This window comes from Cherax quadricarinatus, chromosome 82 (genome assembly GCF_038502225.1).
Source record: "Cherax quadricarinatus isolate ZL_2023a chromosome 82, ASM3850222v1, whole genome shotgun sequence".
Classification (NCBI taxonomy): domain Eukaryota; kingdom Metazoa; phylum Arthropoda; class Malacostraca; order Decapoda; family Parastacidae; genus Cherax; species Cherax quadricarinatus.
Window position 1 is genome coordinate 4431844 of NC_091373.1, and position 72089 is coordinate 4503932.

The following is a 72089-nucleotide window of genomic DNA, read 5'->3' on the forward strand; positions in this document are numbered from 1 at the left end:
TCATTTTTGGGGTACAGTAGCAGCTTCAGTTGGTTCCAGCAGTGTCATTTTGGGTGGTAGCAGCTTTTCATTTGGGGTTTCCAGCAGTTTTCCTTCTTGGGTACAGTAGCAGCTGTCTGGTTTTCCAGAGTGTCATTCTTGGGTACAGTAGCGGCTGTCTGGTTGGGAAAACAGTGTCATTTTTGGGGTTTAAAAAGTAGCAGCTTTCAGTTTTTTCCAGCAGTGTCATTTTTGGGTACAGTAGCAGCGTCTTTTGGGGGTTCCCAGGAGTGTCATTTTTAGAAGGAGCTGTCTAGTTGGTTCCAGCAGTGTCATTTTTGGGGTAAAATGGAAACGGGTCTAGTTTTCCAGCGGGTTCCTTCTGGGAAATTGAGCTGTCTGGGGTTTTTCCAGCGTGTATTTTTTGGGGTCAGTCCCCAGCGGGTGGGGGTTGGGTTTTCCAGCAGTGTCATTCTTGGGTACAGTAGCAGCTGTCTAGTGGGGCCCAAACAGTTTTCATTTTTGGGGTCAGTAGCGCTTTTGGTTTTTTAAAGTGTCATTCTTTGGTACAAGCGGCGGGTCTAGTTGGTTCCGGATGTCTTCTTGGTACAGAGCAGCTGTAAAAAGTTTTTTTCCAACAGTGTCATTCTTGGGTACAGTAGCAGCTTCTGGTGATTCGAAAACCCCTTTCCTGCCTTCATATTCTCCCATGTTTCTATCTTCTATTTATTTACGTTAACCTTATTTCTGACGTCTTTGAAAACTCTTTTTGCGGCTCTGTTGCTGTCCTTTGACTTGTTTTCTGTTGTAGCCCCTTTTTGTCCCCATTCCCGTTTTTTCCTGTTGCATTTATTAACTTTTTCTCCCCCTTTTCCCCTTTTGCATTCCTTTAACATATTTAACCCCCTTTTTGTTTTTCTACTGCGTTTATTTAGCATATCTAACCCCGTTATTGCTTGTTGTGCTGTTCTCAGAAAGGTTTGTGGTTGCAGTCTTAGTTTGCTCCTCGGCCTCTCCTGCCCGGGAAAATCTATATTTTCTTCCTTGGAAATATACGATACAATCTTGAACTTTTGTTTTAGAAAGGATTTAGGCGTTTTTAAAAGATAAGATAAGAAAAGATAAGATTTCTTTCCCGGAAACCCCGAGGAGCCCCCCAGGATAACCCAAGAAAGTCGGTTGTCATCGAGGACTGTCTAACTTATTTCCTTTGGGGGTCCTTAATCTTGTCCCCAGGAGCACCCACCAGTCGGCTAACACCCAGGTACCTATTTGCTGCTAGGTGAACGGAAACAGGTGTGGGAAACGTGTCGAAATTTTTTCCCTGCGAATGGAACCCGGCCCCCCGTGTGTAAGGCGGGACAGCCCCGGGCCCCGGTGAAGAAGAAGAAAGAAAAAGAAGAAGAAGAAAAAGAAGAAGAAGAAGAAGAAGAAAAAGAAGAAAAAAGAAAAGAAGAAGAAAAAGAAGAAGAAAAAGAAAAGAAAAAGAAAAAGAAAAAAAAGAAAAAAAGAAGAAGAAAAAGAAGAAGAAAAAGAAGAAGAAGAAGAAGAAGAAAAAAAGGAAGAAGAAAAAGGAAAAAAGGGGAAGAAGAAAAAGGGAAGAAGAAAAAGGGAAGGGAAGAAGAAAAAAGAATATGATGGTGAGTGATGAGGGATGAGCAAGAATTTTAACAAGATCTAATAATATATAATATTTGGGGGTGAGGTGCCCCTTTGGAGAGAGGTGACCCTTTAAAGTGGGGTGCCCCTAAAAGTGAGGTGCCCCAAGAGGGGGGTGCCCCCGGAGAGTGGGGTGACCTTTGGGGGTGGGTGACCATTGAGAGGGGGGTGACCCTCGAGGGAGGAGATGCCCCTTTGAGAGGTGGCCCGAAATGAGGGGGACCCTCGGGGTAAGGTGACCCTTGAAAGGGGGGCCCCAAAAGGGTGGGTGACCCCCCGAAATGGGGCCCCAAGTATGAGGTGCCCCTCGGGGTGAAAGGGCCTCTGGGTCAAGCCCCAGTTAAGGGGAATTTTTTTTGGAATGGGGGGGGGTGTCTCCAGGTGGACACAAGTTCCACCCGCACACACAGGTTTTTTCCTGTCAAAAACCCGAGCAAAAACCCTCCCCTGGGTCTTTAACCCCAATCACCACTGGGACAGCTAGGAAGGTTTGCCCGGGAAAACAGGCCCAAGGTTTCCTGACGCGGGTCATATGAGGGCCCCGCCGCGGGGTTTGGTCATCCGACAGGGGCCTTTCTACGGGCCACTTTCCCCCCCTTTTAAAATTACTGTTAAAATTGAACCTTTTTCGTTTTCCCTTGGTCACCAGGATGGCCACCCACAGCCCCCTAACACAAGGCAGGACTTGGGTTTTTTATATATGGTTTTTCAATCCCCCAAATAAGAATTGGGACACATGTGCAACATCTAGGTTTTCTTTATTTGTACGGGATAATGCCATTGGATGGCGAAACATTTTGCAAAAAAGTTTCCCTGATGCTACATTTTCTGATTTTTCACGAGCATCAATGAACACATAAGTGAAAATGGTCTGGTCACACCAACTTAATACAGTTCAGGACTTTTTTTAAAGAAGATTTTTCGCCACGAGTGATTTCTTGGCCCTAAGAAGGACTGAAAAAGCAACTTGTTCAAAAACGTTTTTAATAAATGCCCTGAACTGTCGAAAATGTTTTTGAACAGGGAAGGTTTTTTCGTCTGGGGAGGTGATATGAACCCCAGAGGTGACATGAGCACAACAGGTGACATGAAACAGAGGTGACAGCCGGGAAAAAATCCCCTGAACAACGCCCCCTAAGGGGAAAAAGGGAAAATGTGCAACAGTTAGGTATTTTGTGCCCCCTGAAGGGTCCCAATGTATATAATGATATTACCTGTCCATAAAATTTTTATATTGCTTATATTTGCAATTTTAGCTAAATCTAAATATATTGTTTTTATATTATTATTTGATTTAATTATTATTAGGTAGGATGTAACATTTATATATTATTTAGTGCTCATGGTTCCAGTGTTAAGTAGCTGTCTAACTACTGTTTTTCGCCCGCTGTTTCTCTGCCGGCTTTTGTAGTTGCTGGGCAGCAGTACGGAGGGTCACATGATCAGTGGGGGTGATCACACCTCCCCCAGAGTCTCCCTGGCCTGCGCTGATTGTGGGTTTTGGCTTTTGCTTCTAACAAGACGGCCTCTCCAACTCCCCCTTTTTGGGCCCTTATTAGAAGATCGCTCGTTGTTTTTTTTGTTGGTTCTGGGGAACTCTTTTTTCCAGAACATAGTCTAGATTTAAATTGATTTTCGCCCGGATTGAGGTAGTGTGTCTCATAGACGGGAAAAACCCAGGCCCTGAGCGGGCCCTTCTGCCCCTTTTGTCTGGTATCTTGACTGTCACAGTCGGGGGTTTTTCTTATGCTGAACTTAGATTCAGTGTATGGGGTTTTTGCTTTTGAGGAGGATCTGCAGAGGGTTTTACTTTTGTGTCGTTATCTCCTTTTTCCCGGGTTTCCCTGTGCCCAGGTTGCTTGTTATATTGCTGTTGGGCTTATCAGTGGTTTTATTGTTCAACAAGCTGTTCTGATTCCCGGTTGGCAAAGAAATTAGTTTGTGAGGATTTTTAGTAAGTCACGGGAAAATCTAGTAAGTCTTCAGACATGCGAACTACTTTAAAGCACTTACATACACACAAACTTTTTAATAATTTTTTATTATTTTATTAAATGCTAACAATGCCAGACTGTATTTAAAAACCATAATGATGTGATATGTCCTTTTTCCAATACTACTGTACACGAGAGAAGGGTTATTTTGATTATTTTTATTAATTTCTTTGATAAAATGGGCCCAGACAACTTTGTTTTAATAAACCTATTAAATTTTAATTTTTTACTTAGTAGTCACCCGTTGAATCCTGAAGCACTTTGAAACTTACTAAATTCTAATGGATAATTGGGCCCGGGATTGATTACGTTTCGCCTACACAGTAGGCTTCTTCATCCCCAATACAGAGGCGGAAGCTGAACAGTGGAGATGTAGAGAATTTTAAAACAGTCTATCCTCTCGAAGGAATAGTTTTGAGGTGGTTAGTCCTCAGCCTGGAAAAAAGTTCTGCTCCAATGTCTGGGGAAATTTTTCCAATGGGTTTTTTTTACATCGCTTCCAAATACGCCCGGCCCCCCCCATTTGGGGTCTACCTGGGGTCTCCCCAAAAGTGTTCCCGGGTCAACACCCCCCGACCCGGTCCTTGACCAGGTACTTTTTAACTTTAATGTCCAGTTGGGAAATTTTGGTTTGGTTATCACTGGGAAAATGGGAGACAGCCCCTCATACTGGGGTGGTCAGCCCCCGCCATCCTGATGGGGTCCCCCGCCATCCAACCCCCCAACACGCTGGAAAATTTCCCCTTTTTTTGTCCCAGTTTCCCACACAACTCTCCTCCTTATAATTTCATCTGTTGATTTTAAATTGTGGCACCCAACAATAACATCCTTTTTCAACTCTCCCTCCAAATTTTCCTGTCTCATCCCCCGCCCCTTATCACCTCCCTCCCTCCATCCCCTCTCCCATCTTCCCCACCCCTTCCCCTCTCTCTCACTTTCCCCCTCTCACACTCCTCCTCTATCTCTCCCGAAAATTCCAAAACTTCCATCTCTGATGAATCTTCCATCTCTGCTGAAGTCTTCCCTCTCTGACTAAGTCTTCCATCTCTGACTAAATCTTCCATCTCTATAAGTCTTCCATCTCGACAAGTCTTCCCTTCTGACTGAAATCTTCCATCTCTGACGGAAGTTCCCAAATTTTGATTGAAGTCTCCCAAACCCCGTTGAAATCTCCCAAACCCCTGACTGGGAAAAAATGGTTTGGGCCCGGGGGCCTGGGGGTTAAAACTCCCCTTTTACCCCGGAGGGGCCCGGGGTTCCCATTCCCGGCGGGTGGAAAATTTGAACCCCTTTTTTTACACCTGTTGTCCTGTTCACCCAGCAAATAGGTACCGGGTGTTAGTCGACTGGGGGTGGGTCGCAAACCGGGGACAAGATTAAGGACCCCAATGGAAATAAGTTACAGTCCTCGATGACGCACTGACTTTCTTTTGGAATCCCCGGGGGGCTAACCCCCCCGGGGTTAAAAAACCCGAACGAAATCTTATCTTTTCTTTTTTCTTTCCCCCTCTGATTGAAGTCTTCCCCCCTGACCGAAGTCTTTGTGGTGCAACACAACTAGCTGTTAATCCCACAGTACAGGGTGGTATAAAATAAATTTGGCCCACACTGCGAGTGTTCACACAGTGTAACTCAAGTGATTTTATTATTTCATTCACGTGGAAGCGCTAAATCTTTTTGGGGTTAAAGTATCTAAAAGGGCATTAAGCCGGTTTAAAAACCCAGGGAACCCAAGAAAGTCAGGGAGTTTATTCCCTTGGGTTCCCGTAAGCCACTTGAAGGAAAACCAAAATTTTCTGATTTTTCTGGGGTTTTCCAGCAGCAACAGCCTGGTTGATCAGGGCTGATCCCCCAGGGGGCCCGGTCACAGACCCGGGGCCCCGGGGGGTTAGAAACCCCTCCAAAGGGAAACTCCAGGGACCCGGGTTATCCTAGGTTTTCCCCCGGGTTTAAAAATATATAATGTACCTTTAAATTTAAAGTCTTGGCCCAAAATTTTTTGGGTCACCCAGGTGGGATGACCCGAAAGAGAGGAAGCCTTTCACCGTCATTCGTTCTATCATTCTCTTGTTAGATGAGTGTAAATGTACATTTTATTTCCTATGCCCGGTTTTATGACCCCTTTTGGGTTTACCCCTGCACAACCAATCAACAGCGGGAGTAGCAGTGGGAATCACTAGCGCTGCCGGGTCAGCTAAGCCAATGGGTATCCAGCCCTAGGTCCCGTTAAGGGGGAAAAGCTTACGGTTCCCCGCTCACCCTTTCCGCACCAACACCACCCTTCTCTATAGATTTTTCCCCGGGGCGGGGAAACGGGGTTTCCTTTACACACTGGTGGTCGACCAGTCCAACCCCAAATGTAGTATTTGACCATGGGGTGTGTTGCTGTGGTCTTAATGGGGAGTTTTTGATAGATTACATCCAACACGGTGATAATTACAGTTTAATAATCCTTGATAGCGGTCAGGGGGTCTAAAGGGGGGGGACAACCGCCCCGGGTGACACCATTTGGGGGGGACACCATAGAGCCTTTTTAAAAAAGGTTTAAACTAATGCCCAAAACAGTGCTGCACCAACATAAAAAGATCCTTTTTCTTTTTATTTTTATTATTATTATTATTTAATCAAAAAAAAGCCCTTGCCTCGTTTCTACATAGCCTATTATATATTAACAAAAAATACAAATAAGCCTTTTGGAAAAAAACATTGATTTTGATGATGTGATAGATGATTTTTACATAACTGAAGGCAAGGAAATTTAAGATCAGATTCACTGAGATGTTACCTGGACTCAATCAAGGTCACATCGGAACTAGTGTTTCTCTGATAGTGCAATTTTTTTTTTTTTTTTTTTTTTGCATTGATGAAGATGAATAAATGTAGGATGTGTTGGCTGTACTCAAAGTGGTTCAGTTTATGGCCCTTAAACGTTCTCATTGCTAAACATTTGTCACTGGTCATGCAGTAGTGACGTAACTGGTCATGAAGTAGTGACGTAACTGGAGTTTACCTCCCCATCCCCCCACCCTTGAATTTCATGGGGGTGACACCAGAGATTCCGCCCCGGGTGACACCAACTCTAGCGACGCCTCTGATAGCGGTTATTAGTGAAATAGTCTCGTGGCGAACTACAGCAGTGATAACCACTGGTGCAGTGCAAACTGAATACCAACCAGAGAATTAAACCTCTTATTGTCTCATGATTTGTCTTGAACAATGCAATGTATATACCGTATTCCTTTGTTTAACCCAGTAAAGTGTCACCTTGATTTTTTTAATCAAGGGGTTAGCGCTAAACCCGTTAGGGTCATATAGCACCTGGGGAATGATTAAGGCTGTCAACATTGAAGCATGGAAGATAATAAAATATTTTTATTTACTATAAGTACATGTACAAGGTATACAGGCCTAGTTGACATCAATGACATACTACTATATAGAAAGCCGCTTGTTATGCAGAGCATTTCATGCAAATGAGGTCAGTTTTGTCCCTGGATGCGACCCACACCAGTTGACTAACTCCCAGGTACCCATTTTACTAATGGGTGAACATAGACAAGGAAGGATGGGAGACGGGAATGATTAAGGCTGCCACCGTTGAAGATTGGGAAATACGTATGCTTGACGCTGCCTTCAGGGCAGGGTGAATTATTATTATTATAATCAAAAAGAAGCGCTAAGCCACAAGGGCTATACAGCGCTGCAGGGTAGGGAAAGGGAAACGGGGTTGGGTGGCAGGAGGGAGGGGGGTGGGTCAGCGGGGTTTCAGGGAAAAAAGCGGGGGGGGGATAAAAACGGGGTGGGGTGGGAAGAGATCAAGTGAAAAGGGGTGAAAATATCAGAATTTTTGAAGTAAGTCAGTCGTTGTCAAAAAATCAATAAAGAGTCCGGGTGAAAGGTGGGTCCATCAGCGAGAAGGGAAGGTAAAGAGAGAGAAAAGGGGGGAAGACGACGACAGAGGTAAATTCTGCGGCTCGTTGGGTAAAGTGGGCAGTCCAACAGGAAAGTGGCTGACTGATAAGGAGCTTGGCAATTCTCACAGAGAGGAAAACAAAACGCCCTCCATGAGATATCCATGAGTAAGACGGATGGCCAATCTTTGGGGGGAAGTCTCCCAACCTCGGCCTGGTTTTATAAGAAGACGGCGAACCCATACTCGGTTTTTAAAAGCTGGGAAATTTTTTGCCGAGCAGGAGACCAACGTTGTTGCCAACGGGTGTGAAGGTGGGGGAAAATATTACAGCAAAATAGTCCGTATGGAATTTTCCTCTGTAAGAAACTGGTAGGTCATGTACTGCTGACCCGCAGCAGTGTTGCCTGTTCATTGCCCCGTACGTCCCAAAATGACCAGGGACCCAACAAAAAAATATCTTTATGCTTAGTAAAAATGGGCGAAAAAAGTTGGAAAACGGAGGACTAAGGGGTGAGGTGTATCAAATTTTTGTATGGGCCCGTAAAACCTTTTAAAGTCTGAGACAACCCAAATGATGACACAGGCATAGATGCAAACGGATAAGTGCTGTGGTTTATAATTCGGGAGTAAAAATACTGGGTGGGAAAATAGTAAATGCCCTTGGCCCACGCTGTCCGGGAAAAACTGCTGCCCAATCCTCGCCGCCAGAAAACTTAGAGCCATCTGTGTAAAGCAATGGCATGAGAATGAGGGAAAGTGGTCAAGAAAAAAGGGCGGGGAAAACGACCGTAGGGCAGTTGGGCTTTCGGCAAAGTGGGGGAGAAAGAAAAGACTCGGGAAAAGCTGGGGGCCTCCCAGGGGAGGGGAAAAATGAGATGCTACATGTACATAGAAAGGTGGTTTAAGAAAAAGACAAAAAGGGAAAGAAGGGAAAAAGAAGGGAAGGAGTAAGCAGGGGGGCGAACAAACAAAAAATGTCTACTTTTCAGTAAAATTCTATAAATGGAAGGATTGGGGAGATCATGGGGCGCATAGAAACGCCCCGGCAATGGGCATCACGGCCCGGGTAAAAAGGGTGGAACGTTGGCTTTCCCGAGGCTTTTTGACAGGGGAAAAAGGGAAAAACACCAAAGGGATAAACGTTAAACCCCGGGGATGAATGGGGTTAAGGCTAGAGAGAGTAGCCCCGGAGATGCCCCTGAATAGATCTGGTCACCATAATCAAAATTTCGATAAAATAAAAAGGGGGGAAAAGTAGGTGAAAAGGGGGGTTTTGACGATCAGCTCCCCCAAAAAAAAAAGATGAGCAAGGGTTTTAAGAAGGGGGTTCCCGCCGGCTGTGACAAGTTGCCTTCAGAGAAAGGGGAAGGGGGTTTCCAGGATAACCCCACGATCAAAAGGGGGCCCAGAAACTTTACTGTATTACGTTCAGGGGTACGTGGGGCCATAGAGGTACAAAAAGGGTGATCAGAGATGACAGAGCGTCTGGGGAAAGTGATTTGGTGGGTTTTAGTGCTGGAAAATTTAAACCCATGTGTGGTGGCCCCCAAATTTGGGAAAAACGGTCGACTGCATGCCGGAAGGGGAAAATGTTAGGTGAATAGCCCGGGCCCGCACAGGCAAAGCAAAGTCAAAAACATAGAGTGATGACCAAATATTTGATGGAAGACTGAGGCCCATTAATAGCAAGGAGAAAAAGTGTTGTGCTCAGGGAAAACATCCCTGGGGACACCCTTCCCGCTTGGGCAAAGTCCGGGGGAACACATTATTAACCCCTTAAAAATGGAAAAAGCCTGTCAGTTAAAAAAATTCTTTAAAGGGAAAGGGTGGTAGTTGCCCGGGCCTAAGGAGTGGGCTTGGGCTAAAAAAATTATACCCGGGGTTTTGTCATATGCCCCCCAAGGTCAAAAAATATGGCAATAACTAGTTTGGTTTTGCAAAAGGGATTACGAACATACGATTCCGCCCCAGTAAAGGGGGGTCTATGGTAGAACGTCCCTTACGAAAGCCATATTGACGAGTGGGAGACTGTTGTGTGTCTCTAAACCACACTAAACGTTATTTACTAGACGTTCCATTTTTGCAAACTGCACTGGTAAGAACAATGGGGCGATAATTGGAGGTTTCATGTCCCGGGTGGTGGTTTCCGGAAAGGGGGAACAATGGCCCATTTCCACAGCGGGGAAAAACTCCTTGTGACCCAAAAAAATTGAAAAGGGGTAATAGGACTGCAAGGGGTGACTGATTAAAAAGTTTTTAGCATACGAATATGAATGTCGTCGGGCCCGGCTGCCCCATGATCGACAAGCTGGGGGTGTTGCCTCCAGTTCCTTTAAGTGTAAAAAGGCCCTTATACTGTTCCTTTTCTGGAGAAAGAAAAGTCCAAGGTGTAACTCTCTGGCGGGGGTTTTAGGAAAAAAATGAGGGGGTTTGGGGTGGGGTCCCTGAGAAAAAGGAAGGGTGATTGCCAATTTCCTTTGGCAACATCTAGTGGGTTTGGAAATAACACCCGGGAACCCGCAGAAAGACCGGGTCAGGAGAATATTTTCCACCCGGGTTTTTTTACTTTTTCCAGACTGCACTCATAGAGGAAGCCCGAGGTGATGGTAGACATAATCTCGCCAGCAAGTGGGTTTTGCGTCACGGATGACACGGCGGGCGATCGCACGCTTCTGTTTAAAATCAAGGAGTCGCTCTGTGGTTCTATTTAGGCCGCCTTGCCCCATGCGCGGGGTTTTAAACGTCTGCACGAGCACAAGCAGGAGAACCAAGGCCCCATTTCTGGGAATGCCTGCCCCCTTTGGGGGGATAGAATGGGAAAGGGGGAAAAGGAGGACGGGGAAGAGGGTAAAAGCTCATCGATGGGAAGAAGAAGGAACCTTCCCTTTTTAAAAAGTCAGGTGTGAGTAAAGGTTCCAATTTCCCATTAAATTGCCAGGGGTGCAAGAGGTGGGGGAATATGAAGGGAAGTAAGAATGATTGGGAAATGATCACTGCTTTTAAAATCCCGGGGGGAGAACAGACCAAGTAAAATCTAATGCGGGGGGAAGAGCAAACTGGGGAGATCGATGCAAAAAAGTATGAGTCCGAGGATCAAAAAAGGGTGTAGTACCTGTATTTAAAAAATGGAGGGGGGGTGGCAAAAAGCCTCTAACTGAATTCCACGGGGAAACACAGGAGACCCTCCCCCGAGGGAAAAAGGGGGGCATTAAAATCACCAAACAGAATCGGGGGCGGGAATGGAAAAAAAAGGGAAGGCCCAAAACCGGGAAAAGAAAAACCCGGAAAGGAAGATATAAAGAACAGAGCGATACCACCTATGTAAGGAAAAAGGGCCGCTGTGTTCGGAAGTATGAACAAATAGCTGATGGTCGGAAAATCGTGCGGAGAAGAAGGGGCATTTTTATTAAAAGGGCCCATCAGGAAAAGGATCTGAAGAATACAAAAAATTTAAACCTTAGGTGGAGAAAAAACGGGAGAGTGTAATTTTGGTTCCTGTAAGCAAACACCAACAGGGGGAAACTGGGAAGTAACATCCAAAAACTCACCCCCATTTTCCCCCCGAGGCCCCGTATATTCCACTGTAAAAAAGGGCCCTGATTGGCAATGATAAAGATACTTGAAATCCGCAGGTGGGTTCCCACGGACCAGAAGGGGTTTGAAAAGTCCCAGGAGGCAGTGGAAAATGTTCCGCTTTTTGGGGGAAATGGCTGTGAAGAAAGGAGTTGCGAGATGGGCCAAAAGGAGAAAGGAAAAAGCGGGAAAGGGGGATCAGTGTCCATTGATGGTTTTGTCCCCTGCAATATATTCAGGGTTTCTTCCCAAATGTTTTTTTTTCAGAGATTCATGGGGAGACAATATTGGGAATGGTAGGGGGGGAAGTAAAAATTTGGAAATTTTATTGGACTGTACCAAGGGAGGGGCGAAAGGGTGGGGGGAAATGGAGAAGCGTGGCAGGGGGCAGAAAGACAGGAACCTGGGAGGTGGCAGAAGAGGAAGAAACTTGGGAGGGGAAAAGGGGGGGAAGGTACATTACGAGGGGGAGGGGAACCTCTGCATTTTAACTTTGGGGCCCAAAAGGGGGGGGAAGAACTAGGGACGAGACAGGGAGGGTAAAATGAGGAGGTGGAAGATGGGTAGGAGGTGTTACGGACCTTTTTTACCCTTTTGGGAAATAGGGGGACGATTGGGGAAAAGGTGTCGTGGGTCTCGTCGGCCTTTTAAACTTTTTAAAAGAACTTTAAGAAGCGAAGGGTTAGACTGAGGGGAAGTAGGGGCGCCCGGGAAGGACAGCAAAAGGATTAGGGTACAGGAGTGATTATGGGAGGTAAAAACCCCGAGGTGGGGGAGAAGATGGGATACCAGAAGTGGGGGACGTTTTTTTCCCCGGGGAAAAAGAAACCGGGGGGCTCCCCGGAGCGGAGATGAGAAACTTCCTTTGGGAAAAGGGGGACCTTCGCCCCTTTGAAATTTAAAGGGGTTTCCCCCCCGTTTAAAAAAGACCCCGACAACGGCGAGAGTACGAAGGTGAGCCTTGGGCAGTTAAGGCAAGAGGGGGAGACGACAAAAACGATTAGAATGGCCCCGGCAACCAAGATGGGGATTGCGATAGATCTGCAATATTTGCTGGATGGCCTCGCCAGCAATTTCTTAAATTTTTGGTGTAGGGATCACCTTTCGAACTTGTAAACCCTGTCCTGCTATATAAACGGAGGATGGGGTTTCGGGGTGGGGCAAAAATTAAACGGCCACATTGCTAGGGTATCGCCTTTCCCCCACGGGCAGGAAGGCGTGGGGTCTACCTTGAAGGTTGGGATCTTGGGGTTCCAGCTGTTCTAGGGAAAGTCGGTGCCACATGTCTGGAAATTTTTTTTGAACTATGGTATGGGGCAGAATAAGGGATAAATACAAGAATTGGGGGGAAAGATGTTTTTTAAGGGGGACAGGAACAGATCTTTTGGGTAAAAAAGAGAGGGCCCCCCCAAATGGGTGGGATTCTGTACGGGAATGATCGCTCGCTCTTAAAAGCATGAAAAAAAATATCTTTACCAACAGGGGGTAGGAGTGCCTTTCCAATACAGGTCAGAAAGATAGGGGGAGGAAGTTGGTCGAAAAAATGAAGAATTTAGTCCCTGTTCAGTCTGAAACTGGCGGGAAAGGTAGTGGAAGGGCGGGGTTTTTCGTTTTTGAGAAGAACGGGAAAGGGGGGTGGAAATATCATCAGCAGGTAATTGTCGTTTACGTTTAGGGGTGGGGCCAGAGTTGGTCCGGGGGAACCGGGGGGGCGATTTTAAAATTCCGCACCGGGGGAGAGGCCGGGAAAATAGTCAGAGGGGAAAAGGGCTGATAAATAAGGAGTCAGTCGAAACCTCAGTACCCAAGGGGGGTGAGGGAAAAAGCACCGGGAATAGGTACAGAGGCTGAGGAAAGTCTGAAGAGTGGTCCAAAGCGAGGCGGGGCCCGAACGGGTGGGGAAACAAAAGGGGCCCCGGGGGACCAGGTTCTGGACTAGGCTGCCATGGGAAACTTTTTCTTTTTTTTTAAGAAAAAAAAAAAAAGAAAAAAAAAAATAAAAAAAAAAAAAAAAAAAGGGGGGCCGGGGGGGATAGTTCCCAGGAGGGATGAAAGGGGCCCGAAATCTCCCTCCGGCCCAAAGGATTTTACCGGGGTAGTAAGGAGATGGCATGGAACCCGTGCCCTACCCTTCCCTGCCAGTAAACCAGCAATCTGGGATAGCAACCCCACATCTGCCGAAAGGGACCTTTGGGGGACAAAAAAGAGGGTGGCGGGAAACTACAAACCCTCCTTCAGCCACCACCCCGGAATCCGAAAAAGGGGGCTTCCCCCGAGCCCACACCGTGCCCAAAAAAACACCCAAAGCCCTCGGGATCCCGGGGGAGGGGTTGGGGCATCCCCAGGCAATCCAGCCAAGGAAACTACGCCACCGCCAAAAAACCTCAACGGGAAAGGGGGTGGACCCCCGGGGTCCTTTCTCCCCACCTAGGGAAATAAACGCCTGTGGGAGAAATCCCAAAAAACAAAAAAAGGAAAGGGGAAAAAGGAAAATTTGGGGGGGAGGAGGGGGAAAGGAAAAAGGGGAGGATGGGGGGGATGGGGTGGGGGGGGAGGTTGGGGGGAATTGGGGTTTGGTCTGGGGGAAGAAGACCGATAGGCCTTTAATTTCAGACCAAAAGCCTCCCTTTCCAAGGGGGCCCCCCTTTAAGGGGGCAGGGGGAAAAATAAAGGGTGATTGAGGCTGTCATCACTGAAATATGGAAGATGTGGTTTGTGGTTGAGCTAAGGGGGAGGGTGGGTCTTTTTCCTTAAAATTGATGTTTAAAAAATACTCTGATCACCGATATGGGGCATCTTCCTTCGTAAAGGCCGCGGGTGCTTCTGCTCCTGCTCCTGCTCCTGCTGCTGCTGCTGCTGCTGCTGCTGCTGCTGCTGCTGCCGTTTCTGCTGCTGAAATTTACCTGGGTTTCCCGGAGAGCCCCGGGCAACCCCCCGGCCCGGGCTGTGACCAGGCCTCCGGGGGTCAGTGCCTGACAACCAGGCTGTTACTCTTTTTGGCTGCACGCAAACCAACGTACGACCCAGCCCGCTGGTCAGGAACCGACTTTAGGGTGCTTGTCCCGTGCCAGCTTGAAGACCGCCAGGGTTTTGTTGGAATCCCCCCTTTTGTATGCTGGGAGGCAGTTGGGAAAAGTCTCGGGCCCCTGACACTTATTGTATGGTCTTTAACGTGCTATTTACAACCCCCTTTTCATTGGGGGATGTTGACTTTTGCCAAGTCTTTTCTTTCGTAAACGAGTGATTTTGTGTGCAAGTTTTGGTACTAGTCCCTCTAGGATTTTCCCGGGGTATTAATCATGTATTTTCCGCCTGCGTTCCAGGGAAAATACAGGTTCAGAAACCTTGCCCCTCCCATAATAAAGGGTTTAGAAACCCCCAAGCGCCCAAGTAATATGGGTTTTAGAAAACCTCAAACGCTCCCAGTAATACAGGTTCAGGAACCCCAAGATTCCCAGAATACAGGTTCGGAACCTGTTATCCTTTCCCCCACTTTCCCCACTTTGGGGGAAAACAGGATGAACAGTAGGATCTTTTATTATGAAACGCCCCCTTTTCACAGTAAAAATTTTTTCAAAAAAGTACAAAAAAGTTGGGTAGAAGAAAAGGAAGATCTTAAACGATGAATCAGTCCATCACCTCTTCTAGTGTCCCACGTCTCACCCTCTTGGCAAATATATAAGGCTTTCCCTCCTGTCACTTCATCCCATATTGTTTTTACCATGGGGAAAAATGCTCTTCTCCCGACTGAGGGGCTGGCCACCTCAAAAATTTAAGGGTTTTAAATGATTACATCGTCTTCAAGACTTCTTTTATCAACTTTCTGGGAATTGGTTTAAAAGCCCTGTTGGCCCGTTTCATAAAAAACGTTTATTAAAATGTTTCCTTTTTAAATTTGGGATTTTATCCATTTTAATGTTCATACTTTCCCCACATTGCTCTTCAGTTGCCCCCAAAGTGGTTTTAAAAACATTTTTACAATTTTAATATTGAATTTAAAATGTTTTTCCCCTCAAGGGATGTTACGATGCTGGGGGGGCGCTCAAAAAATAGGACTCTTTTCCCCCCCTCCCGAAGAACCGTTGCCTCCCCCAAAATCACCAGGCTATGTTTGACCCCCCAAAGTCTTTAGGGTGCTAAAGGATGAATTATCAAAAATTTTTGTAATAAATCAGTTTTCTGTCAAAAAGTCGGGAAAAGGAAGTCCCCTGTCAAAAATTTCGTCAGCAAAAACAGGGAAAAAAAAAAGTAAGGTCTTAGAGGGTTTTTTACAAAAAAAAGTAATTTTTTAAAAATGGTAGTTTTATCATTTTTTTAATAAAGAGTTCGGGATAAAAAATACACGTTAAAAAAAAATGAAGCTTTTTAAAATTATAAAAAACAATCTTTTTCGAGGTATTTGAGCTAATAAACATCTGATAATATATAAAATTTGTTTTAAAATTTTAAATTTGCATTTTTTCTATAATAAATAAAAAATTGTGACCCACAGGGTGCAACTTTTTTTCAATTTCTGTCATTTATATATATATATATATATATATATATATATATATATATATATATATATATATATATATATATGCTAAAATAAATTATACGTAACATATTTACAAAAAAAAATTAGGGTTTAAATGTCTTACACCCTTAATGACGCTCTGTGTCTCCCCGACACTTATCCGTGGGTGTTTGACGCTCCCCCTGAACTGTGTCACTTGACATCCTTTCCTCCGGGAATGACGCCCTGCTCAACCGTGTCCACTAGACACCCTTTTTCTATGTCACATGGCACTCCTACCCCCGTGTCCCCACGACCCTTTTTCTGTGTCATATACAATATCTTTTACTGTGTCCTTTGACATTTTTTATCTACGTCGCCCCTATCACCCCACAGCGTCTTTTCTTATCGAGACCCGTCACATGACACTATTCGTCAATTTCAACCCCGGGCCCTCTTTTAGCGTCACACGACACCCTTGTCTTCTTTAGTGTTCCACTACGGTGGCAATTAAAAAAATCAGGGGGGGAAAGTGATCCTTTTTGATGTTTCCCCCCGGTTTTGGGCCAAAATTGCCCTGGGGGGGAACGCGGTAAAGGCCCGGTTTAGGTCAGGGGAAAAAATTTCCCTCTGATGATTTCCGGGTTGGGGTTTTGGAGGAAAAAGGGTTTTTTTAAGGGGCAAATTTTAAGTTTTAAAGGCTTTATTGGGGGGTGATGAAGAAAAACTTGGGGGGCCGGGTATTTTAAGGGAAAACTATTTGGTTTAAATTTGGATATAGAAAAAAAGTGATGATTCCAGGTTCTTGGGGTTTTTTTATCCGACAACTTTAACCAGAATAAGGGCCCCATCAAAGGCCCCCTTGAAAAACCTTATCGCCTTTCCCCATAAAACACTTGAAAATCTGCTCCAAAAATTTTCCCGTTTTTTCCTACCCCAATTTTTTTAAATTTACAACCCCAAATGTAAATCCAGATGCGGGATTTTTTCACCTGACCCCCAACCGAAAAATCCGCTTCCCTTCCAACCCAGGTAATTCTTTTTTTTGAAAAACCCCCTGTGTGGGCGAAAGGCCCAATTTAAAGGGTCACATTTCTCATTTGTGTTTATTTCCATTGTGTCGGGGATTTTATACCATTTATTTCCACCGTTTCCCCTACGGTCCTGTAGCATATCTCAGTGTTCCCTCCATCATACTTCCCAAATTCAATTTTCGGTCCTAGCCCAGTTCAGTGTAAAAAACCCCAAACCTTTTTTTCCGTGGGGGTCCCACTAAAAAAAAGGGATCCGATGACCCGGCCCGGGTTTACCAAATAGGGGGGTGGTTTCCGGGGGGGCATCACCCGGGGAGTCCTGTAAAACTTCCAAGGCCGGGAGAAGGCCCCCGTAAGAGGTCTGGTGGTACTATCTACCCGCCTTCAAGACCAATTGACACACCGCAAGGTGGTCCAGTTCTAGCAGAACCCCCCATGCTGCAAGCTCACTGAGGGGGGTCAAATAACTGGGGCCAACAGACTCGAGCCGCGGTGGCGTTCTTCCCAACGCCAGTAGAATACCAAAAAAATGGGCAGGAGAATACTCCCCTGCCCGGGAGATCTATACTGTAAGGTGTTCTGGTAAATTTCTTGGGTGCGACCTTTAAGTGTTTGGACTTACCTTCCCAAAGCCAGTAAGGGGTACCATTAGGTGTTCAGGTACCTACTGCTTAGATGCATACCATGAAGGGGTTCAGGTACATACTGCTTCTAAAACCAGCAGATGTGTACCGTGGGGTGTTTAGGTACCCCACTGCAAAATCTTACCAATTTGGTGTTCCCGGCCAAATGCCTTTAAAGGGCCCGTAGATGTGTACCATGAGGTGTTTAAAACCGGGTGTTTTTAAGGCCGGGTCCCCGGGCCCCGTTTTGGGGTTTTATGGCTTTTTGGGGGTACTTTTTAAAAGGGGAGGTTAACCATTTAACCACTAGTTTGGTAGGGGCGCAACAAAACGGGGACAAACGCCCGGGGGAAAATTCTGGGTGTTCGTTTTATAACAGGACAGTCCAATAGAATATGGGGAAAATGAAACTGGGAAATAGACAATTCTCACGGGGGGGAACAGGCGCCTCCATGAGATACCCATGAGTTAGTCTAGTGTGTCCAATGCGAAAACCCCCGGGGTGTTGTCTCCCCAAACCCTTTTCAATGACAAGGGCCCCGAAACCCAAACTTATTTTGATAGAATGTAATTTGTTATGGGTATATCAGACCAACGTTTTTTTGCCAATGGTTTTTGAAGGTGAGTAGAGTTCAGCAAAATTTTTCAGAGAATGGGAAAACCCCCTATAGAAACTGCTGGGGGATGTACTGCAGATCATGCAACAAATCTGGGGCCCGCTTGTTTTCCGGGAAAATCAGCATGACCAGGGGCCCAACAGAAAACATTTTTTTATTTTTTTCTATAATGCGGGGAAAACCCAAAATTGTATACTTAAGAACTAGGGATGAGGTGAATTAAATTTTGAATAGCTTAAAACACTGGGGTCCCAGACAATTACAAACTTTGAAGCAAAGGGATGGGTTAATACGGGTAACTGCAATGAAAAAGGCCCTCCCGCAGTAAAAATCTGGCCCAATCTAATAAATGACCTACCCTCTCCCGGGAAAAATTCTTTTATAGCCCTTTGGCTTAATTCTTTTTTTTGATTATAATAATAATCAGAAAAATTGCAGCAAACTTTTTTGCAGTAAGTGCAACCCCCCAAAGGATTTAAACATTAATTCTTTTGCTTTTTGGATTCCCAGTGTCCTTATAATGTTCTTTTATTTTTTTTTCAATGGAGATACCAGAGATGGCAACAGCAACAATGCAGTAACTGCTGTTGATGGCAGCAGCATTTAAAAATTTTCATTCATTCATGGGGGGTAATAAACCCCTTTGGGGGTCATATAATGCCTGGGGCATGGAAGGTAATCAAGCCCCGGCTGAAGTAAAGGGGAAATCCCAAATTTTGTATTAAAAGCCAGGAACCTTTGAAAGGTTTGGGCACCACACAATGTTTGGGCAGTTCTTTATTAGTGGACGAAGTTTTACTTTTCAAAAAATATCAAATGGTAAAAATGACCAAACATTTTTGGTGTCCAAACCTTTTAAAAGGGTTTCCCGGGTCTTAATACAAGGGTTTGGGTTTACTCTTACTTTTGGGCGCTTTATTACCTTTCCCTGCCTCCAGGCATTTGGGAAACCCAGGGCTTGCACTCTCTCCCATGAATTTAAATTAATTTAAAGCTACCCTTCCCTTTGGGTCAACTTAAGCCCCATTAAGGTGTCCTGTGTCTTGATTGCCCCGCACACCCGGCATACTTTAGGTCAGGGGTTTGATCCCGGTTTTGGGGGAAAACATTGGGTTGTGTTTCCTTAAGAACCCCGTTTTTTCTGTTACCTAGCAGTAAGTAGGACCTTTGGGGTTAGTCAACTGGTGTGTCGATCATGGGAAAAAACACTGACCTAATTTGCCCAAAAAGCCCCATGACCAGGGGCTTTCTATACAGGTATCAGCTAGGCCTGTATACCTTGTACAGAGAGCCCTCTTTTGAGCATTCACTTTGGGTTTTTAGTTTCCTTTCGGCCCTTTATTTTAGACCCACCCTTAAATATATTCACCCCCTAATGTCGCTAAGGACAAAAAAATTTTAAAAAATGTGTGTACTGTATTTTCATTTTTTGGCCTAGCTTTTGCTCATTAAAAAAGATAGTGTAAAAATGTTATCAGGTGTTATTGCATTTAAAAAAAAAAAAAGGGTGTTTCCCCTTTTCAGTATTTTGGGCTGGGAAACCCAACCTGCCATAAAAACAGGCTCTATTGTGCATGTACTTATGAAATAAATTTTTTTTCTTCCAGGCAGGTTTACCCTTTCATGTTCATTGCTGGCTGTGAATGTATGCCATGTTGTCCAGTGATAGATGGCCACCTCGGGCCCCGGGTGCTGATAATAGGGGGGCAGGGTCTTTCAGAGGTTTTTATCCTTTTTACTGAAAAATTTTTTTCATTGTCCAGCCTAAATTTGCTGGCATTCATTAACAACCCTTAATGCCCCTTTTATGAAAATTCATACTGGAAAAGTTTTACACATGTATGTATATATAAGTATATATGTATGAAAGTGTTTATATATATTTTGTGTGTGTAAGTAACACATGTGAAATATTTGTCTACTTTTCATGTATAACTGAAGGATATCAACTTGGAAAAAGTGATGAAATTTTAAAACGAAAGGGTTTAAAAATGAGTGTATTTTTCAACATAATGGGAATCAATAAAATTTATGTGTTTATAAGTGTCTAATTTTTCAATTTTTTGGTTTTCAAAAACATTCATCAACATCTGTCGGGAAATCAAAAACATCACAGGATCTTGATCAAAAAATTCCCTTTAAAACTTGTCCAATCTTTTGGGCAAAGACCCCACTTTAGACTAGTGGATGGTTCCCATGACCCCGCCTCCTCCGCTTGCCCCTGGGTTCCAGGAAAGTATATGGGGTTTTTTGGCCTTTTTGTGCTTCGTTTTTACAAAATTTATGGACTGAACAATTGACTCCAGGCTGAGGGGTTGATTTTCCTCAAACCCCCCTCTCCTTATACCTTCCTGCTTTTATTTTTAAAACTGATGAAGCCACTGTGTGGCAAAAAAGTTTCTTTAAAAAAAGATTCCCAAAATGTTACATAAATTTTCTCAATTCTTCCCAACCCGGGAAAAGTTTATATCCTTCCCGTAAAATGGGTTTTAATTGGATTGGGTAAGGAAAAACTAGATTCCCCGAGACCTGGCACTGTATCAAAGGGGATTTTTCCCGGGCAAAAAAGTTGTTAAAAAAAGGGAGCACATGACTAGATTGTGATACCCTGTCTGTCAGAACCAGGGGTTTGGTTTATCCCTGTGGCGATACTTGCAACTGCAGGCAAGCCTCTCATCCCTTTTTTTATTCCATATATAAACTTGAAAATTAAGAGGCCTTTTCCATCACATAGTTAAGTGTCGTCATGACTCCCTTTTGGGGAAATGGGGTACTTGGCTTTTTGTGAATACTTTATTATAAATACTTTCGGGTTCCTCTTTGTCCCGCCCAAATTTTCCAGTACTCATTTGCAGCCTAGTGATGCCCCCCTGTATCAATTCATACTGTATAGAATATATACATATGTATTTTTGCTGCATGACCCCAGTGGGTTTAGCACTTTTTTTTATAATAAATGTATTTATTGGGTTTAATATATATGTATTATATAAAGTAAAAAATGTCTTTTTCAAGTGGCCTTTCAATAATTATTATAATAATAAAACTTCCAAACCCATTAAAAAGGGTCATACGCTGGGGTTTTTAATAAAAAATTTTACTAAAATATTTTTTAGGTGATTTACAAGACAAAAAGGGGATGTGTGGATGTATCATATTTTTAATTTTTGACAAAAAATTTCAGAATATTACAATCTCAATATCCGAAAAATTTTATTTTTTTGCTAATCATTAAGAATCTTAATGACAAGTGAAACAGATACAAACTAATTTTAAAATATAATGCCATAAAATCGGGGTTTATATACAAATATCCATCAAATAATAACGGGAAATTTTTTTAAAATTTTTACATAAACATTAATTTAGTGGGTAAATCCACTGGGAAAATTTTTCATTTTTCAAGACCAGCCATGTCATAGTGCACAACAACAATTTTTTAATCAAACCCCATTACCCTGGAATAGTCTTAAAAATTTAAACCCTTTAAAAAACAAAAATAATACATTTCTACTTTTTCCCGAAATTCCTTATGTCTTGTGTAAAATTCAAAAATTTTCAGAATTATAAATATACTATACCCTATTCAAATATAAAATTTTTAAACCCTCAACATCTGATAATGTGTCCTATTAAATCGTTTTTAAAAATTACATAATCAACAAGTGATACAGGTTTGGGATTTCCCAAATTTGTTGGGTTTAATATTACACACTAAGAAATTTTACAAAGATGAGAAAAAAAGGGTAGTCAGAAAAGAAAAAGAGTATGCCCACAATACATAACCACAGCAATAACCAAATGACACACTGTTTCAAATGCCTTAACCCACACCTCAGTTCAACATTTTAATCCCAAAATAAAAAAAATCAACTCTTTTTTTTATTACTGTATTATTAAAAACTTGTGCATAGAAAAATATTAAAAAAATCAGGCAGCACCTACACAATTTCATGTGAAAGTGCAATACCTTTTTTTATGATAATTTTCCCCAAATGAACATTTTTATACATTTACAAACATAAATTAATGGGTTCTATAAATGTATTGTGGTCATATCCCAAAACATTTTTTAAATATATTGTCCCGAGAAACTGACTAGAAAATATGGGCAACATCCCAGCTGGAGGGTTGGGGTATTACTAAAGTGGGTGGAAGATTGAAACTTCTTAAAATTTAAATTTTTTTAACTTTTTTTTTATGGTGTCTTTTTTTTAAAAGTTAGCAAACCCCCTTTTTAGGCATAATTAAAGCATATATTTTTAAAATTCAAAATAACATGCCCCTATGACTGCAGTGAAAAAATGGGTATCTAAGCGAAGAACTCTCCTTTCATTTTTAGGTTCATTTAATATATTTTATTTTTTTTTTATAGTACAAATATCCCGGCAATCACAATTTTTACAGCTGTACTTTAATTAGTCTTAAGACAATTTACTGATGATTAAATATTTAATTTAAAGTTAATTTTTAAAAGCAAATAAATGCTTTTTTTAAAATTTCCTGCACTTTCTTTTTTTATACTAGGCAATATTTAAAATTTTTAAAATTACAAAAAATAACAAATGAAACCCTGGGCCCAAATTTCCATATTTAATACTTTAGTGTGATGAGCTGCCTTTCCCGTGTTTAATGCCATGTAAAATTTCTTATTTTTTTTTTATTTATTTTTTTTTGCATTAAAAGCTAAACATATTAAATACATGAACTCTAAAGCCATTTTTTTATAGTTTTTTACATTTCAATTTCAAACCCTGTATTTTGCCCTTTGTACTATTCTCCCCCAATCACTGTAGTATCAATTTCCCTTTTTTGGGGGCCAACCCGCTGAACTGTATCCCGACTTTATTAATACGCATACAAATCAAAAACAGTGAAACCCCGATTTATGGTGCCCCAACATACGGAAATTTTTGTACAAGAATAGTATGCAGTATTTTTTAAAAAGAAATTTAAAACCGGCATACCCGGGGATCTTTATTTAGAAACGCCATCCCGTGATTTAAATACAAATTAGGGCATAATTTGAAAACAGTAGAACTATATACAGAAAATGAATTTAAACAGTCCTCAGCCTTGGGTTGGTGCAAAGAGCACCCTATTTTTTGGTGCTCTTTTCCCCAACCCCAAACTGAGGGGTGTTCCCCCCATTTTTTGTATATGGGTTTTACTGGCCTTTAAAATTTTGTCCCAGAAATTTTTTTGATAAAGCCACTGGATGGGCCCTATTCCAATAAAAATACCCGGAAAGTTCCGTGCCTTAATTTTTAAAAAAATTTTTTGAGATCGACCGTCGCAATTTTTTGCTCCCAGTTATGAGCCAAAATCCCCATTACGGCAGCTTCCCCCCCAAAGGGGGTTCCTTGGCTGGTGAGGGCTCGTGGGTTCCGGGAATTGTATCTGTGCTCCAGTTCTCTAAATTGCCTGAATACCCTTCCCTCATCCCCCAGCAAAAATATAATCCCCCCTGGGGTTTTGTGCTTCCCCCTTATAATAACGATAATTGGCGAAATTCCCCGAATGTGCCACTAGTTGGGAAGCAAAACCCCCCACCCCTTTTGCTGAGCAGTGCCGGTTTACCCCCCCATGCTTTTTTGTGTTTTGTGCAGTTATTTTGCCAAATTTCTTTTTTAACCATGGGTCCTAAAAAATAAGTGCAAAAGGGCAAATGCTGAGAAGAAAAAGATGATGATGTCCATGGGAAATTTAAAACATGAAATCATAGATTTAAAAACCCAAACAAGGTTGGGGTTAAGAGGGGTTTTAGCATTTACATTTTTAATAAATAAACCGGGGAAAAGTGAAGTGAAAAAAAAAAAAAAAAGTTGTCAAGTTCAGTGATAAAGGGAGCATTAAGAGGGGGAAGTAAGCTAATAATTTTAAATGATAGAAAAAAAAAAGAACTTCAATGTTGCTGTTGGGGTTTATAGGGCTATTCACAGCATACACTGCTCTGCCAACATTTTCTTCTCCCAAAGGGAAATAGTAAAGCAAAACTTTACAAAACCAGTTTATTTTTTTTACATTCTCTATTTATGTTTTATTGCTTTTTTTACAATATTTTTTTTTATAAATACATTGTTTCCCGTGTTTTTCCCTTTTGAAACTGGGGATCTAGTACAGTTAGTCTCACAAACACTGTTTTCTCTTATAAGAAGATTTTCAGATGGGGGGAAACATGGGAAGACATGATCAGAGCGGAAACGGAATGGACACATAATGACATTTTATTCATTCTATATACCATGTTTCTTTTGTTATTTATATTGTTTTTTTATGTCATATTAGATCAATTGGGGATAGATAAAAAAAGCCGTGAGTTGATATTAGCATTATATTAAGTATTTTTTTTCCTGCCTCCCAAGACAGGAATTCCCCCTGGAAAAGGATTAATGGATTTTAGTAAATTTTAAAAGAGAAAAAAATTTATTTGAAAATGGGCAAATTTAGTCATAAGCTAGGTCACAAAAATGGTTTTAAATCATAAGTCGACGCCCCCTGTATTAGGCAAGTCCTTGACTAATAGTCAGCCTCAAAAACATCTCCACACACAAACTTCTCATAAATGAAAATGAAAAAGTACATCAAAAAACTGAATAGTTTTAACAAAAATTTTTTCATAGTCGTGTATTTAGTTTTTTTAAGGGGGCAATCTCAGCATTTAAAGAACTGTCACTTTTTTATCAGAGTATAATATGATACTATACATAAATAAAATATTCTTTTAAATGGATTGTCTTATCAAATTCTTTGCCCAATTCAATACACAACAGCAAATAAACTTTGTGGTATGATTAACATGGCAGGTTCAATATAACAACTAATAATTGTAATGTCAGTCAATATAATGATTGTTTTAAAATCCTAAAGAATACTGATAACACTTATATTGTAAATATTACTCATATGATCCTCAACTTCACTCCTCTAAACAACCAACATATTTTTCTACAATTTTAAACTAATTTTAAAATCAAATCAAATTAGATCCTCAGCAGTCTACTTCAGCATCAGTAGAAAAATTAAAAGTAATACTCAAAAAAGCTAAAAATTAGCACTTATAAGCAGCAAACTGAATGCTATGGATTTATGTGGCACTGTACAAATTTAAAATCCACCAAACCTTATCACTGACTTTCCAGAGGCAGTAGGTTGGGCTAGATGCATGTGAAAGTCCTATGTTCCAAAGAATTGGAGCTATTCTATTCCTTGGATCAAATGTGATTACCTCCAGTCCTCAGGCATAGTATGAGCCCAAAGGGTTTAGTGCTTCCCAGATGATTACCACCAGCACCTGCATTAAGATACCCATGCCTGCTTTAAAACATGCAGCCTAGAACACACACTAAGCTTGTATTATTTTTATTCAGCCTCTAATTAATATGATTTCTTCAACTTTAATAAGAATGCTTTATTATATTGCAGCATGATTTTAACTTTTATTAATACATTACTTTCTTTTTCCCTATTTACAATGAAACAAATTTAGTCAATGATTATCCATTTTAGAATAGTTACATTCAAGATTGCATTTTTTTTTTTTCATGGTTTTCTTTTTCTTTCTGTATGATCATACACGTATCAGTTTAAGTATGGTATTTTACTTTTTTTACTAATTTAACGAGATTCTCTATGAAATTCCATAAAGCCAAGATTGTCTTGTACCCTTTATCAAGCAATAAAAAAAAAATCTATCTCTAAAAAACTTTTCAATATTATTTATGTTTAGATAAAAAGTTACAAAGTTTCTGACATAATGACTTATAAGATGCTTAAAAGCAATACAAAATTTAACACAACTGCTTGCTCGCTCGCTCGCTCTCTCTCTTTAAACATGTTCCTCCCCAACACTATCACACTTGTCTATCATCCCCTTGTACTTCAGTGAACATCTAATAACCATAGAGGTGCAATGTATCAGTGCAGCTGTTTTAAACAACAAATATCTAGTCAAGAGTATGATATACCGACAATCAATTTAGGTAAATGGATACATGCAAAGTTCTGGATATAAACTATACGGAATGATGCATAGGTGCTCCTTTACCTAAATTTAAATCTGGAGTTCAATAACTAACCTTAGGAATCATGCAAAATCTCTGTCAAACATTAACATCCTAAGGAATATTATGAACTATGTGACATGCAACAATCAGTCCTGAAAAAAAAAAAAATGGTAAGGAAACCACACACTGCCACTATTAGGTGGAAATAAATAAGTACTCATACATAATGTGAATACCGCAGAAATAATTCACCTGAAAAAATAAGCAAAAGAAAAATGTCCGAAAGACAATATTAGTAATGTACAATAATTAACAAACACTAAAAGTTTCTGACTGGTGTTAAGGGCAGGTATACCAACCAATTCATTATAATATTACGTGCTCTAAATTATTATTCAATTATGTACTAATATTATAAATACCCTTACAAGAGAAAACAAAAAAATTTGGTTTATATAATTTTTTACTGTAAAGACATTTTTAGCTATATCTTTTAACACTAAAGATGAGCTTCAAGAAGCATCTTCAGTGCACTCCATATTATAAAACTGAGTGCATCTTTCTTTGAGATTCTTTACAACATACACAACAGCGGTTTCCCTAGCTTTATGCGGTTTAGTTTATGTGGTGACCCTAATTCTACTAGTAATGTGCTACATGCCATGTCCATCGTTCTTGAGATCACCCAAGCCCAACACCACTCGATTTTTAATCTCTCTTTAAATACCACTAAACTGATTTATACCAACAAAGAATGAACAAAGTAAATTTGGGTGTGAGAAATCAAACAAGAATTTATAGTGAATAAAATCGTATGGGTGGTTTTAATTATTTATCGTTAATTCAAAACAAAATGTACACCAGGTTAGACGAAGATGGGTTGCCCCAACACACAGGGTTAGGGATGGAGGGAGGAAATAGCAGTAAGCTGTGTATTCACAGGTCTATAACATGTGCATTTCAATCCAGACAAAAACAGGCTGACTGGTTGGTGGTTAAGGGAATGTAAAAGAGGAGGAGGATTATGACCGAAATTTTGAATTTTACATTTTTCTAATTTATTTTCTGATTAATTGTATTTATTTTTGGTACATGGCCATTTGGTGTCTATCAGGTATACTAAAAAATTTTTTTTGGTAAAAGTAAGTAATGTGAATTTTTCCCTGCTTTTGTAGTGAAGAGTACATATTATTATATGTGTATTATGACTGCATTTTGGGTTATAGTTTTACCAAGTTTTCTGGGGGAAGAGCCAAATTTATTTAATTTTTTGTATATGACCATTTAGGCTTTTTTTTTTTTCTTTCTTTGAGAACATTAGTCAAGAAATGTGGAATATACAGTCTCAGAACAAATCCTGACTTTTTACATGTTATACTGCATATGCTCTATATCAATCCACTTTGTGCCACAGGTCAGCAACACATCTATTGCATAAAGCGAGGGGAAGAAACCGTTATACAGGAATAGAGCAGTAAAGAAACATTTAAAAACTATTCAAATGTAATAAACTTCCTGATAACTATTGCTGATGGTGAGATAAAATATTACCTTTAGAAACGTGCATCTTGATCATCTATAACTGCCAACATTAAGTGAAAAATATTCAGTAACCACAACGAATATCATGAAAATATAAAAAATGCGAGATCCTTCATGATAATAAAACTGATTAATTACTTTTGCTGATCAAGATGCTATAAAAAAAATAAGTGAGGCACTTTGAAGCAAATCCTTCAGAGGACATCAAAGAGCTGGTTTACAAGGTAATGTATATTATTTGTGGAAATACACAAAATAATTATATTTAAACATAAAATACTGTGCTGTACTTATCTAGAAAGTCTTTGAAATATCCCAGTTTTTCTGTAGATTGCAATATGCTAAAACTACTACGGTCATGAATGGCTTTTTTTTTTGTGTGTTTACCATAAACAAAGAATGTACTGTTTTGTATAGCACACTGATACTACAGCATAAAGTAATTTACTGTATAACATACTTATTTCAATCTGTTCAAGCATTTAAATAATTAACCTTCAAAATATGACAATATTAGCTTTGATTAACAGACAGTTCAAAGACAGGGGTAGACCTTTAATTCATGCAAGAACTGAAGGCTTTGAAAATATTCATTTTGTATTTATTTAATAAAATTTTACAAATGATCTCTTTTTAATTTATGTTCTAATAGAGTAATTACCTTGTAGCAACCTTAGGTACTGGGATACTACATAAAATGATACACTACTGTAATGTATAATGTGAAAGGGTGAAATTCTGAAATTATAAGAAAAATATATACAAGTCAACTAGTAATAAATATTAACAATGATACATGATAATACAGTACTCATGAACTACACAAAAAATTCATAAAATAAAAAATATAATAATTACAAAAGTTTGTCAAGAGAGCGGTGTACATAAAACAAACGTTTTAGTACTAGTTAAAGATATTCTTTGGGATAACAAAGTCATTGTTGGGATGGCAATATATCATCTCCTTTTAGATTCATTACAAAAAGGAAAAATACCTAACTTATTATTGTAGAGGACCGGAATTTGACAATGTCCACAACTTGCAAAACTTAACGAACACCACAACCCGCACAGGCACTGAATATTAACATTAATAACTGGGATAAATGGGCTAGAATTGGACAATAGCTACGAGTTACCATCAACAATGTTTCCTTCTTCTGTCTCGACAGATGGAACTTTAGTGGCTCTAGTTTCAATATTTCCTGTAGTCATGGAAGTTGTGGGAATCTTGATATCTGCTATGCTAAAACCAGGAGGAGCTTGATGATCTGTTGACACTCCCACAGACTCCAGAATAGCCTTAAACTGCTGGAGGGTTTTGCGTAAGGTGATACAAAAACCTTTAGAAGCAGGGATCAATGGAAATTCTGGCAACTCCACTTTGGTATCTGATGGAAAAAGAAAAGACATTAATACAAATGTACACTTTTTTCCTCTGTGAAAGCTAATATTGTACAGCACAGCATTTATAATTTTTTTAACATGTCATTTCCTACCAAAGGAAAAATGCATTCACCAACACTCAAGTCTCTAGCATTCTTGTCATAAGCGTGAGGGCATTGCAAGTCAAATGACCTTCCAAACTGTCCAAGGACATCACAAATCAAATGACCCTCCAAACTATGAAAAAAACCCTCTTTTCACTCATTGGCAAGTACTGTGCCTCCAACCTCCAGCACTCAAATCTAATCGGTAATCCCTATGATTCTTAATTGATATAATTAATCAGCTCACTCAAATTGCTACTAAAGATTGTCTTGCTATGTAAGAGGATAACCAAAGCAAAACTTTCACAATGAGTAATCAATGAACTGCTTTTCTCCAATGCATTTCTACTGGTGTTAAAGTATAAAACTAAGAGTACCTGTTTTATGTATCTCCCTGAAGGTGGTTGGTGTTGTTGGTGAAAGTGGATGAGAAATATTGTAATTTTCTGATATCTCCAGCCAGCACTCTAGCCTCTGCACTTGTCTGTAGAAAAAAGGATAGTTCCAATTATTTCTAGTTAAAAGGAGAATACAAGATTTCAGTAATATTAAAAAAAACTTACTCAAATAGTTACAATGTATTTCTTATAAACTAAAATCACTACTTTTCTCTTGACATGTAATGCTAGTCATATAAAGAGCCTAACAGTATTATTATAATCATTACTGCTATAAGATTTACCAAAATTATTAAAATACATAGCTATTTTAATTTTTAATTTTTAAGTTTCATAGGCATTAGCTTTTGACGTCCAAAAGGTTTATAAACTAAAAGAGGAGGCAGTTAGGGTAAGATATAAACAGCTATTGGAGGATAGATGGGCTAATGAGAGCATAGGCAATGGGGTCAAAGAGGTATGGGGTAGGTTTAAAAATGTAGTGTTAGTGTGTTCAGCAGAAGTTTGTGGTTACAGGAAAGTGGGTGCGGGAGGGAAGAGGAGCGACTGGTGGAATGATGATGTAAAGAGAGTAGTAAGGGAGAAAAAGTTAGCATATGAGAAGTTTTTACAAAGTAGAAGTGATGCAAGGAGGGAAGAGTATATGGAGAAAAAGAGAGAGGTTAAGAGAGTGGTGAAGCAATGTAAAAAGAGAGCAAATGAGAGAGTGGGTGAGATGTTATCAACAAATTTTGTTGAAAATAAGAAAAAGTTTTGGAGTGAGATTAACAAGTTAAGGAAGCCTAGAGAACAAATGGATTTGTCAGTTAAAAATAGGAGAGGAGAGTTATTAAATGGAGAGTTAGAGGTATTGGGAAGATGGAGGGAATATTTTGAGGAATTGTTAAATGTTGATGAAGATGGAAGCTGTGATTTCGTGTATAGGGGAAGGAGGAATAACATCTTGTAGGAGTGAGGAAGAGCCAGTTGTGAGTGTGGGGGAAGTTCGTGAGGCAGTAGGTAAAATGAAAGGGGGTAAGGCAGCCGGGATTGATGAGATAAAGATAGAAATGTTAAAAGCAGGTGGGGATATAGTTTTGGAGTGGTTGGTGCAATTATTTAATAAATGCATGGAAGAGGGTAAGGTACCTAGGGATTGGCAGAGAGCATGCATAGTTCCTTTGTATAAAGGCAAAGGGGACAAAAGAGTGCAAAAATTATAGGGGGATAAGTCTGCTGAGTATACCTGGTAAAGTGTATGGTAGAGTTATTATTGAAAGAATTAAGAGTAAGACGGAGAATAGGATAGCAGATGAACAAGGAGGCTTTAGGATAGGTAGGGGGTGTGTGGACCAGGTGTTTACAGTGAAACATATAAGCGAACAGTATTTAGATAAGGCTAAAGAGGTCTTTGTGGCATTTATGGATTTGGAAAAGGCGTATGACAGGGTGGACAGGGGGGCAATGTGGCAGATGTTGCAGGTGTATGGTGTAGGAGGTAGGTTACTGAAAGCAGTGAAGAGTTTTTACAAGGATAGTGAGGTAGTAGGTTGGTAGACAGCAACCACCCAGGGAAGTACTACCGTCCTGCCAGATGACTGTGAAACAAAAACCTGTAACTGTTTTGCATGATGGTAGGATTGCTGGTTTCTTTTTCTGTCTCATAAACACGCTAAGATAACAGGGATATCTTGCTACTCCTACTTACACTTTGGTCACACTTCACAGACACGCACATGCATATATATATATACATACATCTAGGTTTTTCTCCTTTTTCTAAATAGCTCTTGTTCTTTTTTATTTCTTCTATTGTCCATGGGGAAGTGGAAAAGAATCTTTCCTCCGTAAGCCATGCGTGTCGTATGAGGCGACTAAAATGCCGGGAGCAATGGGCTAGTAACCCCTTCTCCTGTATACAATTACTAAAAAAGAGAAGAAGAAAAACTTTATAAAACTGGGTTGCTTAAATGTGCGTGGATGTAGTGCGGATGACAAGAAACAGATGATTGCTGATGTTATGAATGAAAAGAAGTTGGATGTCCTGGCCCTAAGCGAAACAAAGCTGAAGGGGGTAGGAGAGTTTCAGTGGGGGGAAACAAATGGGATTAAATCTGGAGTATCTGAGAGAGTTAGAGCAAAGGAAGGGGTAGCAGTAATGTTAAATGATCAGTTATGGAAGGAGAAAAGAGAATATGAATGTGTAAATTCAAGAATTATGTGGATTAAAGTAAAGGTTGGATGCGAGAAGTGGGTCATAATAAGCGTGTATGCACCTGGAGAAGAGAGGAATGCAGAGGAGAGAGAGAGATTTTGGGAGATGTTAAGTGAATGTATAGGAGCCTTTGAACCAAGTGAGAGAGTAATTGTGGTAGGGGACTTGAATGCTAAAGTAGGAGAAACTTTTAGAGAGGGTGTGGTAGGTAAGTTTGGGGTGCCAGGTGTAAATGATAATGGGAGCCCTTTGATTGAACTTTGTATAGAAAGGGGTTTAGTTATAGGTAATACATATTTTAAGAAAAAGAGGATAAATAAGTATACACGATATGATGTAGGGCGAAATGACAGTAGTTTGTTGGATTATGTATTGGTAGATAAAAGACTGTTGAGTAGACTTCAGGATGTACATGTTTATAGAGGGGCCACAGATATATCAGATCACTTTCTAGTTGTAGCGACACTGAGAGTAAAAGGTAGATGGGATACAAGGAGAATAGAAGCATCAGGGAAGAGAGAGGTGAAGGTTTATAAACTAAAAGAGGAGGCAGTTAGGGTAAGATATAAACAGCTATTGGAGGATAGATGGGCTAATGAGAGCATAGGCAATGGGGTCGAAGAGGTATGGGGTAGGTTTAAAAATGTAGTGTTAGAGTGTTCAGCAGAAGTTTGTGGTTACAGGAAAGTGGGTGCAGGAGGGAAGAGGAGCGATTGGTGGAATGATGATGTAAAGAGAGTAGTAAGGGAGAAAAAGTTAGCATATGAGAAGTTTTTACAAAGTAGAAGTGATGCAAGGAGGGAAGAGTATATGGAGAAAAAGAGAGAAGTTAAGAGAGTGGTGAAGCAATGTAAAAAGAGAGCAAATGAGAGAGTGGGTGAGATGTTATCAACAAATTTTGTTGAAAATAAGAAAAAGTTTTAGAGTGAGATTAACAAGTTAAGAAAGCCTAGAGAACAAATGGATTTGTCAGTTAAAAATAGGAGAGGAGAGTTATTAAATGGAGAGTTAGAGGTATTGGGAAGATGGAAGGAATATTTTGAGGAATTGTTAAATGTTGATGAAGATAGGGAAGCTGTGATTTCGTGTATAGGGCAAGGAGGAATAACATCTTGTAGGAGTGAGGAAGAGCCAGTTGTGAGTGTGGGGGAAGTTCGTGAGGCAGTAGGTAAAATGAAAGGGGGTAAGGCAGCCGGGATTGATGGGATAAAGATAGAAATGTTAAAAGCAGGTGGGGATATAGTTTTGGAGTGGTTGGTGCAATTATTTAATAAATGTATGGAAGAGGGTAAGGTACCTAGGGATTGGCAGAGAGCATACATAGTTCCTTTGTATAAAGGCAAAGGGGATAAAAGAGAGTGCAAAAATTATAGGGGGATAAGTCTGTTGAGTGTACCTGGTAAAGTGTATGGTAGAGTTATAATTGAAAGAATTAAGAGTAAGACGGAGAATAGGATAGCAGATGAACAAGGAGGCTTTAGGAAAGGTAGGGGGTGTGTGGACCAGGTGTTTACAGTGAAACATATAAGTGAACAGTATTTAGATAAGGCTAAAGAGGTCTTTGTGGCATTTATGGATTTGGAAAAGGCGTATGACAGGGTGGATAGGGGGGCAATGTGGCAGATGTTGCAAGTGTATGGTGTAGGAGGTAGGTTACTGAAAGCAGTGAAGAGTTTTTACGAGGATAGTGAGGCTCAAGTTAGAGTATGTAGGAAAGAGGGAAATTTTTTCCCAGTAAAAGTAGGCCTTAGACAAGGATGTGTGATGTCACCGTGGTTGTTTAATATATTTATAGATGGGGTTGTAAGAGAAGTAAATGCGAGGGTCTTGGCAAGAGGCGTGGAGTTAAAAGATAAAGAATCACACACAAAGTGGGAGTTGTCACAGCTGCTCTTTGCTGATGACACTGTGCTCTTGGGAGATTCTGAAGAGAAGTTGCAGAGATTGGTGGATGAATTTGGTAGGGTGTGCAAAAGAAGAAAATTAAAGGTGAATACAGGAAAGAGTAAGGTTATGAGGATAACAAAAGGATTAGGTGATGAAAGATTGAATATCAGATTGGAGGGAGAGAGTATGGAGGAGGTGAACGTATTCAGATATTTGGGAGTGGACGTGTCAGCGGATGGGTCTATGAAAGATGAGGTGAATCATAGAATTGATGAGGGAAAAAGAGTGAGTGGTGCACTTAGGAGTCTGTGGAGACAAAGAACTTTGTCCTTGGAGGCAAAGAGGGGAATGTATGAGAGTATAGTTTTACCAACGCTCTTATATGGGTGTGAAGCGTGGGTGATGAATGTTGCAGCGAGGAGAAGGCTGGAGGCAGTGGAGATGTCATGTCTGAGGGCAATGTGTGGTGTGAATATAATGCAGAGAATTCGTAGTTTGGAAGTTAGGAGGAGGTGTGGGATTACCAAAACTGTTGTCCAGAGGGCTGAGGAAGGGTTGTTGAGGTGGTTCGGACATGTAGAGAGAATGGAGCGAAACAGAATGACTTCAAGAGTGTATCAGTCTGTAGTGGAAGGAAGGCGGGGTAGGGGTCGGCCTAGGAAGGGTTGGAGGGAGGGGGTAAAGGAGGTTTTGTGTGCGAGGGGCTTGGACTTCCAGCAGGCATGCGTGAGCGTGTTTGATAGGAGTGAATGGAGACAAATGGTTTTTAATACTTGACGTGCTGTTGGAGTGTGAGCAAAGTAACATTTATGAAGGGATTCAGGGAAACCGGCAGGCCGGACTTGAGTCCTGGAGATGGGAAGTACAGTGCCTGCACTCTGAAGGAGGGGTGTTAATGTTGCAGTTTAAAAACTGTAGTGTAAAGCACCCTTCTGGCAAGACAGTGATGGAGTGAATGATGGTGAAAGTTTTTCTTTTTCGGGCCACCCTGCCTTGGTGGGAATCGGCCGGTGTGATAATAAAAAAAATAAAAATAGTGAGGCTCAAGTTAGAGTATGTAGGAAAGAGGGAAATTATTTCCAAGTAAAAGTAGGCCTTAGACAAGGATGTGTGATGTCACCGTGGTTGTTTAATATATTTATAGATGGGGTTGTAAGAGAAGTAAATGCGAGGGTCTTGGCAAGAGGCGTGGAGTTAAAAGATAAAGAATCACACATAAAGTGGGAGTTGTCACAGTTGCTCTTTGCTGATGACACTGTGCTCTTGGGAGATTCTGAAGAGAAGTTGCAGAGATTGGTGGATGAATTTGGTAGGGTGTGTAAAAGAAGAAAATTAAAAGTGAATATAGGAAAGAGTAGGGTTATGAGGATAACAAAAAGATTAGGTGATAAAAGATTGGATATCAGATTGGAGGGAGAGAGTATGGAGGAGGTGAATGTATTCAGATATTTGGGAGTGGACGTGTCAGCGGATGGGTCTATGAAAGATGAGGTGAATCATAAAATTGATGAGGGGAAAAGGGTGAGCGGTGCACTTAGGAGTCTGTGGAGACAAAGAACTTTGTCCTTGGAGGCAAAGAGGGGAATGTATGAGAGTATAGTTTTACCAACGCTCTTATATGGGTGTGAAGCATGGGTGATGAATGTTGCAGCGAGGAGAAGGCTGGAGGCAGTGAAGATGTCATGTCTGAGGGCAATGTGTGGTGTGAATATAATGTAGAGAATTCGTAGTTTGGAAGTTAGGAGGAGGTGCGGGATTACCAAAACTGTTGTCCAGAGGGCTGAGGAAGGGTTGTTGAGGTGGTTCGAACATGTAGAGAGAATGGAGCTAAACAGAGTGACTTCAAGAGTGTATCAGTGTGTAGTGGAAGGAAGGCGAGGTAGGGGTCGGGGTCGGCCTAGGAAAGGTTGAAGGGAGGGGGTAAAGGAGGTTTTGTGTGCGAGGGGCTTGGACTTCCAGCAGGCATGCGTGAGCGTGTTTGATAAGAGTGAATGGAGACAAATGGTTTTTAATACTTGACGTGCTGTTGGAGTGTGAGCAAAGTAACATTTATGAAGGGGTTCAGGGAAACCGGCAGGCCGGACTTGAGTCCTGGAGATGGGAAGTACAGTGCCTGCACTCTGAAGGAGGGGTGTTAATGTTGCAGTTTAAAAACTGTAGTGTAAAGCACCCTTCTGGCAAGACAGTGATGGAGTGAATGATGGTGAAGTTTTTCTTTTTCGGGGCCACCCCGCCTTGGTGGGAATCGGCCAGTGTGATAATAATAAAAATATAAAAAATGTCCAAAAAACAGTACCTATTTTTTTTTTAAACACACTGTCCATTTCCTACCAAGGCAGGGTGACCTAAAAAGAAAGAAAAAATACTTTCATCATTATTCAATACTTTCACCATCACTCATACATAATCACTGTCTTTGCAAAGGTTTAGAAGTCCCTCCAAACTGCCAATATCCCAAACCCTCCTTTAAAGTGCAGGCATTTTACTTCCCACTTCCAAGATTCAAGTCCGGCTAACCGGTTTCCCTGAATCCGTTCACAAAATATTACCCTGCTCACACTCCAACAGCTCGTCAGGTCCCAAAAACCATTCATCTTCATTCACTCCTATCTAACATGTTCACGCATGCTTGCTGGAAGTCCAAGCCCCTCGCCCACAAAACCTCCTCTACCCCCTCCCTCCAACCTTTGCGAGGACGACCCCTATCCCACCTTCCTTCCCCTACAGATTTATACACTCTCCAAGTCATTCTACTTTGTTCCATTCTTTCTAAATGACCAAACCACCTGAACATTCCCTCTACAGCCCTCTGACTAATACTTTTAGTAACTCCACACCTCCTCCAAATTTCCACACTATGAATTCTCTGCATAATATTTACACCACACATTGCCCTTAGACAGGACATCTCCACTGCCTCCAGCCGCCTCCTCGCAGCAGCATTTACAACTCAAGCTTCACACCCATACAAGTGTGTTGGTACCACTATACTTTTGTAAATTCCCTTCTTTGCCTCCATAGATAACAATTTTTGTCTCCACAGATACCTCAACACACCACTCACCTTTTTTCCTTCATCAATTCTATGGCTAACCTCATCCTTCATAAACCCATCTGCTGACAAGTCAACTCCCAAACATCTGAAAACATTCACTTCTTCCATACTCTCCCTCTCCAATGTGACATCCAATTTTTCTTTATCTAAATTGTTTGATACCCTCATCATCTTACTCTTATCTATGTTCACTTTCAACTTTCTACCTTTACACGCCCTCCAAAACTCATCCACTAACCTTTGCAATTTATGTTGAAATATAATTTTTTTATAAAACATTCAAATGTTTTCTTAAGAGATGATGGTAAAACAATATAGATACAGCTTTTAACCCAGAAAAACAGATTAGCAACTTGAAAACAAAATACTTTGTCATAAAGAAGACAAATCCTTTAAGCTGAAAAGATGATTATAATCTTAATAAAGTTATGAAGAACTAAAAATAGTACAACAGTACATGTAGGCACTGCAAAAAGTAAAATCTAACTTTTTTTAGTGAATTACTGGGAGCACAGGACTTACCGAAAAGCTTTTACATGAAAATGGTGAATGATTTCACTTTTAAAGATATCAGGTGGTGCCTGGATCACTTTTGCCATAGCCTGAATTAGTTTAAGAACTACCATTTCATTGTACATGCGAGAGTTCTCCCGTCCCTGCTGTGTACCTTTCTGACGCTCATACCCAGCTTCATTGAAGTATGGCTCACTCACTAAGATCAAACCTATATAAAACAAAACAAAAAATTAGAAGCATATTAAAGACACAATCTTATATCACTATTATTTTAAAGATTCTGCGTTTAAAAATTTAATTACAGTATTATATTGCACAAATACAGTGGTACCTAGAGTTACAAACTTAATTTGTCCCAGAAGGCTGTTCAAGCGCCAATACCAAATGAATTTGTTCCCATAAGGAATAATGTAAATTAGATTAGTCGGTTTCAGACCCCCAAAAATACACTTACAAAAGCACTTACAAAAATACACTTATGTAACTGTTCGAGTTACAAGCTATTCGAAACTCAAGGTACCACTGTAAAAATTATACTGGTGGAATTGAATAAAATACACAAGCTGGCAGGAACATCAGTAAATTCAACAACTGAGGCAGAGATGTATCATCCGAGAACAATGATGTTTTATAAAATTTAAATAAGTAGATAAATGGTGGAAATGATCAAGGCACGTAAATGTAAAGGTTCTTAATCAGCATGTTAAAAAATAACGTACTGACCGTCTCCTACCGAGGCAGGGTGACCTGAAAAAGTAACACTTTCACCATCACCATCATTCACACTATCACTGTCTTGCCAGAGGTGTGCAGATACCACAGTTCAGATCTCCCTCCAAACTGCAAATATCCCAAACCCCTCATTTAGAGTGCAGGCACTATACTTCCCACCTCTAGGACTCAAGTGACACACACTAACCCTGTATTGAGATGATGACTTGAAGAAGATTACTCTGGCTGGTCCATACCTCTGTGCCTTTGCCACTCCATGTACCAAGGAGTGATACACAGACCTGTAGAGAAAGAATAGAAGCATCATGTGACCCATGGGTTTACTGTTTTTTTTTATTTTTTTTTTTTTATTATCACACCGGCCGATTCCCACCAAGGCAGGGTGGCCCGAAAAAGAAAAACTTTCACCATCATTCACTCCATCACTGTCTTGCCAGAAGGGTGCTTTACACTACAGTTTTTAAACTGCAACATTAACACCCCTCCTTCAGAGTGCAGGCACTGTACTTCCCATCTCCAGGACTCAAGTCCGGCCTGCCGGTTTCCCTGAATCCCTTCATAAATGTTACTTTGCTCACACTCCAACAGCACGTCAAGTATTAAAAACCATTTGTCTCCATTCACTCCTATCAAACACGCTCACGCATGCCTGCTGGAAGTCCAAGCCCCTCGCACACAAAACCTCCTTTACCCCCTCCCTCCAACCCTTCCTAGGCCGACCCCTACCCCGCCTTCCTTCCACTACAGACTGATACACTCTTGAAGTCATTCTGTTTCGCTCCATTCTCTCTACATGTCCGAACCACCTCAACAACCCTTCCTCAGCCCTCTGGACAACAGTTTTGGTAATCCCGCACCTCCTCCTAACTTCCAAACTACGAATTCTCTGCATTATATTCACACCACACATTGCCCTCAGACATGACATCTCCACTGCCTCCAGCCTTCTCCTCGCTGCAACATTCATCACCCACGCTTCACACCCATATAAGAGCGTTGGTAAAACTATACTCTCATACATTCCCCTCTTTGCCTCCAAGGACAAAGTTCTTTGTCTCCACAGACTCCTAAGTGCACCACTCACTCTTTTTCCCTCATCAATTCTATGATTCACCTCATCTTTCATAGACCCATCCGCTGACACGTCCACTCCCAAATATCTGAATACGTTCACCTCCTCCATACTCTCTCCCTCCAATCTGATATTCAATCTTTCATCACCTAATCTTTTTGTTATCCTCATAACCTTACTCTTTCCTGTATTCACCTTTAATTTTCTTCTTTTGCACACCCTACCAAATTCATCCACCAATCTCTGCAACTTCTCTTCAGAATCTCCCAAGAGCACAGTGTCATCAGCAAAGAGCAGCTGTGACAACTCCCACTTTGTGTGTGATTCTTTATCTTTTAACTCCACGCCTCTTGCCAAGACCCTCGCATTTACTTCTCTTACAACCCCATCTATAAATATATTAAACAACCACGGTGACATCACACATCCTTGTCTAAGGCCTACTTTTACTGGGAAAAAATTCCCCTCTTTCCTACATACTCTAACTTGAGCCTCACTATCCTCGTAAAAACTCTTCACTGCTTTCAGTAACCTACCTCCTACACCATACACTTGCAACATCTGCCACATTGCCCCCCTATCCACCCTGTCATACGCCTTTTCCAAATCCATAAATGCCACAAAGACCTCTTTAGCCTTATCTAAATACTGTTCACTTATATGTTTCACTGTAAACACCTGGTCCACACACCCCCTACCTTTCCTAAAGCCTCCTTGTTCATCTGCTATCCTATTCTCCGTCTTACTCTTAATTCTTTCAATTATAACTCTACCATACACTTTACCAGGTACACTCAACAGACTTATCCCCCTATAATTTTTGCACTCTCTTTTATCCCCTTTGCCTTTATACAAAGGAACTATGCATGCTCTCTGCCAATCCCTAGGTACCTTACCCTCTTCCATACATTTATTAAATAATTGCACCAACCACTCCAAAACTATATCCCCACCTGCTTTTAACATTTCTATCTTTATCCCATCAATCCCGGCTGCCTTACCCCCTTTCATTTTACCTACTGCCTCACGAACTTCCCCCACACTCACAACTGACTCTTCCTCACTCCTACAAGATGTTATTCCTCCTTGCCCTATACACGAAATCACAGCTTCCCTATCTTCATCAACATTTAACAATTCCTCAAAATATTCCTTCCATCTTCCCAATACCTCTAACTCTCCATTTAATAACTCTCCTCTCCTATTTTTAACTGACAAATCCATTTGTTCTCTAGGCTTTCTTAACTTGTTAATCTCACTCCAAAACTTTTTCTTATTTTCAACAAAATTTGTTGATAACATCTCACCCACTCTCTCATTTGCTCTCTTTTTACATTGCTTCACCACTCTCTTAACTTCTCTCTTTTTCTCCATATACTCTTCCCTCCTTGCATCACTTCTACTTTGTAAAAACTTCTCATATGCTAACTTTTTCTCCCTTACTACTCTCTTTACATCATCATTCCACCAATCGCTCCTCTTCCCTCCTGCACCCACTTTCCTGTAACCACAAACTTCTGCTGAACACTCTAACACTACATTTTTAAACCTACCCCATACCTCTTCGACCCCATTGCCTATGCTCTCATTAGCCCATCTATCCTCCAATAGCTGTTTATATCTTACCCTAACTGCCTCCTCTTTTAGTTTATAAACCTTTACCTCTCTCTTCCCTGATGCTTCTATTCTCCTTGTATCCCATCTACCTTTTACTCTCAGTGTAGCTACAACTAGAAAGTGATCTGATATATCTGTGGCCCCTCTATAAACATGTACATCCTGAAGTCTACTCAACAGTCTTTTATCTACCAATACATAATCCAACAAACTACTGTCATTTCGCCCTACATCATATCGTGTATACTTATTTATCCTCTTTTTCTTAAAATATGTATTACCTATAACTAAACCCCTTTCTATACAAAGTTCAATCAAAGGGCTCCCATTATCATTTACACCTGGCACCCCAAACTTACCTACCACACCCTCTCTAAAAGTTTCTCCTACTTTAGCATTCAAGTCCCCTACCACAATTACTCTCTCACTTGGTTCAAAGGCTCCTATACATTCACTTAACTTCTCCCAAAATCTCTCTCTCTCCTCTGCATTCCTCTCTTCTCCAGGTGCATACACGCTTATTATGACCCACTTCTCGCATCCAACCTTTACTTTAATCCACATAATTCTTGAATTTACACATTCATATTCTCTTTTCTCCTTCCATAACTGATCATTTAACATTACTGCTACCCCTTCCTTTGCTCTAACTCTCTCAGATACTCCAGATTTAATCCCATTTATTTCCCCCCACTGAAACTCTCCTACCCCCTTCAGCTTTGTTTCGCTTAGGGCCAGGACATCCAACTTCTTTTCATTCATAACATCAGCAATCATCTGTTTCTTGTCATCCGCACTACATCCACGCACATTTAAGCAACCCAGTTTTATAAAGTTTTTCTTCTTCTCTTTTTTAGTAATTGTATACAGGAGAAGGGGTTACTAGCCCATTGCTCCCGGCATTTTAGTCGCCTCATACGACACGCATGGCTTACGGAGGAAAGATTCTTTTCCACTTCCCCATGGACAATAAAAAGAACAAGAGCTATTTAGAAAAAGGAGAAAAACCTAGATGTATGTATATATATATATATGCATGTGCGTGTCTATGAAGTGTGACCAAAGTGTAAGTAGGAGTAGCAAGATATCCCTGTTATCTTAGCGTGTTTATGAGACAGAAAAAGAAACCAGCAATCCTACCATCATGCAAAACAGTTACAGGTTTTTGTTTCACAGTCATCTGGCAGGACGGTAGTACTTCCCTGGGTGGTTGCTGTCTACCAACCTACTACTGTTTTAAATAATAATAATAATTAGCTGCCTCATAACCAATCTTACATCTACATTAACTTTTGATGGAGAGTTCTTAAACCTGCAAATTTTTAAATGCATGGAAGTTTTAGTAACTTAACTATAGTACTGTAAGAGGGTTTACTGTACTCTATTTATGCATGGATCATATAAAAAAATGTGGGAGCCAAGGTCTGACTCCATAATACTGCTGCAATATTAAGGCAGTTCGTGAACTATGGATACAGTGGATGAAACTGACATTTGTAATCTCATCATACCTACCTTTCCATCTTCATAGAGGTTCGGGTTGAGCTTGTCAGAACAATAAGTAACATAATGACAGAGTGGGGGTGCACGGGGGTAGTCAGCTGATAGTTGAAAGTCAAAAAAGAAGAGACCATCTTCATATGGCGTTCGCTCTGGTCCTCGAATCATAACAGAGTAGAGATCCTACCATGAAAGTAAAAAAAATCTGGATGCAGTAAAAGTCTTGTATATATTATGTAACATTAAATATGGAATTACCAAAACCTTTGAATTTTCCAAATAACAGCAAACCTTATCAGAAACTAGGTTACAGTAATGGAGGAGGGAGGGGGGTGTTGTGTTCTAAAGCAAGTTCTGTATTTTATTCTACAGGCCTTTGCTTATGGCACAAATACATTCCACCAAAACTCATGAAAAATCTATCTAATCACATTTTCACATGAAATCATTTTTCCAGCAAAAACATTAAATCTTAATACTCCAGAAACGATAGCAGTAACATGTGACAGTGACATATGATTAAATATTCTGCAATTCTAAGAAACATTCCATTGAAAGAGTGGACAACCTGTCCAGTTTGGTAGCTGCTCCAGGATTTGGTGGCAGGTTTACAACTCCTCCACCTGTCATAGACTTTCATTATAATATCTAATGTGTCATATTCATCTCAGAAAAAAAAAACTTTCATACCAAATTATTGCTATATACAGTAGTAGGTTTTAAATAAAATTATATTAATCACGTTCCTGGCCACAGCTGCCTTGCCCGTGCTACAACGAGGAACTGGGCAGATCGTTTTGTCCTGGGAAAATGAACCGAGGCTCATTTCTAGTTTTAAAAGATTGTCATAAGAGGTGACTAAAATACAAGAAACAAGCAGCTAGTAACCCCTTCTGTATAAATTACTAAATTTAAAAAGAAAAACATTGTTTTCTTTTTGAATTAAGTAAAAAGAAATATACATGTACATAAATATACATATACATAAGAAAAACTTTGTTTTTCTTTTTAGGTTATCCTCCATCAGTGGGAGATGACCAGTACATTAAAAATAAATATTCACCATGATAGTGTAAATATTATACAGAGAATTCGTAGTGTGGAAATTAGGAGGTGGTGTGGAGTTATTAAAAGTATTAGTCAGAGGGCTGAAGAGGGGCTATTAAGGTGATTTGGTCATTTAGAGAAAGTGGAACGAAGTAGAATGACTTGGAGGGCGTATAAATCTGTTGGGGAAGGAAGGCGGGGTAGGGGTCATCCCTGAAAAGGTTGGAGGGAGGGGGGAAAGGAAGTTTTGTGGGCAAGGGGCTTGGACTTCCAGCAAGTGTGCGTGAGTGTGTGTTAGATAGGAGTGAATGGAGACATATGGTTTTTGGGACCTGACGAGCTGTTGGAGTGTGAGCAGGGTAATATTTTGTGAAGGGATTCAGAGAAACCAGTTAGCTGGACTAGAGTCTTGGAAATGGGAAGTACAATGCCTGCACTTTGGAGGAGTTTAGGATATTGGCAATTTGGAGGGACATCTAAACTGTCAAATCTGAGTGCCTCTGCAAAGACAGTGATTATGTATGAGTGATGGTGAAAGTATTGAATGATGAAAGTTTTTTCTTTCTTTTCGGGGTTTTCTTTCTTTTTGGGTCACCCTGCTTCGGTGGGAAATGGCCGAAATGTTAAAAAAAAAAAAATTGCAAAATAACCACTGTGAAAAAATACCGAATTTCCAAGCACTTTCGTGATTTCTCGTATTATCAAGGAACTTATCATCATCATCATCAAGGAACTTGATAATGTTGATGTAAGAAATCATGAAAATGCTTGGAAATTCACTATTTTTTTAGTGGTTATTTTCCATATTGTGATACCACCTGTTTACTGTAATCAGATTTTTTTTTTTCAACAAGTCGGCCGTCTCCCAGCGAGGCAGGGTGACCCAAAAAGAAAGAAAATCCCCAAAAAGAAAATACTTTCATCATCATTCAACACTTTCACCTCACTCACACATAAGCACTGTCTTTGCAGAGTTGCCCAGATACAATAAACATATATGACATACCCCTCCAAACTGCCAATATCCCAAACCCCTCCTTTAAAGTGCAGGCACTGTACTTCCCATTTCCAATACTCAAGTCCAGCTATATAAAAATAACCGGTTTTCCCGAATCCCTTCACTAAATATTACCCTGCTCACACTCCAACAGCTCGTCAGGTCCCAAAAACCATTCATCTCCATTCAATCCTACCTAACAAGCTCACAAATGCTTGCTGAAAGTCCAAGCCCCTCCCCCACAAAACCTCCTTTACCCTCTCCCTCCAACCTTTTCGAGGACGACCCCTAACCCGCCTTCCTTTCCCTACAGATTTATACACTCTCCAAGTCATTCTACTTTGATCCATTCTCTCTAAATGACCAAACCACCTCAACAACCCCTCTTCAATGTCAACACTTGATCTACACATCCCCTACCCACTCTAAAACCTCCTTGCTCATCTGCAATCCTACTCCCTGTCTTGCCTCTCATTCTTTCAATACTCGGTAAACTTATTCCCCTATAATTTTTACAATCTCTTTTGTCCCCCTTCCCTTTATATAAAGGAACTATACATGCTCTCTGCCAATCCCTAGGTACCTTCCCCTCTTTCATTCATTTATTAAACAAAAATTACCAACCACTCCAACACTATATCCCCCACAGCTTTTAACATTTCTGTCATGATCCCGTCAGTTCCAGCTGCTTTACCCCCTTTCATTCTACGTAATACCTCACACATCTCCCCCACACTCACATATTGCTCTTCTTCACTCCTAAAAGATGTTATACCTCCTTGCCAGTGCATGAAATTCCCATCTCCCTTTCTTCATCGACATTTAAAAGTCCCTCAAAATATTCCCACCATTTACCCAATACCTCCAGCTCCCCATCTACTAACTCCCCTGCCCTGTTTTTAACTGACAAATCCATTCGCTCCCTAGGCTTTCTTAATTTTTTTATCTCACTTTAAAACTTTTTTCTTATTTTCATCCAAATTTCTTGACAGTGCCTCTCCCACTCTATCATCTGCTCTCCTTTTGCACTCTCTCACCACTCTCTTCATCTTTCTTTTATTTTTCATATACTCTGCTCTTCTTATAACACTTCTGCTTTGTAAAAACCTCTCATAAGCTACCTTTTTCTCTTTTATCACACCCTTTACTTCATCATTCCACCAATCACTCCTCTTTCCTCCTGCACCCACCCTCCTATAGCCACAATCTTCTGCCCCACATTCTAATACTGCATTTTTAAAACTATTCCAACCCACTTCAACCCCTCCCCCTCCCACTACTCATGTTTGCACCAGCCCACCTTTCTGCCAATACAGTGGACCCCCGCATAACGATCACCTCCAAATGCGACCAATTATGTAAGTGTATTTATGTAAGTGCATTTGTACGTGTATGTTTGGGGGTCTGAAATGGACTAATCTACTTCACAATATTCCTTATGGGAACAAATTCGGTCAGTACTGGCACCTGAACATACTTCTGGAATGAAAAAATATCGTTAACCGGGGGTCCACTGTAGTTGCTTATATCTCACCCTAACTTCGTCCTCCCTTAGTTTATACACTTTCACCTCTTTCTCCTACTTGCTGTTGCCATTTTCCTTTTGTCCCACCTACCTCTTACTCTAACTGTGGCTACAACTAAATAATGATCTGATATATCAGTTGCCCTTCTATAAACATGTACATCTTTAAGCCTACCCATCAACCTTTTATTCACCAATACATAATCTAACAAACTACTTTCATTACGTGCTATATCATACCTTGTATACTTATTTATCCTCTTTTTCATAAAATATGTATTACTTATTACCAAACCTCTTTCTACACTTAACTCAATTAAAGCCTCCCCATTTTCGTTTACCCCTGGCACCCCAAATTTACCTACTACTCCCTCCACAACACTTTTACCCACTTTAGCATTGAGATCCCCAACCATAAGTACTCTCTCACTTGGTTCAAAACTTCCCCACGCACTCACTCAACATTTCCCAAAATCTCTCTTTCTCCTCTACACTTCTTTCTTCTCCAGGTGCATAAACACTTACTATAACCCACTTTTCACATCCAACCCTTATTTTACTTCACATAATCCTTGAATTTATACATTTATATTCCTCTTTTCCTGCCATAACTTATCCTTCAACATTATTGCTACTCCTTCGTAAGCTCTAACTCTATTTAAAACCCTTGACCTAATCCCATTTATTTCTCCCCACTGAAACTCTCCCACCCCCTTCAGCTTTGTTTCACTTAAAGCCAGGACATCCAGCTTCTTCTCATTCGTTATATAACATCTACAGTCATCTCTTTTTTATCATTCACACAACATCCATGTACATTTAAACATCCCACTTTGACAGGTTTTTTTCATGTATATTATGTAAAAATAAGTTGATGGTGTGTTTATTATAAAGGATCATATGCAAGATTAAGAAAATAATAAACATATATGCAGATACAGTATATACTGTAGTTTACAAGACAATCTCCTCTCTATTCACCATAATTGCCACTACCAGTCACCCACTCCCTCCTTATTAGTCAATTATATTGAGGGTTTAAGTATAATTAAGATTACAAGTTAATGGATACAGAAGTATAACAAAGAATATAAATTAACCAAGATTAAAGTTCTCATCAAAATTAGTACAGGGTATATTAACCCTTTCAGGGTCCAGAGGCCAAATTTCAAAGTGTGAACCAGTGTCCAAGAATTTTCAAAAAATAATTTTTTTTATGAAATTGTAGAGAATTTTTTTCTGAAGGTAATAAAACTAAAGGTATGAAATTTGATGGAAAATTGACGAAATTATGCTCTTGCGAATTCTGGCGTGTCAGCCATATTTACGCATTGGCGATTTTGCCAACTTTGACTCCCATTTTAGGCCAATTACATTATTCCAGTCAACCAAATTCTTAGCTATTTCACTAGTATTACTTTTACTCTATCGACTGAGACCAAGAATTCACCAAGTCAACTGTTTCAACTACAAAATAAAGTGATCGGAAATTGGTAATTTGACCAATTTAATGCAAAGTTCAAAATACTCCAATTTCAAAATAGGGTCCAGAATAAATAATGCAGGCATTCCTGGCACTAAAATAACATTTCCTCTGTTCATTAGTTATGTTTTCAGGCTTTACTAATGAATTCCATTTTGATTTTTTATTCAAATAATGAATTTTTATTCAAACCAAACAACAGAAGATTTACTGTTATGCACTATTGTAATAATTGTATAAATAATATCACCACTGGTGGCCTGGTGGTTAACGCTCTCGCTTCACACGGCGAGGGCCTGGGTTCGATTCCCAGCCAGAGTAGAAACATTGGACGTGTTTCTTTCAACCTGTTGTCTATGTTCCCCATCAGTAAAATGGGTACCTGGGTGTTAGTCGACTGGTGTGGGTCGCATCCTGGGACACTGACCTAAGGAGGCCTGGTCACAGACCGGGCCGCGGGGGCGTTGACCCCCGGAACTCTCTCCAGGTAAACTCCAGGTAAACATTTGTGAACGTATATTAGACCCACCAGCATGTGAGGTCATTTGTTTACTCTTGAACATCGGCAAAAATTTAACATTTCCGCTACTTTGAGCTCAGTTTCAAGCCATTTCCATTACTAAAATCAATCAAAATCATCTCTATTTCTGTAATATATCTTCCATTCTATCAAATGAGACCAAGAAATTGCAAATGCAAGTATAAAAAAACATGAGAAAACACTGCAAAGTCGCTGTTTTAATCGAAAAATTACAGTCTCAGTTTTTTCTCTCATTATGCACTATGTGCTGCAGGATTTGTTTTATGTGGTGCACACATACCACATAGATGTATTCTCTCATATCTAGGCTAAAATTTACCACTCACAGGTTATCAGAGTGAGCTGAGCTCATGACGTAGATCTACGATTTGAACCCTCAACGTAAAGCTGTAGATCTACGACACGGACCCTCAAAGGGTTAATATAATATAAAAAGAAAGGAAGTCTCAAAAATTAAACAAGTACTTACCATTCTGTCTTCATAACCTCTAACCCAGATGCCTGGTGGAAGGGAAGTTGTTAACAATTTCATCTCTTTGCGAACAGTTCTGTAGAAGTGTGGTGGATCAGTTGGCTGAAACATTGTCAGCTTAAATTTATGGCTATCAGGAGCAGCTTCTAACACCAGAAACCCTGAAAAAAGAAAAAAATGTTAAGACTTTATAACTAGTTCTCACAATGAAGCACCACCTGTAATAATCAATGTAATACTGGCTTTAATCTACATGCACAGCTCAAATGTTCAACAAGAATATACTATACATTCCCATCCATTTATCAAGCTTCCATCTCACACTCAATGTAGTAACCCCTTGGAAACATTAACACACATGCAGTTTAATGTGGTCCTTTATTGACAACGTTTCGCCCACACAGTGGGCTTTTTCAAGTCACAAACAGATCTACCTGGGGTGGAAGGCACGTACCTTCCACCCCAGGTAGATCTGTTTGTGACTTGAAAAAGCCCAGTGTGTGGGCGAAACGTTGTCAATAAAGGACCACATTAAACTGCATGTGTGTTTATGTTTCCATTGTGTCGGTATTTTATACCATTTATTTTCATCGTAGTAACCCCTTGGATGGTTGCTGCTTACCAATATACTACCGTACCTACCACATCAACATTCCAAAAGTCTACTACATTATTTGTGAAAACTTATATACTGTACCACTATTCTTATGGCAATTTTTTTCATTTACAATTGAGGCTTCTAGATTTTAATCTATTTCTCACTTCCTTTTATTACCCGTCTGCTTATTTTTATACTTATTCTTAATCCCAAGTACCGATGATAGCATTGTCAGTGTTTGTCTTTCATTATAATTCCTACTCATAACCTTTGGTACCCATTTTCAACATGCCTTTTTTTTGTATCATTAACTTTTTTCTACTTAATACAAATGCCACATTACCACTGCATATTCCAATTTTGGGTTAATTCAAGCTAACTTTTTTTTTTTTTTTTTTATTTTTAGCATTTTACTATCCTTACGTTTGAAGGCTATTTTGAAGTTTATCCAGTATGCTGTGATGTACAACATACAAGTTTCCCGCAGAGCACATGCTCATACATTTTGAAATATAGGCAGCAAGATGACCTTGATAACTTTATCAAAAGTAAAACTGAAAAAAAAAAAAAAAACTATTTTCAAACCACTAAGAATTTTATATAGTATTACAGTATTTTATTTTTTATTATCACACCGGCCGATTCCCACCAAGGCAGGGTGGCCCGAAAAAGAAAAACTTTCACCATCATTCACTCCATCACTGTCTTGCCAGAAGGGTGCTTTACACTACAGTTTTTAAACTGCAACATTAACACCCCTCCTTCAGAGTGCAGGCACTGTACTTCCCATCTCCAGGACTCAAGTCCGGCCTGCCGGTTTCCCTGAATCCCTTCATAAATGTTACTTTGCTCACACTCCAACAGCACGTCAAGTATTAAAAACCATTTGTCTCCATTCACTCCTATCAAACACGCTCACGCATGCCTGCTGGAAGTATTACAGTATATGACACATTCTCGCACCAAGAGATAAGCGTATGCAAATTTGGACATTGTTTAATGCTGCCATATTGCCAGACATGTTACAGTCATTTTAATTCATTTACGGATGTGGATAAATATACATTTTTAATGGTTTATGTAACCTACTTTAAATCAGACTATTAGTGGAAAGTTAGTGGCTAGTAATTGCATGTGTAGTAAATAGACAAGGCTGTTTTGCTGTTATTGTAATAATAATAAAAAAAAAAAATTTACGAACAGACTTTGTCCACTGTTTATGAATCAAGTGACCTAGCGCACACAGTCCTGCATTTCTGAAGTCCAATAAACCAAGATTTGTTAAACTGAGAGTTTACTGTATTTGTATGTTTACAAGAACATTCAGAAATTAACATCAGGAATCAGGTAAGAAAATTAACATAGTAAAATTAATTTTAAAGGATCAAAGTAAAAGGCAGTAGCTTAATTTTAAGTAAATTAGCATATAAACTGTAATATTTACAGTTAAGAGTAATATACAGCCCTAATTGAGATGATACAATATAACAGGTGGGTCACAGATTCAGCTACATCTAGCCCTGGGATGAGCTTACGTGAATTACAGATCCAGCTACATTTATATGGAAAAGATTTCAGGAATGAAGGATCCAGCTCTCTCTAGCACAAGAATAGTGCAAATCAATAGTAAAATATATTGATAAGTATGTTAATAAGACACAATATGGTGCTTATGGTATTTATTGAGATGTTTTGTCCACCAGGGACTTTATCAATCTAATTCATATTGATAATGTCCCTGATGACTGAAACATCTCAATACAGTACCATAAACCTTACAGTGTGTATTATTCATAGAGAGGAAATGGTGTTCAAAAGTCATTGATCAAGTTCTATTTGGCACAGGGAATGGCACACACAAGCCTCTGATCAAGCAATGCCTAAAGTAGTAAAGGATAGGATATACAGGTCATGGATCTATAAACTGGCACTCAGATAACAAACACAATGCCTGCACTCTGGAGAGGTGATGATGCAGTCTGAAGGCTCATATTACTTGTGACATCTACACACTGCTGGCAAAACAGTTATGAAATGAATAATAGCAATTAATTATTTCTTTTTTTTTGAGGGAGGATGGGGGGGGGGGAGAGAGGTCACCTTACCTTGGTGTGAGATGGTCAGTGATAAAAAAAAATCTTGAAAAAATGGATATGCATGCAAATACTTACTATAAATGATATTTTAATTATACACTTATTTTGCATAGTACAGTAGGAAACCCTCTCCATGTATACTCCAGGAAGTACAATGCCTGCACTCTGAAGGTGAGGATGGCAGTTTGGAGGGGCATCCAAGCTGTAATGTCAGCATACCTCTGACAAGACAGTAATGGAAATAATGAGATAGAAATTGTTTCTTTTTTTTTCGGGTTACCCTACTTCAGTGGGAGATGGCCAGTGTGTTAATTTAAAAACTCCATGTGATTTTCTAAATTATTTACAAACATGTTAATACAGCTTTTAATTTCTTTTGCAAAGTTATTCACATAAACTAGGAACTGTGCTGTTGCTATGTATTTCCTGTTGGTCGTCTTCTTTCAAACAGAAAACCTTCAATCTACTAATAATTTGCCTTTAATTTCTCCTGTTTTGGCTTTTTGCAATAAAAACAAATGCAATCTGCATATCCAGTTCTTCTTTGAATAGTTACTATACCTTTTACAACTGCATAACATCTGATATTTTTATATTCAAGGGGAAATAATTCTAGAGAATAAAAAGTAATCAAGTCTGATCCAAGAAAGAGAAATTTAGCTCCAATTCCTTAGATCAAAAGCCCTTCACCAGCATTAGGGATAGATTTAATACAGTGAACCCTCAGATATCATCCATTCCTGTTATCGGCCAATTCAGTCATCAGCTGGTTCTTCGACTCCTGGTGATCGGCCGCTATTTTGGTGATCAGCCGTTTCTGACACATCCGTCCGCCAGCTGGGGCCACTTGCACATCAGTCTGACTGTGTCTCTCAGTGTGTGAGGAAGCCTCTGCTCATACATCCAAACATTTCGCTTGTTTTCCATTGTTTTGTTTTTTATTTTTTTTGCAGTGCAACTGTGAAATAAGTAACCATGGCTCCAAAGAAAGCTCCTAGTAAAGTTTCTGTGGTAAAGAAAGTGAGAAACACCATGGAATTTAAGCATGAAGTTGTTGATTAATATAAGACTGGTATGTGGGTGCTGGAACTTGCCAGGATTTACGGGAAAAACAAATCTATCATGACATCCATCCTGGCAAAGAAAGAACAAATCAAGGACGCTAATGTTGCGAAAGGATTAACTTTTATAACGAAACAAAGGTCACCAATAATGGAAGAGATGGAAAAGGTGTTGTTATTGTGGATTAAGGAAAAACAATTACTGGGAGACAGTGTTGTGGAATCTATTATTTGTGAGAAGGCAAAGTAGAAAACTGCTGGAACAAGTGCTGCTGGTAGTGAATTTAGGGCCAGCAAAGGGTGGTTTGAGAGATTTAAGAACTGTAGTGGCATACACAGTGTTGTAAGGCATGGAGAGGCTGCAAGTTCTGACAAAAAAGCGGTTGAAAACTACGTACGTACTAGAGTTCAAGGACTATGTAAAGGCTGAACAATTAAAATCCCAACAAGAGTTCAACTGTGACAAAAATGCCAAACAGGACCTACATCACACAGGAGGAAAAGGCACTGCTAGGACACAAGCCATGAAAGACAGTCTTACTCTTTTATGTACTAATGCTAGAGGGGATTTTAAAGTGAAGCCTTTTCTGGTGTATCACTCAGAAAATTCCAGTGTGTTCAAGAAAAGCAATGTCATCAAGAATAGACTGTGTGATGTGGAAAGCTAATCAAAAGGCATGGGGTCACAAGGCACATTTTCAGAGAGTGGGTTAATGTGTTTGGCCCAAGTGTGAAAAAATACCTCCTAAAAAAGAAATTGCCACTCAAGTGCCTCCTGGTACTGGACAATGCTCCTGCACATCCTCCAGACTAGGAAGGCCAAGTGTTTAGGGACTTCAATTTCATCACAGTGAAGTTCTTGCCTCCTAACACCACTCCTCTCCTCCAGCCCATAGACAAGCAGGTCATTTTTAACTTCAAAAAACTCTGCACAAAAGCAGTGTTTGAAAAGTGCTTTGAAGTGACCTCTGACACTCAGTTGACCCTAAGAAAGTTCTGGAAAGATCACTACACTATCCTCAATTGCATAAGCTTTATAGGTGAGGCTTTGGAGGAAGTGACTTCCAGGACTTTGAACTATGCTTGGAGAAAATTGTGGCCAGGTTGTGTCCAAGAGAGGGATTTTAAAGGGTTTGAGGCTGACCCTGACCCTGCCGACCCTGTGGACTCTACTGTGGCACTGGAGAAGTCCCTGGGGTTGGAGGTGAGTGGCAAGAATGTGGAAGAGTTGGTGGAGGACCACAAGGAAGAGCTAACCACTGAAGAGCTGCAAGAGCTTCAACTCAAACAGCAACAGACTGCAGCTGAGGACCTTGCTTCAGAGGAGGAGGAAGAGGGAGTGAAGGAGGTGCCTTCTTCAGAGATCAAAGAGGTGTGTGCAATGTGGACTAGAGTGCAAGCTTCTGTAGAGAAACACCACCCTGACCAAGCTGAAACAAGCCATATCTGCAACATGTTCAGTGACAAAACCCTGTCCCACTTCAAAGAAATCGTAGACACACACCAGAAACAGACCTCTATGGACAGATTTGTTGTGCAACAAGGGTCCAGTGACTCTAAAGCTGGTCCTAGTGGCATTAAAAGACAAAGAAGGGAAGTAACCCCAGAGAAGGCTTTGCTACCTAAAGTCGTTATGGAGGGCGGTTCCCCTTCCAAACACTAACTCGTCCCTCTTTCCTCCTCCCTGTCTTCCAGAATCCAGCATTAGCCTTCAATAAAGGTATGTAATACAGTGGACCCCCGCATACCGTTGGCATCACATAACGTTAAATCCGCATACCGATACATTTTATCGCTAAGATTTTGCCTCACATACCGCTAAAAAACCCGCTCAACACTATTCGTCCAAGATGCGTCTAATGTGCGGCCTGAGCCAGCCTCACATGTTCCGCCGGTGGCACTGTTTACAAGCCAGCCTCCGCGGTAACATCCAAGCATACAATCGTAACATTTCGTATTACAGTGTTTTTGGTGATTTTATCTGCAAAATAAGTGGCCATGGGCCCCAAGAAAGCTTCTAGTGCCAACCCTGTGGTAAAAAGGGTGAGAAATATTATCGAAATACTGTGGTACCATGGTCAACTGCTGCTGCTGCTGCTGCTGTAGCACTGTCAGCTGCTGCTGCACTGTCAGCTGCTGCTGCACTGTCAGCTGCTGCTGCTGCTGCTGTAGCACTGTCAGCTGCTGCTGTAGCACTGTCAGCTGCTGCTGCTGCTGTATCGTCAGCTGCTGCTGCTGTAGCACCGTTGTTGGTGTGGCTTATTGAGAATACCAAGAAACAATTAACCCCAGAGGGATAGCCACCCAGGATAACCCAAAAAAGTCAGTGTCATCGAAGACTGTCTAACTTATTTCCATTGGGGTCCTTAATCTTGTCTCCCAGGATGCAACCCACCCCAGTCGACTAACATCCAGGTGAACAGGGAAAAATGCCTGGAACTAGTGCTCATATTGGTGAATTTAAAGCCAGCAAAGGTTGGTTTGAGAGATTTAAGAATCGTAGTGGCATACACAGTGTGATAAGGCCTGTTCTGGAAGAAAATGCCAAACAGGACCTACAGTACTCAGGAGGAAAAGGCACTCCCAGGACACAGTGTCTCATCAGTCATTGCTGCATCTTCAATAAAGGTAAGTGTCATTTATTCTTCATTTAGTAGAGTAGTACATGCACAATATATACTGTGCATGTACTACTCTACTATTGTGCATGTATCCTTCTCTTTGTGTGTAGGAAAATGTATATTTCATGTGGTAAAAAAAAAAATTTCATACTTTTGGGTGTCTTGCACGGATTAATTTGATTTCCATTATTTCTTATGGGGAAAATTCATTCGCATAACGATAATTTCGCATAACAATGAGCTCTCATGAACAGATTAATATCGTTATGCGGAGGTCCACTGTACTTATATAACCGTTACAAAAAAAAAATTTTTTGTTAATATTTTTGTCTGGGACGGATTAATTGTATTTCCATTAATTCTCGTAGGAAATATTATTTCGGTTTTCAGCCATTTCAGTCTTAGGCCGAGCTTCTGGAACGGACTACAGCCGACAACCGAGGGTCCACTGTATAACGTAAAAGATTTTTACTGACTGGAAACCAAAATCCAATCATTGGTGTTTGCTTTCAAGTTCATAATCCACTTGCTGGTCCTTTGCCAGTATCTGCACAATAAATCTTGTCTGTAAGACAAGCCATAAGTTTAAAGGGGCTTCCCTCCTATTTTCCATTTATTCATCAGTTTACCATAATGAAATCCAACAAATTTCCAGAGGGATACAATATTGCACAAGTGTATGTATAGTGACAGGGGTTTGAATCTGAAAAACTGTATCAACAGAACTGAAATCTCACTTTCTACCAGCCTTGGCTGTGACCTTTCATACAGTACTTAGTAACTTACATTAACTCTGGCATATGTTCCTGCCATACAAATAGCCACACATACATCTCTACCCTGTATCTAATTTCTTTTACAAATGAAATGTATTTTGGATATGTAAAAAAAAAAAAATATACAATAAGTTTATACTTAAAAAAAAAAATTAACAATATTATAAATGAATTTTGAAGAGTATGCCAGAATTTTTCTCACTATACTCATGGAGAAGTATAAAACTCAAGAGAGTTACACAGCACCTAGAAAATAGGTTAAGTCTGATCCAAAGAATTTGAGGGTAGCTCTAATTCCTCAGATCTTGAGCCCCTTCACCAGGCTCAAAGCACTCCCTTCAAGGGAGAACACACCATAGTAATTCAGGTATAGACAGTAGACCACTGGAAAAAATATATGTACCATGATAGAAAAGAAATTATCTTGATGCACGAGTTCTTTTTGTGACAATTTTTACAAGCTATCACAAAAGACAATAAGAACTATATTACTAACCAAAACACAATAAATTAACGAAATTCAAAGTGAAGAGAATTCTTTCAGATCTCAGGCCACTACTTAACAAAACTCTACTTTATCATTCTCACCGTCTGGCTCAGAGCTTGGAAGACAGTTCCCAAGGGCTTGTCCACAACCTACAAAAGCAGCATGTGGAAAAGGTTGGAATTAAACTTTCTGACACACTGTGCATCACAAAAAGTTTTCAAGGTTTCTATTACTCTCATTACCATGCACATACAAATATATAGCATAATGAAGAAGTAACAAAGTAGCAGTTTTTAGTTGGACAAAATTCTCTATACACAAAGTTCAAAATGTGAAGGAACATGCACACAAATTTCTTGAATATTGAATAGTTATCATAACTTTGCAATAAAACAACTCTGCATTTTAGTTTCTCTAATAAAAAAAGATCAAACTAAAGCACAAAAACTACACACAAAACATGAGTGAATCCTAGGGCAGATACTCAGGTTCAGAAAGCATGAGTGTAGCCTGCCAGACCTCGCCCTACAACTGCCTAAACCACTAGCAATTTGCTAAAGAAAAAAAAAAGAAAAACAGCAGCAGCAGAGAAGTGAGAGAAAGGATATTTTATTATTTCTAATTTCATAATATATTTCCCCAAATTCTTTCATAAACCATAATTTTTAGCAATTAATTTACCATCTCATAATAATAATTATTTAGGATTTTATTGTTCATGAGTGCCTTATCTTTCAAGAAATTCCTAAGTGTTGTAAACCAATCCATAAATGCTACAACAGTGATGAAAAAATATTTAAGTTTACATTCAAGAGTGACAGTATGATGACCAAGATCATAAGCCTAAAAAAGAGATGCTTTCAAGTGCTTTCAACGAGATTTGAAATCACGAACAGATTCGACTCTTAACAGACACTAGCAATCGCTGAACAATCTAGGAGCTACGCAAAGGCTTCTTTCCATGAATTGTCCCCTACAGCATGAGGCAAGGGCCAAGTCATACATCAAGAACCTTAGTGATCATAGGACAGCACTTACTAGTCATGGCCACAAACATATGAAGCTTTCCTAAACAGTTAAAACACAGTCCAATGCATCCACTTTTTCCCAAGGCATTTCTCTCTATCACATTAGCCTGGTCCAAATCAGGTTTCTATAATTATGGAAAGAATGTGCTCACAAGGCAGTAGCACAAAAATATCAATACTAAAAGTAACGACACTGATAGAGTACAGTATCGTATTGAGAAGTATTAGCTCAACATCTTCAAATGCTCTGAGAATTGGAGGTAAACAGAACCTAGTCAATATATAGCCTCCGATGAAGGCAAGTGATAATACATCATCAAAATTATTCAAATAATTAGCTCCAGTAACTCTCATGCAAAGAGCTTCTGTTGTGGACAATCAATTTAGTAGTGAGTCACAACACACAAGTTGATGACCACTCTTCCTTGCAAAGGACTCAATAAGAAAAAAAATTCATCAAAAAATAAGGAATCTGTGGCAAGACAATAGTATACAACTATCAGTCTCACAATGTGCTGATGATAATTTCCTGCTCGTCTATTATCTCAAATGACAATAGGTTAACCAACTGGTATATGATGAATATTTAAAAAAATGAGAATAAATATGCCCAAAATTTTTTTTTTATTTTATTATTATTATTATAATCAAAAGCCTAAACCAAAAGGGTTTAACAGCACTGCGGGGAGGAAGGAAGCAAAGGGTATCAGGTGGCAAAGGGAGAGGGCAGTAGTGGGTTACGGAGAAAAAGGGGGCAGTGGATAGCAAAGGGAGACAGCAAAGATTGAGGTAAAAAGGGCTGAGGGTGCAAAGGTATCATCATCATCAATTTTGGAAAAATTTAAATCGTTTCAAAGTCAATGAGTCGGGATTAAAGGAGGTCCATCACAAAAAGGAAGGGTAAAAAAAGAGTAAAAGGGCGGAAAACGGCGTTGGGGTAAATTCTGCATCTCGTTGTGAGAGGCAGTCTGGCTGTGGAAATTGGAAACCCTGACCTTCTCCAAAAGGGAACAGGGCCCCTTTTCCCAGAGATCCAGAGAAAGGGCAGTGTGGCCAATGTGAAATGGGAAAGTAGTCTCCCCCTCGACTGATGACAAGATGCCCCAGTTCCCTATCTGGTTTAATGTGGTTTGTTCCAAGCAGATTAGACCAACATTGTTGCCAATGGGTGTGGTGGGTACCTTTACAGCAAAATAGTCCAAAAATGGAACACCTCTTTTAAAAACTGGTGGTCATGTTTTCCCCGGAGTCATGAGCGTCAAAATGTAAAGGCAATGGACATCAGATCGGAAAAGGGAGGGAACATTGCTTCCATATGAGGCTCTCAACAGGGCAAAAAAAAGGCACAAGGCAAAAACTAATCCTTGTGATGGGGGGGTTAAGGCTGGAGAGAGCGGAGGGCCGCTGAAAAAGTCGGGTCACCATAATCAAGTTTCACAAAATGTGGGCTGAATGTAGGCGAAGGGGGGTTGATGATCAGCTCCCCATGAAAGATGAGCAAGGGTTTTAAAAAATTTGGCTGGCTGTACAATTTGCCTTCAGAGAGGTGTGGGGTTTCAGGATAACCCCCGGGGGCAAAAAAGGCCTAGAAACCGGGTTATCACGTTCAGGGGGTCGGGCCATAAGGGACAAAGGATGATGGAATGACAGAGCATCTGTAAAATAATTTGATGGTTTTGGGCTGGGAAAATTTAAACCCAAAGTGGAAAAGTCGACCGCTGCTGGAAAACTGTAATGGGACAGTCCACCCGCAAACGGGGAATCATCAATATAGAGGATGACCCAAAAATTGGATGGGAAACTGGGAATCATTATGCAAAAAGAAAAGTGTTTTGCCCGAACACATCCGGAAACCCCCCTTCAGCGGACAAGTCCGGGAGAGCTAATTTAAGGGAAATGTCTGTCAGTTAAAAATTCTTGGAAGGATGGTGATTGCCTGGAGGCCCGGGGGTGGCGGGCCCAAAATTTTACCTCAAGTTGTGTCTATGCCTTCTCCAGGTCAAAAAAATGGGAAAAACCAGGGTTGTGCAAAGGCTTCTGCATTATCCAAGCGTAAAAGGGTCTATGGGGACGGCCCTTCGCTTCATTGGGGACTTTGTCTCTCTAAATACCCCATTAGCGTCGATTTCAGGCGTTCCACCCTTTGCAAACTGCCGGGAGAGCAATGGGATGTAGTGGGGGGCATCTTTTCCCGAGTACCCCTTTCGGAAAGGGGGAACAATGCGAAATTTTCCCCGCTGGGAAGAACTCCTTGTGACCAAATAAGTTGAAGGTGTAAAAAAGGGCCAAAGGGCTGGCCCATTTAAATGTTGTAACATCCCAATATGAAAATTTTTGCCCCGCTGCCCCAATCAGCAAGCTGAAATCTTTCCTCCCTTCCCGAATGTAAAAAGGGACATTAGATACTGTTTTTTTTTTTTGGGAAAGAAAAGTCAAAAATGCTTCCCCTGGCAGACTTTTGGGGGGAAAAAAGGGGGGGCAAAGGGCCCCCAAAAAATCGGACCAGATAGTGCCAATTTGCAAGCTCAAGAGGTTGCTATATAAACCCCCCGTACCGTGAACGGGCAGGTCAGAGTACCCACCCAATTTCCGTTTTTTGACTTCCCCCAAGAAAAACGAGGTGATGGTAAACCAATCTCGCCCAAAGGCTTTTAAATCCGCGGATGCCCCCGGGGCCCCCGCTTTTCTTTAAAATCGAAATCTCCAGTTCTATTGTCGGTACCTGCCCCTGGGGTTTCAACGTACTGCCGACACAACAGGACCCCCAAAACACCCCTTCAAAGTGCCTCCCTGAGGTTTAGGTAGAATAAAAATCATTAAAACTGACATCAAGAAGGGGTGTAGAGCTCATCTGGAGGATGAAGAAGGAACCTCACAAAAAGCAGTGAGTTGGAAAAGCCCCAATTTTGCCTGATCAAATTGCCAGCGGGGAGCTTTGGAGGGTGGTGAATATGAAGAAAGTAAAAACGTTTGGGAAAAGATCCTGTCATGAAGTCCGTTAAAGCCCAGGAAAAGTCTAGTGCAGTGGAGGAAGAGCAGCCATAGATCAATGCAAGAGGGTATGATGGGGATCAAAATGGGTAGGAGTACCGTATTTAAAACATGGAGGGTGAGGGTGAAAATCCCCCAACTAAAATGCCCATGAGCCCTGAACCCTCCTCAGAGGAAATGGTGGGCATTAAAATCGGCAATAACAGAATGGGGTGGAAAAGGATGAAACAAAAAAGGAAAAAATCTGGGATGATTCCCCGAGAAGGAAAGGTACAAAAAACAAGGTAAACCCTTTTTTTAGGGATCGCCGTGAATGGGGGTATGAACAAATAGTGGGCTGATGCGGAAAAATCTTGCGTGAAAAAGGCACTTTCATAAAAGGGTTCCATCAGAAGAAGGATCAAAGAATACAATAAATTATCCCGAGGGGGGTTGGAAAACCTGAGTGAAATTTTTTGGTTCTTGGCAAACACCAACGGAAAAAGGGGAAAAAACGGCATCTAAACTCCCCCATTTCCGGGGCCCCGGGATATTCCGTAAATAGGCCTGAGGGGAAAATATCAGGAATCCTTCGGCCCCCACGTTGGGGTTTAAAAAAGTCAATGGGGTGACATGGAAAAGTTTTAAGCGCGAAGGAATGGGCGTTGCGAAAAAATTTGTGGAGATGGAGGGGGGAGGAGGGAACGGAGGTGGGTGTGTCCATTGAAGGTTTGTCTCTGCAATATTTCTGAAATGGCTTAAAGTGTTTCTAATTCAAAAGATTTTGGGGAGACAATACTGGGTTGGGGGGCGAAAAAAGTTGGGACAGTAATGGACTGCACCAAAGTAGGGGGACAAAGGGGGGACAAAGTGTAGGGGCTGGAAAAAAATGGGAGGACGAAGAGGCAGAAACCTGGGAGGTGGCAAAAGGGAAAAACTTGGGAGGATGGGGGGGGCATGATGCAGGAGGATGAACCTCCACACGTAATAAAGCCAGAGAGGGGAAGAACTAGGCCAGAGACGGAAAAGGAAAATGCAGGGTGGAAAAAAAGGGAAAGGGAAAGGGGGCAAAAAAATTTGGAATGGAGATTTTTGGACTTCTGAAAATTGGGGGCAATTTGGGAAAAGGTAAAAATTGGGTCTTTCGATCGGGGTGAGAAGGGCGTGAAGACGAGAACAGACTGGGGTGTTGTAGGGCGTCAGACCAAAGGACAGCAAAGTTAGATACTGGAGTGGGTATGGGAGGGGAAACAAGGGGGCTGCAGAAAATGGGGCCCAAAATGGAGGACTTTGAAAAAAGAAAAAACAGGGGGGTCTCCCTTGGGGGGAATGAGAAACTCCATACATAAAAGGGGACCTTCTGCCTCTTTAAGCACGTTTCACGCTCTTTAATAGACCGCAACGGTGAGGTATGAAAGGGGGAGCCTCATGACAATTAAAAGGGAAAAGGGGTTGACTGCAAAGGGGTATTTGAATGGGCCCGGCCCAGACTGGGCATTCAGGTATAATCAATATTTTGCTGGGTGCCTCGTCAGCATTTCTACACTGTTCGGTGTAGGGGGCACCTTTGAACTTAACCGTGTCCTGCTCATAAACGAATGGGTTCCCCGGTTGTCAAAAATTAATGAGCCCTTGCAAGGGTTCGCCCTGCCCCTGGGCAGGAAGGGCATAAGTGTCTACCTTGGGTTGGGGGATCGTGGGGTTCCCGCTGTTGAGAATGTCATTTTCCCGTCTGAAAATTCTGTTGGACTATGGTATGGGGGGAAAGGTAAATACAAAATTGAGGGGAAAAGTGTTTTCAATAGTGACTGGAATAGTTCGTTTCAAAAAGAAAATCATGGCTAGGTCATTCTACGTGATGATCGGTCCCCGAGCATAAAAAAAATATCTCTACCACATGCCTAAAACCTTGCCAATACTTTGGGCGGAAAAATAGGCATGGGGAAATGGTCATAAAGTAAAAGTTAGTCCATTTATTTTTCGAAACTGGGTGGAAGGGAGTGCATGGGGGTTTATGTTTCTAAAGACATGGTGGGGAATATCATCATCAGACAATTTCGATGGCATTTAGTGGGGCCCCGGGCTTGGTCCCCGGAAACAGGCGGGGGTGAAAACTGTCCCCGTGGGGAAGAGGCGGAAACATAGTCAAGGAGGCGGAGGGCAGACTCGAAGGTCGTGACCCTTCCTTAATGGGGAAATAGCACCAGCAACAGTCAGGGCATCAGGGTTCAAAAAGTGGTCAAAAAAAGAGGGAGAGTCAGAATAGTGGGGATCAAGAAAGGGCCCGGGGGGTTTATGGACTGGGATCTCCATGGTTAATTACTTCTTTCTTTGTTTTGAAAAAAAAAAAAGAAAAAAAAAATAAAAAAAAAATGAAAAAAGGGGGTGAGGAGGAATGGTTCCCGGAGGAATGGGGCGGATTCTCCTCCCGCCCCCAAAAGGGCCTAAAAAACCCCCAAGATGTGGCTGGAACCCTACACCTACCCTTTGCCATCCAGCAATCCCCCGGAAAAACCTCATTCCAGGCACCTGGTGGACAAAAAAAGAGGCGGCGGATATCGCCCAAAAAATTCCCTTTTGGCCACCACCCCCAAAACCAGCGGCTTTGAGATGTCCAGTGAAAAAAACACCCGACCCCGGGCCCCCGGAGGGGTTGGGGCATCTCAGGTGTCAGATTCCGGCAAACTTCCCCTCCAAAAACCTCACAATGGATGGACCCCTCCTTCCCCACCTGGAAACATGCCGGGGGGGAATCTTCAGGCCAAAAAAGGAAGGGGTAAGGGGGACAAGGGGAGGGGGGAAAGGAAGGGAGGGAGGGATGGGATAGGGGAAGGGGTTGGGGGAGGGGTTCGTCGGGGAAGGAGACCATCAGGGCTAATTCCTCAGACCAAAAAACCCCCTTCACCAGAAGGCCCCCCTTTAAAAAGGGGTTCCAACCCAACAAAACAGCTGTTTTTGGGAAAAAGTAAATAAAAAAAACCTTTTGGGGAACGCTCCCCCACCCTATATCAATAACCATATTTTTGCAAAACTTAAAATATAGAAAACTCCTTTAAAACCCATAACATTCCTTTTTTTTTTAACTAGGGTTCAATAAGCCTAACCCAAAATAGGTCCCCCCAATATTCACGTTTTAATTTATGACACCAAATTATGTTTTTTACTTTAATGTTTAACATGGTATGGCCTTCTAAACAAAAAGAAAATTTTTTCTACACAATTTTTCAAAGGGGTATCTCATTAAAACTGGGAAATTTAAACAGTGTTTGACTATCTGGTGATCACAGGTTAAATCTCTGGGGTTTTTTTTTAGCTGAATTCCACTGTTTTTCAAATTTTATTTAAAACTGAAATGAATGGCATCTTCCTTTCAGTTCCTACCCTGTTTCTGTAATTTTAAAATCCCCAAATGCCCTTTTTTAACAAAAGGGGGTTTTAAAAAATTGGGGTTTTACATGTCAGTTTCCCCAAATGTTTCTGTACAATACTCCACTTTTTTTGTTTAAAAAACTGGTGGTGTAAAAAGGTCTTAGTTTTTTGTTTACTTATTCTGGTTAGGTAAATGTTACCTCCCAAAACCCCGCATGGACCTGTTTGGTTTTAAAAAAAAAAAATTTCAAAAGGGGTTTTAAAGGGGGTTGGGAGCCCCATCAGATTTTCTGAGGTCCAAAAAATATTTGCAGGTGGGATATCTAAGGGTCTTTTCTTTTTTTTTCTTCCCTTTGTCCATGGGGAAATGGAAAAAAATTTTTTCCTCCGTAAGCCCCTGCGTGTCATTATGAAAACGACTAAAAAGCCGGGGGCAATGGGCTGGCCCCCTTTTTTCCCCCGTAACCCCAATTTCTAAAAAAAAGAAAAAAAAAACCTTTTTTAAAACTAGGTTTTGGGGTTTAAATGTGGTGGGTGATCGGATGACAAGAAACAGATGATTGCTGATGTTATGAATGAAAGAAATTGGATGTCCTGGCCTCGGGAAACAAGCTGAAGGGGGGGAGGAAGTAAAAAAATGGGGGTTTAAAACTGGAGTATCTGAGGGGTTAGGGCAAAAGAGAATTGTTTGTAATGTTAAAAAGATCAGTTATGGAAGGGGGAAAAAAAGAGAATAGGGTGTTAAATTCAAAAATTATGTGGATTAAAAATAAAGGGTTTGGGTTTAGAAGTGGGTCTTTAAAAAGGGGTGTTACCCCGGGAAAGAGGGAAAACAGAGGAGAGAGAGAGATTTTTGGGGGATGTTAAAAATGAATGTATAGGACCTTTAACCAAAAATGAGAAATAATTTGGTAGGGGACTTAAATGCTAAAGTAGGAGAAACTTTTTTGAGGAAGGGGGGTTTGGGAGGTAAAATTTGGGGTTCCAAGGGGTAAATAATAATTGAAGGGCCCAGTTGAACTTTTTATGAAAGGGGGTTTAATTATAGGTTCCCTATTTTTAAAAAAAGAGGATAAAAAGTTACATTTGATGTAGGAAAAGGGGAAAAGACAGTATTTTTTTGGATTATGTATTGGTAGATAAAAGACTGTTGAAAACTTCAGGATTTCATGTTTTAGAGGGCCACAGATATATCAGATCCTTTCTAGTTGTAGCTCCCTTTTTGGGGAAAAAGGAAATTGGGATACAGGAAATAGAAGCATCAGGAAAAAGGGGAAAAAAAGGGGTTTATAAACAAAAAGAGAGGGGGCCCCAGTTAGGGTAAGATATAAACAGTTTATTGGGGGGATAGAGGGGCAATAGAGCATGGCAATGGGGTGAAAAAGAGGTATGGGGTGGTTTAAAAATGTAGTTTAGAGTGTTCAGCAAAGTTTGTGGTTGGGAAAGTGGGTGCAGGGGGGGAAAAAGGGCGATTGGTGGAATGATGTTAAAAGAGGGGTAATGAGGGAAAAATTTAAAGCATATGAAAAGTTTTTACAAAGTAGAAGTGATGCAAGAGGGAAAGAGTATTGGGGGAAAAGAGAAATTTAAAGGGTGGGGGCAATGTAAAGGCAAATGAGAGAGTGGGTGAGATGTTATCAAAAAATTTTTTGTTGAAAAATAGAAAAAGTTTGGGGGTGAGATTAACGGGTTAAAAGAAAGCCTAGAGAAACAAATGGATTTGTCAGTTAAAAATAGGGAGGGGGGTTATTAAATGGGGGTTAGAGGTATTGGGAAGATGGAAGGAATTTTTTTGAGGAATTGTTAAATGTTGATAAAAGGGGGGGAAAAGCTGTGATTTCGTTTTATAGGGAAAGGGAAAGGAATAACATCTTGTAGGGGGGAAGGTCAGTTGTGGTGTGGGGAAATTAAGTGAGGCAGTAGGTAAAATGAAAGGGGAAGGCAACCGGGTTGATGGGATAAAATAGAAATTTTAAAACAGGTGGGGATATAGTTTTGGAGTATTTTGGGGCAATTATTTAATAAATGTATGGAAGAGGGTAAGGTATAGGGTTGTGAAAATATAGTTCCCCTTTTTATAAAGGCAAAGGGGGTAAAAGAGGGGTGCAAAAATTTTAGGGGATAAATTTGTTGGTGTCCTGGTAAAGGGGTAAATTTGGTTATAATTGAAAGAATTAAGAGTAAGGCGGAGAATAGGATAGCAGATGAACAAGGGGGCTTTAGGAAAGGTGGGGGTTAAAGGTGTTTTCAGTGAAAAATATAAGTGAAAAGTATTTAGATAATTTAAAAAAGGGGTTTGTGGCATTTATGGATTTGGAAAAGGCGTTGACAGGGGTGGATAGGGGCAATTTGGGAGATGTTGCAAGTGTTGAGTGTAGGAGGTAGGTTACTGGCGTGAAAAGGTTTTTTGAGGGGTAGTGAGGCTCAAAATTAGGTATGTAGGAAAAAGGGGAAATTTTTCCCCCGTAAAAATAGGGCCCTTTGACAAGGATGTGTGGTTCACCTTGGTTTTTTAAATATTTTATAGATGGGGTTGTAAGAGAAAATAAATCAGGTCTTTTAAGGCGTGGATTTTAAAAAATAAAAATCCAAAAATGGGATTGTCACAGCTGCTCTTTGCTGTTTTAACCCTTTCTCTTAAAGGGGAAATTCCCGAAGAAAAAGTTGCAAAATTTGGGGGATGAATTTGGTAAGGGGGTAAAAAGAAAATTAAAAGGGGAAAAAGGGAAAGAAGTAAAGTTATGAGGGTAACAAAAGATTGGGGGTGAAAAATTGAATATCAGATTGGAAGGGAGTTTGGGGGAGGTGGCATTCCCGAATTTTTGGGGGTGGGGGGTGTCAGCGGATGGGGCTTTAAAAAGAGGGGAATCATAGAATTGATGAGGGGAAAAAATTGGGGTGGTGCCCAGGAGTCTGTGGAGACCAAAAAACTTTTTCCTTGGGACCCAAAGGGGAATGTGTGGGGTATAGTTTTTCCAACGCTCTTATGGGTGTGGCGTGGGGGATGAATGTTTTTCAGGAAAGGCTGGGGCAGTGGAGATGTCATGTCTGAGGGCAATGTGGTTGTGAATATAATGCAAAAATTGTAGTTTGGAAGTTAGGAGGGGGTGGGGGGGATTCCCGGGACTGTTGTCCGGGGGCGGAAGGGTTTTGGGGGAATTGGGGACAGGGAGAGAAATGGGCGAAACGGGAATTAAAAGTGTATCAGTCTGTAGGGGAAAGGAAAAGGCGGGGTAGAATTCGGCCAAAAGGAAAGGGGGTTGGAGGGGGGTTAAAAGGGGTTTTGGGGAGGTTTGGGAAACTTCCAGCAGGCATGGTGGCGTGTTTGAAAAGGTGAATGGGGACAAAGGGTTTTTTAAATTGGGGCGTGTTTTGGAGTGTGACAAAAGAAAATTTTGAAGGTTCAAAAAACCCGGGGGGGGCCCGGACTTGAGTCCTGGGGGATGAAATCAGGGGCCTGCACTCGGGAAAGAGTGTTTTTGCAGTTTAAAAATGATGAAAAAGCACCCTTCGGGAAACAGTGATGGAGTGAATGATGGTGAAATTTTTTCTTTTGGGGCCCCCCCTGCCTTGGTGAAATGGCCCCGGTGTGATAAAAAAAAAAAAAAAAAATATCTAAAACCATTAAAAATTGTGTTTTCGTCAGACCCCATCCTCCTTTTCCCGTGTACTATTATTCACTCAGTTAATGTGTTAATTTCCCAAAGCCTCAACACTATCTCTGGACAGTCTGAAAAGATACAAAATTAAATACCCTGAAGAGCCCTCTGAAAAACTAATTTGGAACAGGGGATACTATTTTAGTAATAATTTCTAGCCTCATGATCATGCACATCCGGGTGGACTATCCTTGGGGGACAATATTCCACAGTAGGGCTAAACCTTCAATGGTAATACAGGTCCCCCAAACCCCGGGAAATATTTTGAAATTTTCGAAAAATATACCACCCATTCTTAATGAAAAAATTTTAAAATTTTGGAAAAAAGGTCTTCCTACCCAAACCTCTCAAAACAAACAAAGAAAAATTTTTTCAAAAGTCCCTTTTTTTCCTATACTTAGCAGAAATACCAAAAACAAAATCATCTGAACAGGCAATAAAGGAGCATCTATTGGTTCAGGGACCTGGACCAGCATCAGGGGGGAAAACAAGCCATAAACCCCACTTTCACTTTCCCTTGGGAAAACAAGCCCCAAAGCATATATTTTTTTTCCTTATTTTCTCTGGGACTGAACTAAAGAATCTAAAATTTAAAAGATGGTTCAGGGTAACACTGTCCTGGACACTGGGTTTGGTTTGACAATAAAGACCTGCTGACCCCAAACCAATGTTCATCCTTTTCAAGTATCTTCCTTTTTTTCCTTAAAATTTCTTCCTCAATGTTCCCCATTAGTCATTATTTTTACATCCATGTATAACCACTTACTGTATTAATGATCTATATAAAGTATTTTCATACTGAAATTACAAAATAATTAGAACTTGGAAAAAAATTATTTAGGTAGGGAAATTATGAGATACAATTACAATTGTTATAGTATGCATATTGTACAATATGTATATCTTACATATACTATGCATCTTAAAATATTTATCAAGCTTTTATTTTTTCACCTGATCCTCTCCTCAGAGTAACCCAAAATGGAGAACACATTACAGTCATACATTCAATAACTGTCTTGCCACAGGTATAGACACCATAATAAATTCAGAACACTGTTCCTCCTACACACCTAACAATACAATTTTCTTTTCATGAAGCAATAGTACACAAATGACATCCCTCTCCTTCATTTGTCTTCTTCAGTTGTTCAGTTAAAATATTGCTAAGTTTGGCCAGCAACTGGATGGGTGAGCACACAGGAACAGCCTTGCCTTTAACTAGGAAAGCCACAATAAGACATGAGCTTGCTGTACCTAATACAGATAAACCATATCATGTATTTTTTTAATAAAGTAAAACTCAAATCCTAAAGTTGAAAAAATCCTTAAAAATAAGTACACTTTAAAGCTGCTAAAAGAGTCACCTCAGTAATAATCAGAAGTATCCCCAAAGTATTTACCATTAAGTGGATGACAATTTTGTTCTCTTACTAAGGTTTTCATTTATAGCCTGAGAACACCTCATCAATTGGCTTCAAATTGTGTGTGTTGGTGTACTGGAATTAGCGTTAGGTTCATGCAACTACTGGCATGGCAGGTGCCCTCTGGTTAATTCTATATAGACCATCCACAATTTGGTTTGTGCTATGACTTGAAATCCTCTTTTCAAACTTTCCAGCACTGGTGTATCCTAAATAGAAGATAGTTGGCAGTGTTACTGGATTGTATAGGTGACTATTTTAAAATAGCATAGTATCCTTTTTAAATAACTGGTGCAATAACTAAGAATAACTCTAGTCAGTGACTTTAAACTTTCAAAGCTGATGTACCTTACCAGTGGCGGCTCGTAGCACCAGTAACCTATAGTACTATCTACTGCATCAAGCTTCTATTATTAATCATTTTTACCTACACTTCAACAAAAAAATAAAAATTATAAATTATTTTAGCATAAGGTTGAAATATCTTCATGATGAATAATAACATTTTCAAGTACAGTAGTTCACCTGTGGGAAGAAACTATTTCTAGGAAAAAGAGCACCACAACCTGAAAAGCCCACTAGAGGACTGACTTTGCTTGTATGTAATGGCTAGCAGTGATGCTGCATTCTTGGCAGTGCTGGTATTTTTAAACCAATGCCTAGCACAATGACCAATCAAGTTAATGCATCAGTTACATCTTGGAATGGTTCAGGAATCATAGTCCTATAAACCAGTCTGAGAAAGACACAGTCAGAGAAAAAGAGAAACACACAGCACAGTAAAATACAGTAGGACCCAACTTAAAATGTTCTGATTTAGACATTTAGCACTTATGATGCTGGCAACATGTCGATTAAACCTGAATAATGATCTGCAATTCTGATTCTTGCAAATGTTCATAAATTTTAAATGCACAATTTTCAATTTTTTATCAAATGTACTAAACTTTGTGTGTCACTTTAATGCATGTATAGAGAGCTCACATATGTTTGTAGACTGGTCAAGAACTATAGGTTTAATAATTACAATTTTCTAAAGATTATTATAAAAAAACTTGTTAGTGGTTTACCACATGCAATGTTATTTTGAATACATATTTGTCTACAAGTGTGGAGAATATATGTTCTTTTTAGTGGAGATTGGTTAAAGTGAAAAATCAAACACTTCTGGTACACTGGCTGATTAAGCTGTGACAGCTGTCATTGCTCCTCATGACTGTGTCAGTGGGAGATGCAGGACAGCAGAGCTGGCATAACATCCTCCTTATACAATCTACTCCCCTACCCCCTTTCCTGCACCCCTACCCTCTCAGACACTCCAGCTACTGCCTGCCTTTACATATATGTACAGTACTGCAACTCTTCAGTTTAATTAACACCTTACCATAATTAAACAATGTTTAATACTATTTGTACTGAACATAAATGTTGGGTAAATATTTAGTTAAAATAAAAGAAATTACCAATAGGTGAGAATATTATGAAGCTTGAAATCATCTCCAATCATAACATGGGTATCTAGGGGAGAATATGTCACAGTTTGTAATAGAACTGCATTATTGGGAAAAAAAATTAAACGCGATCTTTTTTTTTTAAACTGCTGGTGTTGTGACGCTGCAAAAAATAACCCAATTAAAAACAGCCCGAAAAAAGGATGGGAGGGAAGCAGAAATGCAAAACATTCTTTTGTCAGTCCTCTTGGGGAGACAAGTGATAATTACAGTTGGGGGCCCTTTTAACCCCCAGGGTGGGGCCCTCTGTATAAATTTTCCTCACTTTTTCCTGATAAGCAAAGGGGGGGGAGCAGGATGGTCCTAAAAAGTGGCATCTACTGATGCGAAACAGCTCATTTACTCCATTGATGTACACTTAAAAGGTATAGTATACATACTGCTCAATTTGGGAATTCGGGAGTATATTGAAAGTTTATAGATGATACTGAAATTTAAATTTATTTGATGGTTGCATACTGTACGGGACTATATTGTAAAGCTAGGTTGGCAGTAAAAACATTACCACTGACTTTGACTATCTATTGGTATATGTATTTTTGCATTTTTCCCCATTTTTCTCACCTATTATGATGATTCCAAAATTTTTTACACAACCCATTATAAAACATTTTTTTAATACACTGGCCGTCTCCACGAGGCAGGAAAGAAAAAAAGGAAAGATTTTTGGGGGGTATTTAAATCATATTCTGTAAATTTTTTTTAAACATTTGGGCCCCCAAAATTGTTTTTTGTATTTTGAATTCACTGGTCTGAGAAAGGTCAGTCTCAAATGGCTATTGTTTATGAACCATAGTCTCTAAATCCATTCATTTCTTGCTCCCTTTCCCTTAATTTAAATCTTTTATTCCCCACACAATGCTTCACCTCTCATTAACTTGCTCTTTTCTTTTTTTCACTTTTTTTTTTTAAAATCTTTCCAAAAACCAAACAGCTTCTGCATTCTCTTCTGAAAAATTTTGTCAAAATAACCGTTATTATTTTTCGGAAAAAAACTCTTTACAATTTAATAAAATGTAATTTTCTAGTCTATTTTTCCCTAAAATCTCTAATTTCTTTTTAATAAGTATTCTTTTTTTACCCAATACAGTCATTCCTCATTTGTGTGTCTGCATTCTTGAACATCCCGTCTTCTCAGACTTTACAATATTAACTAAAATACTTTCTTTAAAGCATTTAGGACAAAACTTTTTATATTTTGCTTTCATATTCTGTGTTTTTGAAAAATTTGGAGCACTGTGTTTGTGGGTGCCCCTTTTCCCCAAATATGTCTAAAGGGGAAGAGTGGGTGTATAGCTTTAATTTAACTGAAATTATCTGTTAATGGGTTCTGGGGACAATCACACTCAGTTCAGCCTCAGATCAGGCTGCCTAGATTGGAAAGAAAATATTACAAAACAAGACTATTATGAAATACTGACAGGAAGAGTGAAAATAAGTGTACCATATATTAATGCAAATATATGGTTTGCAAACTAACTTGCTATCTTAATGAATGAGGAAAAATAAAGGCATACCATAAAATTGGATTCTGATAATTACAGGAAATGTATTATCATTTTCTAGATTATTCATACACTATCTGTTTAAATTATTTTTATTTTTCTTTACCTTTTCCCCTCGGTTAAAGGTTTTCTCTACTCCCAGACCCCGGCTTTTATAAGTCATTAATGTGGTAAAGTCATAAAATACAGTAATAATTTTTTATCAATGTACATACATTATTCTAAATTTAAATCCAGTACTACTTCACTGTCTGGTTGCACCATCTCAACAAGATGTAAACTAACTACAATGTTCTAGTATGTATCTACCAAGGTAGTGTTATGATTTTCCATTTAAACAATTGTGTCTGGAGGGACAACTGTCTATTTCTCAATACTTGATTATTTTTTTTTTTTTTTATTATCACACCGATTCCCACCAAGGCAGGGTGGCGAAAAGAAAAACTTTCACCATCATTCACTCCATCACTGTCTTGCCAGAAGGGTGCTTTACACTACAGTTTTTAAACTGCAGCATTAACACCCTCCTTCAGGTGCAGGCACTGTTACATCTCCCGGACTCAAGTCCGGCCTGCGGTTTCCCCGAATCCCTTCATAAATGTTACTTTGCTCACACTCCAACACGTCAAGTAAAAACCATTTGTCTCCATTCCTCCTATCAAACACGCTCACGCATGCCTGCTGAAGTCCCAAAAACCCACTTTAAAACCTCCTTTCCCCCTCCTCCCAGCCTTCCTAGGCCGACCCTACCCCCCTTCCTTCCTACAGACTGATACCTCTTGAGTCATTCTGTTATCCATTCTCTCTACATGTCAGAACCACCTCAACAACCCTTCCTCAGCCCTCTGGACAACAGTTTGGTAATCGCACCTCCTCCTAACTTCCAAACTACAATTCTCTGATTATATTCCACCACACATTGCCCTCAGACACGGCATCTCCACTGCCTCAGCCTTCTCCTCGCTGCAACATTCATCACCCTTCACACCATATAAGGCGTTGGTAAACTATCTCTCTCAT

General features: G+C 40.3%; 1 protein-coding gene across 1 annotated transcript; it reads right to left on the reverse strand.

Annotated features, from left to right (window-relative positions):
• Nucleotides 1–25344: 25344 nt before the first annotated feature.
• LOC138855130 ((E3-independent) E2 ubiquitin-conjugating enzyme UBE2O-like) lies at nt 25345–55763 on the reverse strand. The gene is made up of 7 exons (XM_070102537.1): nt 55705–55763; nt 47962–48125; nt 41915–42082; nt 37898–37991; nt 36985–37186; nt 29306–29412; nt 25345–28829 (listed from the first exon to the last, which is right to left on the reverse strand). The coding sequence occupies exons 2-7, from the start codon at nt 48073–48075 to the stop codon at nt 28567–28569; spliced, it is 948 nt and encodes a 315-aa protein (XP_069958638.1). The 5' UTR covers nt 48076–48125; nt 55705–55763; the 3' UTR covers nt 25345–28566.
• Between the last annotated feature and the right edge of the window lie 16326 nt (nt 55764–72089).

Bases quoted from the DNA above. Each gene is read 5' to 3' on its own strand.
- LOC138855130 (XM_070102537.1), bottom strand. From the start codon at position 48,075: ATGTTTCAGCCAACTGATCCACCACACTTCTACAGAACTGTTCGCAAA. The intron at 42,083-47,961 runs GTAAGTACTTGT...CTTTCATGGTAG, and splicing joins GAGGTTATGAAGACAGAATG to GATCTCTACTCTGTTATGAT. The intron at 29,413-36,984 runs GTAAGTCCTGTG...TTTTTTCTACAG, and splicing joins TTTCATGTAAAAGCTTTTCG to ACAAGTGCAGAGGCTAGAGT.